Source organism: Hirundo rustica, chromosome 3, assembly GCF_015227805.2.
Source record: "Hirundo rustica isolate bHirRus1 chromosome 3, bHirRus1.pri.v3, whole genome shotgun sequence".
NCBI classification, from domain to species: domain Eukaryota; kingdom Metazoa; phylum Chordata; class Aves; order Passeriformes; family Hirundinidae; genus Hirundo; species Hirundo rustica.
In genome coordinates this window covers 92,725,482-92,791,834 of record NC_053452.1, presented here as the reverse complement: position 1 = coordinate 92,791,834, position 66,353 = coordinate 92,725,482, and the positions used below count along the sequence as shown (strand labels likewise).

The window sequence follows — 66,353 nt, the reverse complement described above, 5'->3', positions numbered from 1 at the left end:
GCATCAGTGAGGCAATTTGCTTTCTTGCTATAACTGCTCCTCATATCATTTTGACAAGGCAGTTGCCTTGTTATATCCCTTGTATGGATCATTGGTTGTGTCACTTTTTATAATCATTGCATTTTTGTTCCTACCCTGCAGTGAGAGCACTGTCAGCAGAGAAAAGGTAGCGCAGAGCTCAGACTTCTGCCCTGTTCTCACAAGTGCAGTAGCAGGAGATGCATCATCAGAGGCTCTCATCAGAAACCCCCATTCTTCACATAGTTTTGGATCTCTTGGCAGACTTTCTGCTTCCACCCACACAGTAAAGGCTTGTCTAATAATGCCAACAGAGTGAAGCCCATTAAGATCAGAATGGCAGAATAACTGAGTCCAACTCCACCTTTTGATAGTGGAGAGCTGTCTTTTTTAAAGGAAGGCAGAAAAGTGTGTTTCAGCTCATAAAGCTGGCTGATTTCTGACACTGAAGCAGCAATGTATATTTGCCCCAGGAGTGGCTGGATGCCAGGGTGGGCTGAGGCAGCATGTCTCTTCCTCAGATGTGTTTGTACTGTGCCTGCTGCAGAGAGGTCCTGCTCCATCCACAAGGAGCTTCGTGGGATGTGACCTGTGGGCAAGGCTGCTAACCACCCCTCCTGCTTCCAGCTCATAGCTTTGTTCTACTTGGACCCTGTGTTTTATTTCAAGGTGCTTGCCGTTCCCCTGCCCTTTCCTCAACCCTAGCCTCTGCCAGACTGACTTAAAAGCTGCAGTCACCTGATTTCTTCTGGAACATTGCTCTGACAAGGAGGCTTAGCATTCCTAGCGCTGTGGCTTTAAAGGATGACTATCCCCAGGGGCAGCAGGATGGGCCACACAGGCACTGAGGGGCTTTGAACTTCACTCTGTGTGTATTAGCACCACAGATTAGTGCCTCTGTTTAATACACTTATCAGTGTTTCTTACTGCACCATTGTACTCTACAGAAAGTAGAACTGATTTGACATGAATCAGCAGGGGAAGCTTGCACATCCCAAGTGAATGATGTGCAATGCTGCCTTTATAAAATACTCATCCCTAGTTGATACTTGCAACACAACATTACACACGTAATTGCCCACATGTAGAACTGTGTCAGCAACCTGCCTGGGTAGGGTGCAGTAAACATGTTCATCTGTTGTGTAGATCCTATTTTAGCTTAAACAGGGGGTAAAGGCTTCTAAGAAAATGAAGCTTGGCTATTTAAACTCAGGTTTTGCCTGGCGGACTGTATGTGTATAATTTTCTTTCCTGGTAAAATCCAGAATGCATCAAGCAGACCACAGATTAGTAAAACAGATTGCTTCCCTTGAAAGCTAACAACTTTTGTAGGTATGCTGGTAACTGAAAGACTAAGAAGGGGCTGGAATAATTGACTATAGAGTTATAGCTGTGGACTAAGTAAAACCCTGGAACAGCTTGAGAGCTGGTAGATGTCCCATCCCTGGAAATGCTCACAGACAGGTTGGACAGGGCTCTGAGCAACCTGATCTAGTTGAAGACTTTGCTGCTTACTTCCAGGGGGTTGGACTAGAAGACTTTTAGAGGTCAAATACAAGTGCAAGGGAGAGAATGCGGCTGAGGCCTGGGAGCTGGGGAAAGAATGGATCACCCCTTCCAGCTTGAGTAAGCAGTTGTGCTAGATTAAGGGATTGTGGAACTACAGTGTCATTTGTCCCTACAGACACAGGTATGGATGCCATATGCTTTCCACAATTTGTTCCTGCTGATGGTCTCCTTTGCTAGAAAAGTACCTTCGATTAGACCTCTCATTTCTACCTCTCATTGCAAACACACTTTTGAAAATACTGACTACTTTTACTGCTTTAATTGCCTGTAATATCTCAAAACCAGACACTTAATACATTTTCTGGTTTTACTATTTTGTATTCTTTTCTTCCCACACCAAAGGTTTATTTCCCTACAGTAGCTCCTCCTTTTCTTTTGCTGAATGTTCAAGGAGGAAGAAAACCGTGCTGTCAGATCTCATACAACTAGAACTGAGAGTAGCTCTGCAACAGCAGATATTGACTAGACCTCTCTCAGTTCAATCGTTTTTTTCTACTTGTCAGTGAAGCCTTAGAGCAAATTAGTGCCATGACTAGCCCCTGCAAATTGCAGCATGCCCCAGGTGGTGGGACACGATGGCTCTGCTTCCCAGATTCTCAGGAATGTGTCTGAGGCTTGTTAGGATGCACAGTGTAAGGGATCCCAGAGTCACACAGCTATGAAAAGTCACCACCTAAATGAAAGTGGTTCAGTCCTATGTACTGGGGAAATTCACATGTAGCTGCTGAAAGGTCACAGAACCACCTCTATGGGTACTGTGATATGAAGGAAATATTTCAGTCAAAAGAGTAAAATCTTCCTTAAACTTCTTCAGAAACATATATTTGTAAGAGAGGGATACCAACATAATTAAGGTGTCATGATGGTTAGTGGGTTGTTTGTTTGTTTGTTGTGGTTGTTGTTGGCTTTTTGCTTGTGTTTTTTTGTTTTTGTTTTCCCTTTTTCTTTTTTTCTTTTTTAAGAGCAGGGTAAAGAGGGAAAGATCTGGTTTACATTTTTACAGAACAATGATCCAGCTTTTTCTTAAACTCAGACTGCCATTGATTTAAACAGCAGAAGGAATGAGCCTCACATTGATTTTAGACAACCAAAAATTGGATTTTGTGTGGCAAACTGTTCTTGGATTATGACTAATTACATCACTTTGAGCAAAAGCTATTTAAAAACCCCATAGTGATCAGATTCCCTTTAAAATGCTAATTTATATGGAACCCCCACCTCTTGTGAAGGGGAACCCCCCCCCCCAAATTCTGTACTCAGTTCAGTTTTATCTACCAGACAACATTCTGCATTCTGTCAAAACTGTTAGCAGAGGCATGAACTTGCAGACTGTAGGAATGAAGGCCGGGGGCAGGGTCCCCCTGGCTCTGCGGGTCAACGCTGCCTGCGGAATGGCGCTGCAGGGAGCAGCGCTCCCGTCGCCCCCGTCCCTCCCGTCGCCCCCGTCGCCCCCGTCGCCCCCGTCCCTCCCGTCGCCCCCGTCCCTCCCGTCGCCCCCGTCCCTCCCGTCGCCCCCGTCCCTCCCGTCGCTCCCGTCCCTCCCGTCGCCCCCCGTCGCCCCCGTCCCTCCCGTCCCTCCCGTCGCTCCCGTCCCTCCCGTCCCTCCCGTCGTTCCCGTCCCTCCCGTCGCGGCATCCACGGGCAGCCGCCGTGACTCAGGTGCCGCCTGTGGCCCAGCCCTTGCCGGGAAGCTTGTGTTTTGTTTTCCACAGTCGGTCCTGCCTCTCGTCCTTCTTGCCTCAGGATGTGCTGCTGCTGGCCACTCCCTGAGGTACTTCAAGGCATGGTTTATTTTGCTGGCGAGGCCCAGAAGCTTCGGCTAAAGGCGCCAACAGGTTGTGCTTGGCTCGATTCATGCTTCCTCCTCTTCTGGGAGTGCCTGCGCAGGTGCCCGAGGGGCAGCTTGAGGTGCTGATAACATCCCAGCAGGTGTGTAGGGATTTGTTATTTGTGTCATGCTCTCTTCGAATTGCTTTAGCCTTAGCTGAGGTGCAAATGTGCCCTTGCCCTGGCCAGGGGCAAGTGGCCCAGGCCACAGCAAGCATTTCCCTGGGGTGCATGAAGGCAGCACAGGGCTCCCAGAACTGACAGGAGCGGTGGAGTCCTGAGCATGGACTTTCCTTTGAAAAGGAAAATAAGGGCTGTAGAGGAGATGTCTCATGAGACTTCTTTGGCAAATCTTCTGGACATTAAAGAAGAAAATCAGTTGGCATGATTTGGAACCCTCTCCCTGAGCATGTTATTTGTACAGTAGGTATCACTCTCAGAAGCTTTGCTTGGTGACAGGCCTACAAGTATCTTTCTATGTTTAGATGGTTCAGATTTTTTGTTAAAATTTGAACTTAATTATTTAAATTCTGGCAAACAGTGATGGATGTGGCTGTCATGATGACACACCTGGCACTGCATCTCAGCCTACACCATTAGGGAGACTTGTGCTTACCTGTCAGGAGGGGTAGTGGGCTGGTGCTGAATGAACATGAGCTGAACAGAAGTCTGGGACCCAAATTGTGTCCAACCTCATTCAGTACCTTATCTATTGGTCTTGCCCATTTGCAGGTCAGTTTTGCCTTAGTAACATGAACCTCTGCTTGGCATTTTCTCCTCCACTGACTGCCCACTGGCTGATGTCTCTCTAGTCTGTCAGTCTGTGCTATCCTAACCATGACTATTGAGTGCACTCTTACAGCCCAGCATGGGGATGGTTGGCCCTTGATCACCTGAGGAACACAGAAGTCTCTTTCTTCGCACTGTATTTGTATGGTTACGTTGTTGTCCTGAATCCTGTGGTTAGGACCAAAGTTCCTCCATCAGACCATGTTTCATCCCTCAGATAAATTCAGATCAAAAAAACATTCACCCATTGCATATGCTATTTTTTTTTTTTTTCAATACCAGCATTGTTTTCATCTGCCTTCAGGTACTTTCAGAACATCATCTTTTTCTTCTAAAAATATGTACTTCCTTCCTGTACCACCCTCCTTTTTATATTATACAGTATCACCAAAGTCACAAATATTTATGGTGTTGGTTGTTCAGTTTAGTAAGCTGAGAAAAAGAATCAGAAGAAAAGGTCATAAAGTAAAACTGAAAGCTGGTAGAGCACTGTTGAGAAAACAAAAGGAAGTTATCCTAAGAGCAGAGCTGAGGAGCAGAAAGAAATCAGGTGAAGTCTGAAGAGATGATAATGAGGAAATGCTGCCTAGAAAAAAAGATGGCATTTTGAACAGCCTAAATAAGCTGTAGAACTATAAAGAATGCAGCCATTCATATAAAATCTGTTGTAACATTCTCATTTGTAAAATACTAGTGGTAAAACTCAGAACCATATGTTATTTTAGAACAGCAACAGAAGCTGTAAGCTTCTCTTTCTTGGAAATATTTGCTAGCACCAGCAGTCCAGCCAGCTGAAGGTAAACTATCTCCATGGCTTTGCCAAGTACCCGAACCATCCTCCTGCTAAAGAAAGGCAGAAAACCAGAAAGGAAAGATACCGGGGCTGGCACCACTTCTGCTCAGCTCTCCAGCTGGTCATTGTGCAAAGTACAAATGGCAGGAGAACAGCTCAGCATGGTGGGAAACACAGCACCCTGTGCTCCAAGCTCAACAGCAGCTCATCAGATAGCCCTCATCATGACTGATCCCTGGTGCCTTTTTTTTTGTACAGTGCTAATCATCATCTTGGCTGTTTTCCAGCCCACATGATTGCCTTCTGCCTGTTGAAATTAACTTCAACAATTTGAACTAGTTTTGGTATCTTTCTGTATGTCCTAGGAGTGCTAGGGGAATGTATCCCCTGCAGCTCCTGACTTAAGGCATGTAGGTGATGCCCTCCTCTCTCTATCTCTGCCACTTTTTCATGTCTTAGAGCAAGGTGGTTAATAATTTTGCTGGATTTCAGATCACACAACTGGAAATTTCTTTCAAGGTCTAAAATATGGCCCAATCCTCATTAAGAGCTATAATTGTGCTTCCAGACAGGAGAGACACTGCATATAAGTGCCACCTACTACTTAAGGAAGTGTATGTCCAGGAAATTGAACAGAAGTGCCTTGACAGCTTCCCAGGTGACAGCTGGCCTTCATTGCCTGTTTGCTGTCAGCCCACAGGATGATCATGTAAAACCTGTTGGCTGCAAGGGTAAAAATAACAAGTCTTCTTTCACAACTGCTCCAGGCTGAGAAAGACAGAGCAGGACTCATCAGTGTTACAAACAAGGCTAGGCAGCTGCTTGTGGCAGCAAGACAAGGAGAGCTGTGGGCTGCCTACCTTGGCTGCACATACTCCCAAAATCCTGGCACCAGGTGGCTCTGATCCCACTTTGCTTTTTCACCTCACCCCAGAACCATAAGCAGAGTCTCTTCACACTTGAATTTTGCTTATTCTGCTGAGAAATTTGGAGCCGCTGTCATATACCAAATTACTGAACTTCAACTGACAAACGTAAATCTTTAATCACAGTAATTTACCCTCATCATACCACTGCAAGAAAATGGATCAAATTATTCTCCCAGCTCTGTTTGGGCAGTTGCACAATTTCCAGGAGCTTAAGTGAGGGGAGGATCTGGCCCCTAATCGCCCAGGAGAGTCACAGTTGCTGCTCAGAGTACCTCCTCCCAAATCCTCTGAGCTCTTGGGCAGTTTGAATGTATTAAAAAAATAGAGTAATCTGTTGAGGCAAGCTTGGCTGAATGTTTCATTGTTCCTTTGTTTCTAAACACGTGGAAGCTGATTTACTTCTGCTGCTATCCAGTTAGAGAGGAACAACTGCTTTATAAAAATAACACTTGGGAAACACAAGGGAAGACAATTGGAGTTTGAAAATGAATGGCCATAAGCCCAAAGAGAGTCATGTCTGACAATGAAGAAAAACGAAACAGATTTATTCTTTCTATATATAAAGCAAGCTATGTTTTTAAATCCATAAGAACAAATGCCCTTTGTTTTCAATGCATGGTCAAAAACAGAGGCATTGGGTGCAGGGGGGAACAGTTTTAATGCTTTTCTGGGGGAAAATGGCATTGGCACTTCCCATCTTTGTCAGTGGACTATTCCCCAGCTGTGGCAAACAGACAGGCATGGCAGGGCCATGCCTGCACTCCTCCTGAAAGCCATATTTTCCCCTTTTCCCTCCCAGCTGTAGAGTTCAGTGCTTACTCTGAGGTCACTGAGTAAGCCTGTTAGACAAGCTCAAGGTATTATTAACATTGAAATATTCCTGAGCTGCTCTTGTGATTTTTTTACAGTACTACCAAAGATAATGCTAGTGCAATATTTGTTTCCAGGAAGCAACTGAAGAAGCCAAACATATCATGATAAGTACAAATGTATTTTTGCCATCCACAGAGGGCTTTACTGAAAGCACAAGAATGAGCTCCAATGTCCGCACAATTCTGTGCTTGATTTCTTATTCTTTCAGGATTCACAAGAGATTTAGCTTGCAGCAAGAGGTGATTTGGGTTTTGCTAGGAAAACAGGACAAAAGAATAGTTTTCACAAAAAAATCTTAAATCGTGTGCTAATCTTAACTACCAGAAGATGAAAATAATTTAAGAGAAACCACTTAAAGCAATTTGCAACACTTTTGTGTCCTCTGGTAGGGGAAAGAGGCTTTAAAATGTGGATGCACTGCAGGCTATTTTATCTTGCCAGAAAGATGTCTGAAAGTACATGTGTCAGCAGAGCAATAACCACTTTCTTCTCTTGCAGTAATTTGAAATTTTATGCCATTCCTTGCACCTCCTGCAAAACGAACTACTAAGGACAAGGCCTAAATGCAGCAGTCACCTACTACCTCTTCTAGATTTTGTAAAGGATGTAGCTTTTACCAAAATCACCTATTTTTGTATAGCTTTCCTTATTCTTGTAGTTGTACAATTCAAATGCAACATTCAAAAGGGGTAAATGTTCCTCAGAAACAGCTTTCTCTCTCTACCCATTGGATACTAATAACTGCTGTAGTGGACAGGACTGGACAGCAGGCATGCTGTACTCTTGATCTGTCTTCCTCTTTCAAAAATGTTAAACAAAATATTTCCCAAAATATGTTCAATGTATTTGCAAAGGACTCGAAGCGTATTGCCATCATACATTTAAACAAACCCTGAGGCAGATGTAGGTTTTACATCACCAGTGAGTGGGTAAGACAAGAAGAATGAAAGATAATCTAACCATTCCAATTGCAAAACCCTCCTGCTGGATGACTCTCTGCTGTCACTTACTGTCTGTGTAATGCCAAGGTAACCTCAGTGCTGTAACTCTGCATCTACAGCAACACAGGTGAGGGAACTCACATCTAGTAGCCTACCTGATGTTGATTTAAAATGCTCTGGACATCTTCTGTCAGGCACTGGTTTGCATGGCTCTGCATAGTCTTCATAAGTAACACATCTCTGCTCTGAGGTGTGATATCTTTTAAACAAATGACATATGAGGTTGAAGTTAAGGAGTGAAATATGAGGTCAGTAGCATTGGAAATAAGTCTTGTACTGGAAATCTGTGAAGGATGAGGATATATGAATTTGTGCTTAGAAGATGAGGAAAGTTTCTCCAATAGCCTGTGAAAAGGCCACCAAGCTAGAAGATGAAGGCAAGCATGAACAGAGGCAAGGATTTGAGGATATTGTTCATCACAAATTGGTGATATGAGGAGATGTGCATGCTCTGTCAGCTAAAACCAAATTGTTGATGTGACTTCCTATTTGTCATCTGTTACCTGACACAAGTAACGACCTCATAAAACATTCATGGATACAATCAGGCTTTATGGTACAAATTTGAGGAAGCATAACACCTTTTAAAACTCCTTTGGTGCTGGGTTTTTCCATGGATCCTGGGTATGCCCCAAAACATAAGTGTGAAGTGGGGAGTACCAGGGAATCAGGGAGGAAATATATCCTTCCTGGCAGTATCTGCCTTCTAAACATCAGGACATGCTCCATACATCCCACCCAAACTTCCTGATGCAGTATTTAGAGCCCAAAAAACCCTTCTACTCGGAGAAGACCCCTTTCTGCTTTTAGTCTTAGATTCTTTTAGTCTGAGATATTCAGAGCAGACCTATGATGCTCTGTCACACACAGCAATGTTCTGGCTGCTTAATCTCGAAAAGCAACATCATGCTCTAGACCAACTACGATACATTTTCTGATCTTTTCCTCTCTGTGTTTGTATGTGTCTCTGCCACAACTCGATCATTGTCCATTGGACTACATTAGAACCTGCCTGAAGTTGAATGGTCATTCATTTTGTACTAGTGGATAGACCAGCTTAGGTTATGTAGTTGTGGATGTCTTGTACAGATCATTGGATTGGAAAGAAGTAATAGCTGAGGTTTGCTTCAGGCAAGTGGAAGATGCCTTGTTTGATCAAAGTGATTTGGAATAGTCATCGTGGATTTATGAAAGGGAAATTGTGCCTATCCAAACTCATGACCTTCTACGATGAGAAGAGTGGCTTGGTGGATGAGTGGATGTTCTCTTTTTTGGCATTAGCCAGGGTTTCAAAATTATCACCTGTAACATCCTCATAAACAAGCAGAGAAGTATGGGCATGATAAGTGGACAATGAGGTAGACTGACAACTGTGTGAATTAACAGGCTTAAAGGGTTGTGATCAGTGGCACAAAGTCCATCTGGAGGCCTGTTACTAGGAGTGTACCCCAGGGGAGATACTGGGACTGCTATTACTTAACATTAATAACTTTGGTTATTAAGCTCAGTAAGTCTGTTAATGGTTCAAAATTGTGAGAAGTTGCTGATACCATTCAGAGGGACTTGGACAGCCTGGGGAAAGGGGCAGAGAGGAATCTTACTGAGTTCAGTAAAGAAAGATACAAAGTCCTACACCTGGGGAGAAATAGCTCCATGCTCTTTACAGACTAGGGGCCAACCAGCCAGAAAATAACATGGCAGAAAAAGGCCCTGAGTGTCTTGGTGGACAAGCTGACCATGAGCCAGCAATTCTCCCTCATGGCAAAAAAGGTTAATAGTACCCTAGGCTGCATCACCTAGGTAAAGTGTTACCAGCATGTTGAGGGAAGTGATACTTCCCCTCTGCTCAGCCCTGGTGAGACCACACCTGGCATACAAGAAAGGTATGACCTCAATGGATTTGGTTCCATGAAGTATCTGAGAGTTGATTAAGGGACAGGAGCAACTGTCACATGAGGAAAGGCAGAGAGAGCTTGTGACTATTTGGACTGGAGAAGAGAAAGCTCAGAGGGAATATTTATTGTATAAAAATACCTGATGGGACCATAGGGAGAAGGCAGAGCCTCTTCTCGAATACCAGCATAATTAAGAGGTAATGGGCACATGCTCAAGCACAGGAAATTCTATCTGAAATAAGAAAACACTTTTTTACTCTGGGGTTGGCCAAACACTGGCACAGGTTGCCCAGAAACCTGTGGAATCTCCGTCTGTGGAGATATTCAAAAGCCATGAGGACATGGTCTTGGGTGGAATGTTCTAGTTGACCCTGCCTTAAGAAGGGTGGCAGGGGGTAGACTAAATGATCTTCAGAGGTCCCTTCCAACCTCAACTGTTACGTGCTTCTGTTCCCTGATTTCCAAATTGCTATGCACTTGGACTGCACTTTCCTTTATCAGGAAAGCAAATCAGTTCCTGCACACATTACAGGTAACAGGCAGTGATATTAGACCCCCTCCATGCATGAGAACCTCTCTTTCCTATTTCAAACAAAGTGAGGATGTAGCTTTTAGATGTTTTAGAAAAAGTTGGGCATGAAGACAGTGTGCAAAAAGAACATTTGCTGTATGAGACTCGAATGCTGCTTGATTTACTCAATATTGAATCATAAATTTCTGAGGCTTTGCCATTGCCTGAAGGAGCAGTACTTGACCAACTTCCTCATCTGTGAAGGGCTCCTTTGGTCCTGTATAATACATGATACGTCATCAAGTTCTGCTGGAACTTGTAACCCCAGAAGCATAACATTCCTCTAATTCTGTAGAGAGTCAGGGGACAAAACCAAGAAAATACTTGGGTACATGAAAGTTAAGATGTCATTGTGGGAAGACAGATAGTGCTAAAGGCAATCTTGCCCCCATACATTGCAGCTGTGTTAATTATCAAAGAGTGGGAGCAGCCTTGCCCTCACAGCTATGGGTGTGATAAAAGAGTGAATTAGCTGATAGAGGAGTCAGTTGGAGTCTGCTGGCTGTACTGTGAGGAGGAAGGGACAGGAGGTTGTGTGAGGGACAAGCAGGGTAAGGTGGCTGTGCTAGGAACAGGAAGGCGTGAGCTGGAAATGCAGAAGGAAGGTAGAAGGAGAGAAAGGGCCAGAGCTGTGTGGAGCTGCTCGTGAGACTGTGGCATAGAAAAGGTATGAAAGACTTTTAGATAACAAAGTACAGATACTTGGAGCCCTCTGAAGTTTTTAAATAAGCACTCTTGAGTGCTGTGGTCATCTCAATGATGGTGGCATGTTATTATGTCTGATTTATAGATATAACTTGTTTTTGCCAGTGGAAGTTGGTGGGAGGCACATAAGGTACATTTGTACTAGTAAATGAAATAGCCAGGGGAGCTGACTCCCTGCCTGGCTTTACTTGTATCCATGAGCTGGCTTTGGCTAGGGTAATTTTCTTTACAGTGACGTGTATGAGACTGTGTTTTGGATTTGTGCTGAGCACAGGCTTGATAATATAGAGATGTTTTTCTTATTGTTGATCAGGGCTTATACAGAGCCAAGGCCTGTTCTGCTTTCCATGCTGCCATGCTGGCAAGGAAGCTGAAGATACATAGGAAGCGGGAAGGAAACACAGGTGATGCAAACTGACCAAAAGGGATATTCCAGACCACATGGCATCATGCTCAGCATATGAAGCAGGGGGAAGAAAAAGGAGTGTGCACTTAGAGTGATGGCATTTGTTTTCCCAAGTCGCTGTTACATGTGATGGGGCCCTGCTTTCCTGGAGATGGCTGAACATCTGCCATGGGTAGCAGTGAATTAATTCCTTGTTTTGTTTTGCTTGCATGTGTGACTTTTGCTTTTTCCATTAAACTTTCTTTATCTCAACCCACAGATTTTCTAGCTTTTACTCTTTTGATGTTCTCCCTGATCTCACTGATGGGGGGTGTGGGCAAGCAGCCATAGGGGACCTGCCTGTTGATTTGGGTTAGACCACAACATCATACAGCTAAATTCTACCTTCCTCTGAATAGTGTGGCTTCATCCTGCCTGTGTGACTCCTCATGGGCCATGCCTGCAGAGTGCAGGGGAGCTTGAGCTAGGATCATGCAGGGAATAAGTTAACCATATATTTTTTTGTATGAATATGTGACTAGGTGGGCCATTTATGCTTTCCTTAGACTGTATCTGAGCCCCAAATATTTTCTGCCTAATGGGTAGGGCTAGGTATCCATTCCATGATTCCAAGTAACAAATAATTCCATCAAAGTGTCTAGTTAATATTAACAGGCTGTTAATATTGTGTTGCCCAAGATATAGCCTGTACCCATTAATCAGGTTACGAGACACCATTGGGAAAGTAACTGGGGCATGAGAAAGAGCAGCTAGAGGTAGATTAATACGTTACTTAAGTAGTTAGGGAGATGATGTGAATCACTCCTGGTCACCTAGAACAGGAGCATGGAGCAGAACAGTTGAAAATGCTGCTGCATAGCAAAGTCAGTAGGAAACACTGGGGCTTTCTTTACATTCTGCATAGTTAAGGCTGTTAGACAGGTAGTCCTGTGAGAGGCCTGAGTAATCTCAGGTGAGGCACCTGCCTGTTCTGTGTGACTGCTGACAGGGCTGGGCAGGCTTCACCCTGCTGTCAAAGAACACAGTTACATGGCTGCAGCTTGTCTGGTTGTCTCCTGTGCAATGCTACTGTGTTTGGAGGGCTCACCCAGAAAGCTGAAAACTTTAATTCAGTTGCATGCTCAGCCACTACCAGCCGTCCCCATGGAGAAGCCCGTGGGCATGGACAAGGCTCCCATTGGAGTAGGGCATGCTGGTGACTGGGAGTTACCTCTGGGGGACCTCTTCTAAGTTGCTGATTCTCCTCTCTACTCTGCTAGTGACTTGAATTCTAATCCAGCTTCCAGTGCCTGCCTGATAGGCTGAAGTCTGTCCTTTCTAGTATTCCTGCTTCCCAATTAACATTGAATTTTATAAGAACATAATTTAGCCAGACCAGAAAGTCAATGTTCTCTCCCTGGCAGATGTGGATGCTTAGGGAACGAACACAAGGAACACCTGGTACAAAATGATCCTTCCTTGACTTATTTACCTCATTCCAGCATCCTGTGGTTTATGGATTTCCCTGGACAGAAATGGCATGCACGCAATGGTAACCAGAACACTGAATATTAAGCCAGATAATAACAATAATGACAACATTAATAACAGTAATGACAACAACGACCCCAATATCTAAGTACTAACCACATCTTTTCCATTAATTTGGCTGATCACTTGGAGAACCCTTTTCTGTTTTCACCTCTTTGCAATGATCACTTCCACAATTTACTTAGATGATTCAATCATATTTGTCCCCCCAGACACCTGTTTTCAGGAGAATAATTTCTAAATTATTTTGTCTGCTTCATTATGAAAGTCCTGCTATTTTTCTGAAAATTCCTGTTTGTCCTTGGCCATCTCTTGCTCTGTTTTATGTGTTTTGAGATCAGGCAGGAAGGACACTCACGCTGTGCCATGTGTGTTATACAGAAATGTATATATATATGCACTATTTTCTTCTTTGTGGTAGCAAAGTCCAGTAAAAAAGCTGGAGAATTCCCATCTTCTCTTTCCACCAGAGACTCTTCAAAAACTATGTTAAGGAATTGGTTTAGGTACTCTGTGTGGAGATTGTGTATATGTAAACCCTCAGAGGCAGCAGCATATCTCTGTGGGGTCTGACTGAGATAAGAGTTCACGTGTCCCTCACTGTGCTCTGCTTTGCATCAGTAGCTGGAAGGGTGTTGATAGCACACCAGTGTTTTGGCTACTGCTGAGAAGCACTGTCCCTGTAACTTTCCTTCCCCTCCACCAAGGGGCTGGGAGTGAGCAAGATCCTGGGAGGGGATGTGATGAGGTTAGCTGATCCAAATTTACCAAAGGAATATTCCATACCATATGATGTCAGCTCAGATATAAAAGCTAAGGGAGGGAGGAAGAATGGGGTGGGGCATTTGTTATTCTACAGTGTTTGCCTTTTGGAGCTCCATGTGCTGAAGTCCTGCTTCCTGGGAAGTGTCTGCATATTGCTTGCTGATAGGAAGTAGAGATTGACTTTGCTTATGCATGTACAAATTTATTTCTTTTTTTTTTTTAGTAAACTGTCTTATCTCAACGTAGGACTTGTTTTCCATCTCATTTCCTCTCCCACTGGGAAGGGGAGTCATAGAGGGGCAGCAAGCACCCAGCCAAGGTGAACCCACTGCAGTACTTTTTTTGGCAACAAACTTTGGGCAAGATAAAGGCAGTTATTTATTGCATGCTAAAGTAAATAGTAGTTATCAAGTAGCAAGCTCCTGTGCAGGACGTTGAGTTTGTCAGCTGCACTGTTTATCTTCTGTGGATGATGAGAGAATACACCTCCTTGTCCCTGCCTGAGATTGATGTGAATGCTTTTATAATGCCATCTCCCATGGTCTTGGCTCATCCTTATGCAAGCTGCAATAATACTAGCTAGTACATTTAATCATACTAACTAATACTCTTGGTATGTTATGGAGTTCATGGAATCCAGCATCATTGTTGTGTAAGAACAAACAATCTTTAGGTGAGGAGCTATTGAAATCTGCCCTGAGGCATCCAGTTCCTGGGTGGCAGGGTTTGTGGAAGGATTTGGGCAAGTTTTTAGGGTGGTTATCACCTCCTATTGCCTAGGGCTTTACACCTGAACAGGTAATAAACTCTGACAAACTGACCTGTCTGATAGAAGGGTGCCTTGCTCACCCTGGTGAAAACGAGCAGCTTCTTGCCCTGTACTAGGGCCTGGCATGTGCCTATTGAACAACTGCACAGTATTCTCAGAGGATTGTAGTTGGGGTAGGAACCCAAATGGCATTTGAGGACACTATGGCTGAGACAGGGACTCAAACTACAGCAACTGCACTTATTGCTCCAGCAATGAAAACAAAAAATGGACAAGATGAGTTACAGGCCCATGCCACCAATTAGTAAGGGAGGAGGAGGAGGAAGAAGGAGCAGCAGAAGAAAGAAGAAGCAGAAGAAGGGGAAGTAACAACAGGAGAGAAGGCGTTAGATCAAAAGGCAGGTCCTTCAACAAAGAAATCAAATGGAGTGAAGCAAATTAAACAGGAAACCACAGTTACTCGGTTGCTGACGTCATCAGAACTTCAAGACTTGCAAAAAGATTACAGCCGCCAGCCAGGTGAGCAGATTTCTGACTAGCTTCTTTAATGCTGGTATAGTGGTGGTGACAGACAGACAGTAGAAGGTCATGATGCCCAAAACCTGGGATCCCTTGCTAAAGATCAGGAAATTGAAAGAGGAATTGGAAAAGAAGGAGCAATTTGCAGCCTCTGGAGATGGCTTCTCTCAAGCATGAGGACAAGATATCCATTTAAGGAAGATCTTGTGAACTCCCCGGGGAAGTGAACCACTACAGATGGAGGTATCCAGTACCTGAGAGAATTAGCAGTGCTGGAAATTGTTTATAGAGATCTAAAAGGTGTCAAGGTCCCTAAAGGTTGAGAGGATGCTCCTTGCACGATGGCCATGTGGATGAAGGTGGTTCGGAGTGCCCCTGCAACACATTTCAGCAGCTTGGTAGCATAGTATTACCCACAAATAAATACACCAACCATAGAGATGATGTCCTCCGGGCTCTGAAATGCAGAAGAAACTCTGGGTACTTCCTCATCCTAACAAGCCCACACCCCAGCTTTTAGGGGCAGCCCAAGAGATCAGTCCTCTCCTGTCCCAGTCAGAAGGAAGGGAAGGCCAAGAGCAGGCCACGTGGTGAACAGTAGACTCTCGTGGCCTGAATGAAGTCAGGCCACCTCTGAGTGCTGCCCTACCAGAACTGTTGGGACTTCAATATGAGCTGGAGTCAAAGGCAACCAACTGAGATGCTGTAACTCCCATCCATGAACTAATTCATCCACTGGAGAGCCAAGGAGTGATCAGCAGGACCCGCTCACCCTTTAACAGTCCTCTGTGGCTGGTGCAAAAGTCTAATGGGAAATGGAGGCTGACAGAAGACTATTGAGGCCTGAATGAAGTCATGCTGCATCTGAGTTCCGCCATAACAGACATGTTGGAACTTCAGTGTGAGGTGGACTCAAAGGCAGCCAAATGGCGCCAGAATTGATATCACTGATGCATTTTTCTCAGTCCCTCTGGCAGCAGGGTGCAGGCCACAATTTGCTTTCACTTGCAGGGATGTCCAGTACACCTGGAACCAACTGTCTCAACCAGCTAACAAGAAGGAAACACAAGCTTTTCTAGGCTTGTGGGGTTCTGGAGAATGCATATTGCAGGTTATTGTCAGTTTGTGAGCCCCCTCTATTGAGTGACCCAGAAGAAGAACCAATTTGAGTGGGGCCTTGAGCAACAACAGGCCTTTGAGCAGATCAAACAGGAAATAGCTTGTGCCGTAGCTCTCAGGCCTGTTTGGACAAGACCAGCCTTGCAAAATATACTCTACACTGGAGCTGGGGAGCAGGGCCTCACCTGGAGCCTCTGGCAAAGGACCTCAGGAGAAATCCAACCATCAAGGTTTTGGAGCTGGAGTTATCGAGGATCAGAAGCCCACTGAAATACTCCAGCTGAAAGAGCGATATTAGCAGCCTATAAGAGGGTTTGAGCTGCCTCAGAAGTTATTGGGACAGAAGCATGTCACCTCTTAGCACTGTGATTGCCCATCTTATACTGGATATTTAAAGGAAACGTCCCATCAACACTTCACACAACCAGCGCTACATGGAATAAGTGAGTAGCATTGATTACACAACAAGCTTAAATGGGAAAACCCTATATCCCAGGAATCCTAGAAGAGCCTAGTGCTGGCCAGAAGCTAGAGATTTTGGAGAATTGCCTGAGAAAGTGACTCATGCCCAAGAAGCACCACCATATAACTTCCACTTTCTGAGAAGTACCCTAACCACAAGGGTCTCATAATAACTTTGAATCTAAGCCCTTCTTGAAAAGCTGAAAGTGACCACTATTGCACTTGGTGGATGGCCTGTTGCTTTTATTCCAGACTCAGTCCCTCTGGGACCTGAGCATTGCTGGTTTGGTCAGTGACTGGACCTACACAGGTCTCTTGGGTTTCCCCTCTCTCTGGAGAGGTGTGTGCTGAGATACCTGGGAAACTTAGCAGTTCAGTCTGGGGTCAGTTTCAAGGGTCTGGGGGTCAGACCCTTGTAGAGGACAATAAATGAGCAACGGTCTGATGCCTCAACCCATCTTGGAAAAATAACGTCACCATAAATGGACTTTTATCATTCCTGACTACACAAAACATTGCTTCAAGTCTGCAAAAGCCTAAGTTCATGTTAGGTTCAGTGGCACAAGCAATGCAAAGCTTCACCTGCTGTCCCATGGCTCACAACCATCAGCACAGTGAGCATTTGTCATGTTGGACCCAGCTGCTGCCCAGCCTCACCCTCTCTTCAGCACCAAGTCCTGATGTTTTAACTGAGGCCGTTCCTGTTTTACCTCTGTGATGTTTCATTCTTTCTTGGTTTCTATCTGCCACACAGAAAGAAGTAGGAGGATGGAACCCCCAGATTTTCTTGGGAATAAGAAATTACTCATCTTTCTTAGCCTAGAAAAGGGTTGCTAGTTGCATGTCCAAAACTGGTTCCATAGTAGCCAGACACAAAGCAGTTCCTGCTTGCCTCGCTGTGTGCCCAATAAGGTAAGAATATGAAAACATTCCTTGGCAATCACTTGATGGAAGGAGAGGCTCAAAATTAGAGAAGTTTTTTTTTTTTTTAACGATGAAATTCTGTAAACACAATAAGGCCTTCCATCCAAAATTACGTGCCAGACTCATTTTGCCTGGACCATCAGGTTTCACAGACCTGCTCATCTCTCACTGCTATCTGCATCTTCTCTGACTTTTTCCTGTACTGCCCACTCTTAGGTTGCCTCCTGACTATCACCTAACTTTATTAGGGGTTAACCTTTTGGTGGGTTATTCTCAGCTTCTTACCACTCCTATATGTCCTGCTGGTCTCCATTTCAGCTGTCTATGCTCCTGTCTCGGAATAAAAGCAGAATTTCCTTTGCCTGTTTCCTTGCAGACAATTTTCAACTCACTCTCTACACCAGACCTGTCTTCTTCTGCCCACACTGAAATCTGAGTTGCCAGATAAACTGAACTTGGACAAACTGGAGCTCCTTAGCATCTCCATCTTTTCCTTGTTCCTTTCTTTTTTGTTAACCATGGACTAAAAAAGCCACACACAAGCTTGTAACTTGTGCACTCTGTCCTCAAGTCTAGGCTGCATAAGCCTTGCAGTCTTCCTTCTTGATGTTCAGTAATGAGGCATTTTAAGAGGACTATTGTGCAGCTCATGCCCATGTCCGGCTTCCCAGGTTTTTTGTGTCTCTTCAACCACTTGGGTAATAGAAGCAGGCACAGCCTCCCACTTTGCACCCCATGGGTGTGGGGCTGCTTACATGGAGGTGCAGAGGGGCAGGCAATGTAAAATCAGGAGGCAGAGCTTACTCAGGAGCAAAAGAAGCAGTCAGTCAAACAAGAGACTCAACCACAGAGATGTGCTACCTGGGGAGAAGAGGGGTAGGGAGGGTGTGGTCCTGAAGCAGAAGGTAAGGCAGGCAGAGAGAGAAGTAATCATGAAGCGAGCCTTTTTCCCTGGAAAACATCTTTGCTACGTTTAGCTTTGCTTCTTGGAGCAGGCAGAGAGGCAGAGTTCCTGGGAACACTTTGACAGAGAAGGTGGGATATGCTGGGTACATGTGATTCAGATTTTTTTTTCCCTTTCCTATCCCCACAGAAATTATCAGGCAGGTTTCAAAACTGGAAGCTTGGTGTTACGTTAGTGTTTCCTGCCCCATTGAAAGAGTTTTTGAAAGTAGCTGCTAAATCACCAGTTCCTGTTGTAGGGCTGTCATAGCTGCTGATCTCCAACTGGAGGTATGCCATGAAGACACAGCACTAGTGTTCAGTGATTTCTGCAGTATCTGTAACGTCCTCTTGGAGGCACATGCCACCTGTGGTGTCCCAAGGCACAGCCCAGAGGTGTTTTTTTCATGACAGGTATTGGAGAGTATTTTGAGCCAGTGGGCTCCACCAGTAAAAGTGGTTTACAAGAAGTAGCTAAGACAAACCAAGTTTATACACACTCTGTATTTGTTGATGATAAAAGATAGGAAGTGGGTGGGCAAGGCTGTCACTATGTCATCTCTCTCAAACTCTAGGCACAGCCAAGGAAAAGTTGTAAAGACCGTGCAGTTTGATGGTAAAATAATGCTTTACACTCTAATTGCAATTAGAGCATCAGACTGACCACCTCACATCACCCTGTGGGTGTTTCTAGACCCGCATTGTGCCTTTGGTTGCCATATGTCAGCTGTGAGGTGTTGTAGCGTGTATTGCAACAGTAAATGTGCTTTGCACCAAAGTTTTGACTTGCTACAAAACTCTGTTGACTGCATCAGGACAAAAGGAGATAAACCTTCCCTTTCAGGATGAAAGCAGACCTGGAAACAGTTAACCATTTTGCTGATGTCCTGACAATGGGTGTGCCTGGCAGATGATCCCCTCTGGACTGCATCGTCCTGGAGGAAGTGTTCCTCTCTCCTGGAGAGCAGCTTACCGTGGTATATCTTGAAAACTAATTCAGAGCTTTGTACAAACATATGAGTACAGGAGACATTCAGTCAGAAACACAGCAGCCTGCTGGGATTTTCCCTGGATACTCTTATTGCACAGTTGTAATCCTCAAATTTCCTTTCTGTTCTGTGGATTTTGATTTTCTGAGGCAGGATGAGAAATGTTTTGTTCTAGCTCTGTGTTGGGGTTCAGGGCAAGCATCACACTTTACCAGTTAAAAGCAAGGCCAAACATGCCATGTTTCTGGAGGCCTGAGTCACAGCTGGAGGGACTGAAGCTGGATGCCTGGCTACCTTCTCCCTTCCTAACTGTGCCATCTCTTTGAGTCCCTGTGGCCTGAGTGGGAGTGGTCAGATACTGATGACACCACAGGTGTTGTGATGAGTAGGAAGTGGAAAGTCAGAATGAGTTTCCAGGGACATGTGGGCACTTCCTTCTGGAGCTCTGCTTTCCACATGCATCTCTGGAAATGTCTGCATCCCTCTGCCACGAGAAGCTGTGGGATGTGTGCCAATTGGGCTGCACTGGAAGTAAAGGGAAAAAGACAAAAATCTTAAATATGTTGTTTCGTGCCATCCTCTGAGGAGGCCCAAACAGATTTTTTTTTAAAACAGTGAGTGAAGTTTGTTGTCTAGAAATTATTCTTTTAAGAGCAAGAGCAAACTGCATTTAAAAAGGGAATCCACCTCTTCACCTCACAGAGTTGTTTAGGATGTGTCATGTCCAGAAGCATGGGAATGTTATGTTTTGATTTGGACCATGGCAGTTTTACTCCCAGCAGTTGTGTGGCTAAACCAAAGCTGGAAAGGGACATGCTGGTCTGGACTGCTCTTTAAACACACACAGAGGTTTGCCTTGCCTATAGGGCATCTGCAGAGCACATCTGCCTGGAGTGCTCCCAGATGGAGTGTCCCCAGGCAGCCCTGCCACTGGCTTCAGCTGCCCTTTGTCCCTTCCCAGTGGGACTGCAGCAGGGATGGAGAGCAATCACCATTGCTCTGCTGTGCAACCCCTCTGGCAGTTCATGGGCAAAACCTGTGGGCAGCAACTTGGGCATAAATCCACAGAGGATTTGGACATGGAATGCCACTGTGGCTCTGGCTCCTTTCCCCCTTTATTCTGCTGAGAACAGCTGTTTTCTCTCCCAGCTCACTTACCTGCAATGCCTTCTTACCTGCAATGAGGACATGTAGGGCTAGCCCTGGGCTTAGCAATGAGATTCATCCAACCTCATCCCCGTGCCTTGAGCACACCCCGGCGAGGACCCTGCCTGGCTTTCTGCTCTCTGTGCCAAGGTTATTTCATTTTGCTGGCAGTGGTCATGCTGCTGAAGCCCAGGGATCACATTGGAGTTTATATTGGGGAGTTTACACTGGTTCACACTGCTGGGATGAGAAACTACAGGCAGAAGTGGTTTGTGCTCAGTGGTCCAGTTTGTGTCTGAGACAGAGTACAACAGCCACATCTCCTGCTCTCCACAGTCCGGGGGGTCTGGAGAGCTGGCTGCCCACTTGGCCTGCCTCCACTCACATCCCATGCCATCCTCTGTCCTACTGCTCTTTACAATCAGATGCCTGTAGCTGATGCCAGTGGGATGAATAATGCACAGAAGTGCTGCAGAGTGGGATGAAAGGTAGGAAATGGGGGTGATGCCAAGTCTTGCTTCCCCTCAGCAGAGAGGTATTTTTTTTGCTGGAAGGCTTTCCTGTTTTTCATTAGGCAGCTGTATGACGGTCTCTGGGCAAGGAGTCCCAGTCCCTTGCAGTGCCAAGAAAAACACTCTGAGTTCTTGGCCTCTGAATGCCCATGTGGTGAGTAAGCTGGCAAGGATTAGATGTCCAGCTCTGCCTGTGCATGCACGGATGGGAACAGACGGGAAGGAATACAGTCCAAGATAGAAAATGGTTGAAGGGAAAGAAGGAACTTAAGTCAAAAATGCTGGAGAACTTGAGGTCGTCTTGGCACAGACGCTTCCCCAGCACAAATCAAAGAGTAGGGAGAAAATGGAAACTCTTGGGATGGTAATAGGCTTCTCTTCTTCATTCTTTCCTCCTCCCTGCCCCCAGTCACCTCTTCTGAACATGACCTGCCAGAGCAACACACAGCAAGCACCTCCTCACTGCCACACTGACTGGCTGTAGTCAAGGCACTGATATTAATGTACTCCTTAAGATCTTTCACCAAATTCTCTACGATCACCCTGTACCATCAGATTAAAACCTGCTTACTTTTGACTTAATTACATTTAATAGGAGCTTGAACTTTTTCCAGAGTAAGAACAATTGTTGGTCCTTAAATATTTTATAAGCTAGTATTTTTCTGGCCAGAACACAAACTCTTAGAAATCAATGATGAGGAGCCATCATGCACCAAGCCTTTTTTTTTTTTTTTTTTTTTTTTTTTTAGCGTAATGTGGCTCTGGGTATTACTTTTACTTTCCTTCACTGGGAAGTGAAGGAAAAAATATTTTACTTTCTCAATGTCAGCATGATTTTAGTTTTCCCTTTGTCACAGGGGTGTAACTTTGGAGTAACTTTGAGATACATAACAATTAATGCATTACAACAATAACTAAATTCAATGGCTAAATTAACATAGTTTTCAAAGACTGAGAAAAGAGTTTACAGCCACTTCTTACTTAACATAGGGCATAGTATCTTGCCCAGTTGTTCAATTCATAGCCAGCATTTACCGTTACACTTTTCTTCAGAAAAGACAATGCTTTGTCCAAAAGGAAACCCGATGCTGCTACACAAGGTGCAGAAATTTGCATTTACTGCTCCTATGGCTGTACAGAATCAATCTTCATACTTGAAAGGGAATGGGCAGAAAGCACTGTAGCCGGGAAAGCCTTCCTGACTTCACCTGTCTAGGAGAATCTTACAAGAAAGAATTGCCCATTTCTAAGGGCATTTTATTCCAGGGAACACTGTATTGGGTTTGCATGGCCTGATTCTGGTATTGGGTGGATTATAGGGGTGGCTTCTGTGAGAAGCTGCTAGAAGCTTCCCCCATGTGCAACAGAGTCAATGACAGGTGGCTCCAAGCTGAACCTGTTGCTGGCCCAGGCTGAGCCCACCAACAACAGTGGTAGTCCTTCTGGAATAGTATATTTAAGAAAAAGGGAAAAAACTGAACAGCCCTCAGCTGGAAGAGAGGAGTGAGAGTATTTGTGAGGAACAACTCTGCAAACACCAAGGTCATAAAATAAAGAGGGGGAGATGGTGCTCCAGGTGACAGAGCTGAGATTCCCTGCAGTCCATGGTGCAGCCGGTGGTGAGGCAGCTGTGCCCCTGCAGCCCATGAAGGTCCATGGGGATGCAAAGATTCACCCACAGCTCCTAGAAGAACCCCCAGCAAAAAAGGTGGATGCCCAAAGGAGGCTGTGATCCTCCGAGAAATTCACAATAGCACAGACTCCTGGCAGGACTTGTGGCTCTGTGGAGAGGAACCCAGGCTTGAGCAGGTTTGCACCACTCCGAGAAAGGCAAGCTGCTCACAGAGCTCTGTGCATACACAAAACCAGACACATTTTAAGGATGTGGGCCATGATAAAAGCATGGCTATAATTACCCAGAAACAAAGACATTTGAACAAAACCAGTCTGATGCAAGAGAAAACTGGCATCAGAGTTCATAGCATCAAGACCTCTGGGGATCACAATGGGATTTTCTAGCTCAAAACTGAGTGGAAGGCACAAAGCATGTTACTGGGGCTGAACTGGGGCCAACACAATGGTCACTGAAAGTGCCACATTTGATGCACAGTTAAAGTCTCTGGGCAAGGAAGCAATTACATTTCACCTCAGGTACCTGATACTTCTTCCCCTCCCTTTGTTCACATGATTGTTGGAAAGGTCATTACTTCCATGAAAGCACTTCATTACTGCAGAACCTAAAGTCCTGTATGCATAGCCCAAAGGAGTTTCTCATGCTCTCTGCAAAAGGTCAGCCAGGGCTTGAGGCTTGGACTAGGGCTTTCTTCTCTACCTCAGAGTGGGCACAGACAGAACAAAGCCACCTCTAAGTTGTATTCAAAGACAGTGGCAAACCTTTCTCTCCCTGTCCCTGCAGGAACCCTGGTTTGTGCTGACAGCCTTCACCACACTGTAAAGAACAGGCTGGATCACATACCTGAACTCTTCATCTAGTGTATGATGATTAGACATTGCAACCATGCATGTTTCAAAAAACAGCAGCAGCTCCGTGCTTGATCTCACCCATCGCTTCTGGAAACACGCACACAAGTCAGGAGGGAAACTTCCAGCCACAACTTTTAAGACATCATGACAAAATGTTCTCTAACTTATAGGACACAATGTCAGCCAGAAGGGTGATTACACGTCAGCTGAAAGGAAATAAGGACATGTATGGATGCAGTACCAGCAGAAAAGCATTCCAACTATTTTTAGGGGTTTTCCAAGCATAGCAGCTCATGCTGTGCAATCAGACAGATGCTACCTTGACAATAGCACGGATTTCTTTGCTGTAGGAGTGTCAGACCGTTTGTCTGAGTCCTGTGAACAAAGTGAGTCTGGGTGAGTAGTACCTGCCAGGTATGCAACTCCTCCTTTTTTGAATCTGAAAATGTGGGTTCAAGTCATGCAACTAACCAACACATACTGCAAATTTTATTTTTATTTCCTTATTACAGAAATGAAATTAGCATATATCTATATCTTAATTAAAACAAATTCACCACTGCAGAAAAAGAGCATTCTTTTTATTCTCTAAAGCACACCTGTGAACACAGAACAAAGTTTAACTCAGTACATAAAATCTTCTTGGTGCTCCTCCCACTGCAGTTTCTCCATTAGTTCTTTTAAAAAAAATCATTACATCTTAGGTATTTATATATGCTTCCATTAAGCTTTCTATCTTCTACCCCTAATGCAATTCACTTTTAGAAATCAGTTAAGAAGCTAAATCAAAAAAGGCCTCTTAAGTTTGCTTTATTTACGGACGCAATGGCTGAATTTAAATAGTTTACAGTCACTCCCAGCACCAGCTTCCAATTCGAAGGATTAGTGCATTCCAAAATTTCTCTTTAAACTCTTTTCTAGAGGGGATTAAGTTGTTCATAACTACAGCTATGTAGATAACCCCAGCCACCTACATAATTACCTTATAGAAAATAAACATGCTGACAAAAATATTTATAATTAACAAAATGACAAAATGAAAAACTCAGCCTTCAGGAAGAATGGACAAAAGTTTGGTTTTATGCTGCAGTCATTGTCAACTATGGGAACAGCAGCAATGTGGGAGAAGAGCAGTCAAGCAGGCTGAAGTCCGGAGCAGGTGTCTCTGGCTCCTTTGTGAAGAAAGCTGTATGTCCAGCTCTCATTTCCTCCTCTCTTTCAACACATCTCCCGTTACTACTTTTTGTGAAATCATCAGGCAGATTTCTAACCTGAAATAGCACATAGCCTATTTCAGAAGGGAAGAGAATAACTGCGCATCTGCAGGCATGCCGACTTGCATTATTATCTGAATAAAGACCTATCTGTTCCTCTGAGTTTTACACTTTACAAGTGGATGCAACTGAGAAACTGCTGTAAGATTAACAACTGGGATGCATGTATATTTGTCTGTTCTTACATACTTTCAAAACCCAAATGGAAGGAAGAAGTATCTGTGATTCAGGTAGATCCAGAAGGATTTTTTTTTCTTACACAATAAGGTAAATTACTTAGCACATTCCAGGTTAAAAAAATTACAGTAAACATTCAGTAACTGGAATGCATATAATATACAAGTACCATTACATTTACAAAGCTGTTCATGACAATTTTTCTATATTAAGCATAAAAAAGTTACAAGCTAATTCACAATAACCTTAGTTACAATGTTATTAAAATACATTGATGTTAATCATAAAAATATTTTACTATTTACATGTATATTGTATAAACCTTAACAATAAGAATATGCCTATTTTAGGATGCCTTAAATTAATATTTAGGCAGATTGGCCCATTTTATAGTGCAGTATCCCTGTTTTGGTCTTCACACCATGAAACTGTATCAGATTCACAGTATCTTTGCTAGTGCTTTGCTAAAAGGCTTAATCTTTTTATTATTTGAGAAGCAATCATTCATTTATTCCAAAGAGTCAGTTTTGTTTCCGCTTTGTTTCTTATTAAATCCTACCCCCAATAATTCAGGACACTCTGCCTGGCCTTGAGCAATTTGGTTGCATTTCCACATAAGGCTGTAATTAATTTCATCAGTTATCACACTGTCTTGCTTGTAGTCCGGATGCTGTGCGATGAATTCCCTCATCCATCGAGCAACTGTCATTAATTCTCCTGTGGGCAAGAGGAAATTAAATTTCACAGTTTATACATCTAATTTAGCAGCAGAACACCTAGAGTTCTGTGTACTATATACACAATTAATGAGTATCAAATGCTTTCATAAGAAACACATTCCTATAGTTTTTGGTTTTCAAACATGGCTAAACTGCAGGCACAATTAAACTCACATATCCCTGATAGTCTAAAAGCCACTTACCTGGTGCAATTTTCCAACTTTCAGATGTTCCAATGACATAATACAGAGAGAAGTAGCAACTGGAACAGGTGCTACAAACAGATTGTATAGCAAAAGGGCTTAAACACTTCATTTAACAGAGAATCTGGCTGAGATGAATAAACAGACACCTCTGCACTATTACGTTTATATAAAATAAGTTTGTAGTTCATCCATCCAACTGAACTGCTAGTTTTGATCAGTCAGCCTTGACTTACTATTCTTTCACCCCCTGGCAGCTACTCTAGCAAAAATTAGGTTGATTCACAATTATACCAAGTTCTGGTTTGTACAGAGTGCCTCTGCTTCACTCCACAGTTCTTGGGTTGGTCAGCAGGTACCTAAGGGTCCCAGCACCTCTGTACAAGGTCACTGTATGACACACACCACTTGCAGGAGACTGGCATTCCCATGAAGTAGCAGCTGGGGGCTGGCTGGACACCAGTGTCCAGGCTGCTCAATCTTGCTCCTGAATGTATGGGCACTTCACTACTACAAGTTTAAGGTCACGCTGACAGTTAAGATGGGCTGATGGGATGCTCAAAGAGACAAGAAAAACTTTCATGGCTAGCTAGTGGAATATCAGCTTTGTTGTGAGAGTGGAAAGAGTCAAGGGCTTCCACTATAGAAGTCTTTGGTTTAAGAATATTGCAAAAACCAAGATGAATCAAGTAAGAGAAAGCATGAAGGAACATGCAAATAAAAAGTAAAAAGAATCCAACACTATCTAAAAATATCCTGGCAGTGGTTTTGAACAGACGTACCTGAAGACAAATCAGAAAAATTACAGAAAGTACCAGAAAGGAAAGCCAAATAAAAAACGTTACTAGAAATCAAAATGTGCTTCAAAAACCAGAAGTAATATTTTAAAAGAATGAGGCCAGAGTTTACACTCCTACATAAGAGGGTGGGAAAAAATTACTCAAGAGGCTTTATTTGTTGAAGGCACTAAAAACTCAACATGAAAACTTTCTGACACCAACGAGAAGCAGAGGGTCTGCAAGAAAGTCAGGGGAGTCAGGAGATGAGTAGAGTGAAGCTTAAAAAGAAGCACATTTGAAGAGCCAGCCGTGCAGGTGCCAGTGCTGGAGGAGCCCGGGAGTGTCCTGTGCACACCAACACAGACACCTAGTGGCCAGGCAGCCCAGGCACTCCCCAGCCTTGCCCTGCTGTGCCTGCTCCTGCTCACCAGGAGCACAGTCTGCAGCTCTCCAAAGTACCAACGGGAGTATGGCACCACTGACTGACAAAAGGTGTGAGACACCTTCCAGGCAAGGAGAGCAAAGGGAATTCTAAGTTCAGGTGTCAACACAATTATGAATGCTGATGACAAGTGAGTAGATAAACATGATCCTACAGCACGTGAACTAGAAGGCATATGATGGAGTAACTGTGAAGAGCATTTAAATGTGAAAAATTACAGAACTGATTTTTTTGAAAAGCATATAATAGAACTGTGTAATTTCTTATTGTATGACTTTAGGGGGACCAAAAGTGTAACTGCTTCATGAAAGGTAAGGCAAAACTCATGGAAATCAAATCTGTGAATGTTCATCAAGCTCTGTGATTACTGCACTGCAGGCAGCCAGGAGAGCACACCAGGACAAGGACCACTTGATGCTGCTACCTCAGTACTGCTTTCATTAATATTTGGTGGTGATAAGCAGCTGCTGCCTGCCTAGCAAATCTGTAGTCTCCCGGAGTGGTGGCAGTCACACACCAGCTATACAGACACCAGGAAAGGTGACTGAAGCTGAAATGAGTTATGCCAGGGCAAGGTTACAGTCACAGCAGCTAAGGTGTCAGTGGTCTTAATTCGTGAGCGTTGTGTTCACCATTAGAGAAATCTGAAAAATGGCCACATCTTGTGGATATGACTCATACTAAACAGGCTGCAGATCAGGAACACTTCATTTAAGATCAGGAGTAAACTGGAATAATCCAAACCTCACAACTGAGAAACATCATGGCACAGAAATACAATACCTAATGCTTTTTTATTCTGTGAATTCTAGTTCTAAAGAAGTCTCATTTAAAAGTCATTTCAGATCATAACAGCTGAACTATAAAACCTACACTCTTATCTACCTCGTTCTCACAGCTTTTAGGTCTGTGTAAATACAGGAGCTGACTTTTGCAATGACTGCAACTTTACATCAGGTAGCAAAGTTTTTCTTTGGTGGGGAACACCTGCAGCTGGGGTTGGACCCAGGTCACTAGGCCTTAGGAAAAAGACTGACAGAATTATGGATTCCTTGTTTTCTCAAGACCATTTCTCTGAAGGAAAAAAAACCCCTAACAGACAAGGGATTGTTTAAAAATGTTACCATTATGAAGGACTACTAAAGTAGTGAATTACCAGATAAGACAAAATCACGATTTCCACCTCAGCTTTAGAAAGGTCTTTACGTAGAAGCGTCTACATTAATTTTCAAGAATTAAAAAGGAATGCAACACTTCAGTTTAAAACTTGGGGGGGGGGGAGAGGGAAGAAAAAAAAATCTTGATTTATGAGGCTAAAATTAACCATCTAGCTCAATTTACATCAATGCAGTTATACAGGCGATTTACACAGAGTAAGTTAAAAAGCTGCTGCAGACCGAGCTAAGCACACAGTTCTGAATGAAGCTTAGCCTGCGTCTTTTACTCATTATACTGTTGCATTTTAAGAAGAAACATAAGGAGTCGTTACACACCTGTCTTGAAAAACATTGCAACATGGGAAAGACAGTGGAAGAGCCTGCTCTGCTCTGCCTTGAAGGATTTCTACTACTCGTGGAAGGACTTTTGTATCAGTGAGCTAAAGCCTATGTCCCATGGTCTAGCAGACCTGAATTTAGACATATGAATGCTTTGGAGCAGTAAGCTTTGGAGTCACACCAGTAATATCAGGCAAGCTATCAGACCCAGTCTCAAATACTCTTACAACATTCAAGTGGACAGGGCAAAATGGACTAGCGTGTGTTTAAACTACTACAAAGTGGACAATACAGTGGCAAAAGCAGCAGTAAATTGTGTTGAAAAGCAAGATCGAGGACGGGGTATATAATACCCTCTAAACCATGATTATTACTCTATCAGTTTCTTCTAATTTAAGTTCTAAAATGGATCACTAAACACTAAAAATCAGAAATAAATAGGACAAGATTTAAGCCAGAGTACACACTCCAATTCTTTGCCCAATGATTCAACAGCTAAAGAGACATCCACAGCGCCCATCAGTCTTATCCAACTGAAAAGCAGAAAAATGCCAAGAAAGTCAATGTTCAAAAACTTCAAACATACCAGAGGCTCTCTTTTTTATTAGCTTCAGATAGTTTAAGATGGTGCATCTTGTGTCCACATCCACTTCCATGTTTTCAAGATAGGAATTCAAAATTGGGATTAAACCAGGAAAGACTCCTTCCTGTGCGAGAGAACAGAATCAGCATAAAACACACTCAGTCTGGTTTCTGGGAGGGTAGAATAGAATGTGTTCTAGGTAGAAGAGGCTTATGACCTTCCCATTGATAATTGTATCGATGCTCATTAATATATACTCTTCTGTGTTGGCGCCTGTCCCATTCTGTGCAGAGCCACATCCATCCACAACAGCATTTCCACCTTCATGTGTGACAAAGGGAAAGGAAAAAATGGTTAAAAGGCAAGACATGCACTAAGCATCTTCAACAGTATTAGTCAGATTACTTGATGTGATACCTTTGCATATATCTTTTCTGAAGTAAAACATTCCCTGTCGTACAGCATCTCTTTTTTGGGCCACCTTCATGTTTTCATCCACCTGGCAAAAAAAGCATTTCAGAGATCTGTGACATTTTTGAAAAGTAGGATTCTTCCAAACTGCTACATTTGGGTTTCATAAGTTGAAACATCTACTATATTTCTTACTATTTCATCACACAAGGTCAAACTGTGAAGCCAAGTTTTATTTTATTCTTCAGTGTCCAGGACAAACCCACCCACAAACAGATGACATTTTATGAAACTGGGTCTCCCCAGCAGAATAGGTAATGGTATCATGTTAGAACATGCCATGCTAATTTAAGTTTGGATGAAAACACAGGAACAATTACAATTAACAGGTTGCATCCCTTCTGGCAGATTTCTTTGCATATTTAGATGCAATTTAAATAAGTACAGAAGAAGAAAATTTCAATTTCCCTAGCTATAATTTGCTGCTTTTATTAACAAAATCATCGCTGTCTTTAGAAGAATTATCATTGTCTTAAACAAACTTTCAGATACAGCATTCAAATAAGTTTGTAAGGGAATTGTATTTATTCCATTCCCAAACATCTGTTAGATATTTAAACTTAAGACTGCTAGCAAAAAAACCTCCTAAGTTTCAGGGTTCTTGAAAGTCCTCCAAACTACAATGTTTGTTCTGCAAATGACATAAGCATTGCTCTGTCTTTCTGGATGGAAGGTTTTATCCAAGTTCTTTGGTTGGAAATTAACATCATACAGCTTTGGGACATTAGCCTTATATTGTCTTCAGAAAAAGAGATGTAATTTGCTGAATTCTTTGTCTGATCTTTAACTAAAGGCTGTACAAAATCTTTGCTTACTTCTTACCTTTCAAAGCTTTGTTTCTAACTCATTTTATATTATGAAACCTATTTACACAACAGGTTGTTTTGAAAGTTTGAAAGAACTCCAGTCCCAGCTGACAAGCGTTCAACTGCATTCAATCAGACAGCCAAGATTAGTGTGAGATTAGCCCCATAACCCCCTATTATTTTATTTGAAAGAGGCAGGCTTACCAATGGTTGTGCAATTCTGTGTTGCATTACCTGCCAAATTGCTTGGCAAGCTCAAGCAATTTTCAGTCCCTCAGCCCTCTAATTCTGTTCAGGTTCTTTCAGCACCTGATCTCTTTTTCACTCCTAACTAGTAGTTATAATTTTTGTGCTTTTGAGATACTCAAATAACAATGTAATTATGTAATCTAAATGCTAAATTGCTGCATTATTTCTGGAGTCTGAACTCCCTGACATCTCCTTTTAGAAGTCAGACCAAATCATATCATGTATGTTTGGTATAGTGTCAAAAGCCTTCTGCCCTACAAGATCTTTTTTAAAGTTACCTATAACATCACAGGAATATCCATCTAAAAAGGCATTTTTTGGTCAACTGCCTCAGAGAGAGGACACGCAAGGACAGTTTCAGACAAAACAGTTCAGCAGTTGTGAGGTCAAGATTATGGAAAAAGTACGTTTTGCATGGTTTGTCTAAACACAAGTCACAGTTGTGACAAGAATCAGCAGTATTTGTTTCCACTCAAATACTGTGTGACACTAACCACACTGAACTCCTCCTTTCCCTCCCCACTAGAAAATAAAACAGGCTAAGAGCATGAGACACAGGCAACATTCACGTTAAGATAAGTCTAAAGTTTTTATTTTGACTTCCACAGGTTATTTCCCCCGTGCATGTAAAATGGGGGAAACATACCCTTTCCCAGCCTCAAAACAGCCTTGTGACAATGGTATTTCTCAACATTTCTGCAGCAGTTAGACACTGCTAGGCATCACAGAAATTCCTACAGCATTTGTCTATGTTTAATTCCATGAGACAGCAGTAGAATATTTGCTCAATATTGTAGAGTTTAAATCAATTCAGAGTACTGGTACAGATGAGAACTGACTGGAAGATAAAAATGACTATTTTGTAAGTGGAGAAATAGTATTTCCTAGCTTGCAGGGGATAAAAATCAGACGATGCATTACATTTAGCTCTAACAGATCTGATCCTTCACACCTACCTTGGACAAAGGAATGAGAAAATCCAGTTTATATGACAGAATCACTCTGGTTAGCAATACCACAAACACAACATACGCAGAGTTTTCAAAGTCTGTTAACTGGACCTAGACATGGAAGGAGTAGAGATTCAATTACTTTAGTGGGAATGCACTCATGCAAGGACAGTCTGGAACAGTTTGACTCGGATGTTCATGTTGGTACTTGTGTTTACACACACTGAGGGGTGTGTGTACTCACTGAGGGGTGATACACACGTGCAATCACCAGCAGTGACTTCCAGTGCACAATGCACGCACACGCTTCAACAAACTCAACCCTGCAATTCAATGCAAAGCACACTTGTGTTTCAAAAGACTAATAACCTGCACCTTCAGGCTCTCTAATTACAGAAGTATAGTAGCTTTTAAATTTCCACTCTAAAAGGATTAAACTCAGAGAGCTTAGAAACAGACAGCTATAGAATAAAAGCACTTGTGAAAAAAACAAAACTGACAGTGGAATTGTTCAGTACCAGGAAATGTACTAGAGAAATACAGTCTCTAGAAGCTAAATGGGGCTTTGTTTACTGCTGCTTTAATACAAGCCTAATTCCTTTCTCCACCACCCCAAATCCATTAGCATGCGTTGATGTGCTGCAGTGGATTCCCCTGTCAGTTACATTCCCACAGCCCATGTCTGATTAAATACTGCTGTCCACTTCACTTGCATCTAGCAAATCAAAGGGGAGAAAACACAGCACAAGTAATAGGAGTTTGATACTGGATGGCAGAATGCCTGGTACTTTTCCACTTAAAAGGAAATGTGCTCTTGTACATACTGATGTCTTCCTTACCTCCATAGGTCTGAATTCTACTCTCCATCCAATATCTGAGTTTGGAGGTGGTGGCTTAAACCTCATTGTCTGCCAGTTTGTAGATTGGATATTCTGCAGAGCACATGAAATAATCTGTCACAATTCAGATACACATCACTCCATAATATAATCAAAGAAAAATAAGCAGATAACTAGAGTCCTAGTGTTTTACATGGAACAGCGTAGCAGGTTAGAGAAGTGGTTCGAAAGTAAGGGCTGTAACTTCCTAAAGCCCACAGTACAACTATCCATCCCAGGAGCAAATATGTTGTACTTTCTCATGCTGCTTTGGTTGAGTATTATGTACAAAACACTAAATGACTGGCATGCAGCTGACTTTATTTTTTCATGAGGGACTGACACATGCTAAACTAAAAAGGCCTAATATTACCACAGCTATTACCTCAAAAAGTTTTGAAAGAGATGTTTCTACATAAATAAAATACAAACCAGTTTCCAGGAAGCCTTAAAAATTGACAGTTCCACTTAACATTTATATACACAGCTATAATTTAGGCTCTTCATATTTTATTTGGTTTAAAGCATAAGCCATCACCTTCTAAATAAAAAACAAATAAATGAATATGCTCATAACTGCAAAGTCATATGCTAAAAAACTAGCTGAAGTGAAAAATTAATGAAAAAACATCTCAGCTAATACAGCCATGCTCCAATTAAATAGTATTATAAAAATAAGCAATTTTATATATTTATTTATTAAATTCCTCTAAATTAGACATAACCTCAAAATGGTCGGATTCATTTGCATCATCTAGATGTATTTTCTCCTCAAACAAAGTCAATGGGTCTCGAATGAACAAGTGTGCAATATGCTGTGCCAAAAGGTGATCAATACCTACAAAATGAAAATTCAAACAAACAACATATCAAAACAGGCTCTAGGAAATTATTTTTTTACAAGACTGAAAATGCTACCTACACTGCAATGCTACCTCAACTCACCACATCCTGTTAAAGTGATGACTTCAGGAAGGAAGGAAATGATTAAAAAGAGAAAAAAACCCAAAACCAAACAGGTTCTTGTTTGGAAATGGCAGCTGAATATTGGTGTGGCTGCCATTCTTCCTGGTTTCTGATGCATTCTGTGCCATGCTTCCCAAAGCAGTTCAGCTCCCTCCATAAAAATAAAACATTAATTCCAGCTTGAGAAACTCAGTTTGATGCATTAGGGACAGTTTCTGTTACAAATGAATCCTTTTTAAAGATCTCTCAAGACCACTCTGCACAGATACTGAGTAGGAGTCACTCTGAGTGCTGTACGATGTTTTTAACAAAGAAGAACAAAAACAAAATATCCCCACACTCTGCAAACATAATTCTTAACCTGCCCATAGTGAAACAAACACTTACCTTCCTTTATTAGGTGCTCGTAGATATCTTTGTCTATTGTCAAATCAATGTCATTGTATTTCGCACCACATTCAGATAGATAACTGTCTATGGAATCATATCTAGATTTACTGATGCGATAATGGTTGTTCTTCAGTGGCTATATAATTTAAGAATAAAATATTTTAACAGCTTGTTAACAATGTTACTTACATTTTGCTCACTAATGACACGTTGAGAATTATTATCCTATTTAAAAAACCCTACAACCTCAATTAAAATTATTAAACACATGAGTCTTAAATAGGCTCAATGTAAAGTGATTCTGAAACTACAGCTTTTTTGTTTGCAGACATTTATCTGAGCAAAACAACAGTCATTGACTGATTGACTAAAATTGACTATAATTCTCTAGAAGTAGAAATTTTTTCCTGATGTAATACACCATTATCCCCAAGTACCTGGAAATCATGAAACAAATACCAACAATTTCACCGTGTGCATGCTGTTAGAGATGCCCTTAAAATAGGTAGTTAAAGAAATATTTCAAGTAAATTTTAAAAATTATTTATTTTATGTAATTTTGTAAATGCCTTGAATGGAAATTCCTGCTTAGAGAAACTCTACAAGTTCTGACACCTGCCTCTCTTGATTTAGTTCTAGTTTATACTACTAAGCAGCACCCACTATTTAATCTAGTGCAATTATCGCCTTTTAGGCACAAGCATAAATTAGAAAGTTTCATCACAAGGGCCCTTTTCAGCCAGCTGTGGAAGACTGGGATTCCATACCTAATTAAAAATATGTATTTGTTAGCACAAACTGACCAACCGAGGTAAGTGTTTACACTACCTCTCCCGTAACTACCACGAAGACCATCACATTCCCTCACTAGGGATTGTGATGAGCACAAGTGGAATTTGATACTAAAGGAGATTTAACTCTTTTCCTGAAGAAACCCAGACACCTACGATGTAACATGGCTCACCTCTAGCCCTCTCTCCTCCCGCGTTCGATCATCCACAGAAGCAGAGATCACTCCCCAGCGACAGTCAATGTCAGACACGTAGCCCCTGTAGAATGGAGATGCAGCACTCAACGCCATCTAAAATGAAACAGCCCGCTATCAAAATAAAGGACAGGCCAAAGAACTGAAAGCAAAATACAACCCCACTGGAAAGGGTTCCAGAATACATATAGCCAAAGTCCATATAATCAAATATCCCAACGGCTACCTCCAAAAAATGGGGTCAAGGGTTAGCATTCATGAAGTGGCATCTGACACTCTCCAAATGTTTTACCTCTACAGATCAGCATCTAAGGAACACAAAAATGACACTGGCAGAAGCACTTGTGAGACAAATTAGCAAGTATTCTGCTTGCTCACATCCAAAGTTCACCTGGCAATCATTTAATTTTGTTTATTTTTGTTTGGCCAAGCACCTTAGTAACATAGCACACTCAGGGCAGGATCTACTCATCATCCAGACCAGACAGATACTTTATTTTCATAACTCCTGTTATAAAACAGTTGTTTATGTCAACATGCTTATATAAGGGACAGATTTAAACAGCTTAAGCTGAAACCCTCTGTAACACCAGAGGGTTTTCAATATCACAGTTGAAAATTTAAAAAATGTTTTAAGGAGCAAGCTTGCCTTGTTTTCATGAAAACTGCCCAAATCTATTTCTAAAGCTATTCAACAAGAGTCTCATGCATGTGGGAGTGAGAGCAAAGGGGAAGAAAAAGATAAGGCCAAGAAGGGAGAGATCTGTTTTGTGGTGTCATTTGCACATTAAATAGTTAACACAACTCACGTGACAACCTAGAAAGAGTCATCTCCCAGAGTACCCAATTTATGAGCTTGCAATTTGGGTATTATTTTTTTATATATGGTGGATTTTGCCACTAAGGAGGAGCTCACCTGACAGATGTCCATTACTTACCACAATGGGACAAATTGTAGCTAGCTGATCATAGAGATACCTTGCTTCGGAAATGCTGCAAGCCTGAAATGTAACCTGTTGGAAGACACGGTTATAGAAATTCGATAGTAACTGTATACAACAAGCACAGTCTTCCTAGATTGAAAAACAAGTATATAATAAAATTATTTATTTACTAAAAAATTTAGGGGTTTTTTTTTTTTTTTTAATGAGGGTTTTCCCCCTAAGTCTTGGACACATTTCTGGCCCACCCATAATAGCATTTATATTACAAGCTTCTTTCCATGCCATTTCTGTGCTCATTAAAAGATTTCAAACCATAATGCTTCTATGGTGAGGCTGAATACACAAACACCTGCCAGAATCAAAGAAAACTGAGTTAATATCTAGAACACACAGGGGTGAGTAATGCACCTTCAGGAAGTAAGCCAGGAACCTACTTACTTGGAACAACAGTCTGACTCTGTTATAGATTTAACATTTGCTTTATGTGACGCTAATCCTGTTTTAAAGAACATTTCAGGATGACTTTGATCCTGAAAAACTGTGGGGAAAAAAAGAATATCTGTGTGTCTACTGTAACTTTAATTAAAAAAAACCAAAAACTTCCAACTTTTTCTGTATTAGAGGCCATAACCCAGCAAAAAAACCGAAAAATAAATATTTGCAGAAGGTATTAATGCTTTAGAAGCCCTACCACAGATAGGCCACTGGAATAGATAACTCCTTTGTAATATTTTTGTGGAATTTACTCAGAGCAACATAAAACAGAAGACAGATTCCTAGTAGCAGATCTTACCCTCTAGACTACGCAAACCAACACTTTATGAATTTAAAAACTGCACCGAGTGATTAGTCTCAAAACTCCCTTTGCCTTAGCTGTTTATGTATTCACAGATCAGAGGAAAACTTAGATGAGAACATATCCCTGTACCACTATAACATTATGCAACACACTTCAGCTGTAAATCAACATCTCTGCTTGCTGTCCTAAAGAATTCCAGAATTGTACACAGGCTCTTCCAAGGACAGTAACTAGAGCGTCCCACAAAACACAAATGTTCTTCTCAGCTTGCCACTAAACCACACTGCACCTCAAGTAAGTAAGAATGTAAAAAAACCAACCAACAAATCCCTCCAAAACTCCTGAGTTCACTGGTGCCTCAGTGATGGATTTTTTGGGGGGGGTGTTGATGATGGTGGTATAGGGAAATATGGGCTTTGTTTGTGCTTGTTTTGTCTTTTTAAATCTTCATCCAATATTCATTAAAACATCCCAAATTAGAAAACAGTTGTGCTGTGGAGAAAATATTCCTTCTGTGTCTATCCTTCAAGTGGCTTGTTTTGTTTTTTCAGAAAAAAACAAAACAAAACAAGCAAACAAAACCCCAGCTGGTTAAAAGATTAATAATTATCTTGCAGAAAAACAGCAAAGTATGATTTCTCATCACTGATTTTAGACATTCAGCCCTAAGAAACCAGCCTTGAAGTGGGGGTGGGTTGACAGGACACCTACACTCATTCCCCAGACAGTGGTATTTGCCTCACCTTTCCTTTTATGTTTATTCCAAACCACATAAAATCTGAGAGTCAACGTGGTTTCTAGGCAAATGTCCCATTACAGAGGAAAAGGGCATGGAACTCTTCTCCAGAAGGGCTACAGGCACTGCCAGTGCAGGCCATCCCAGCTGAAGCTCAACAGGACATTGTTTTACCTCTGGAAGTGCATCAAACCAAGTTGAAGCTTGGTGTGCAGTATGCAAAAAAGGAACAAAACCCAAACCAACAAGACCACCCCCCAAACATGAAATGAAGTATATATACGACAAACTACCTTACAAAAATAGCTGGGCAATAAATGTTTTCTTCTAGTCAGTTATCAGGAATTATCAGAAACAGCTGCCAGCATTGTTTTCATTCTCCCTTTGATGATAACAGGACTACTGAGGTTGAATTTGGCCACTGATTACCAGAATGTGATAATAAAATGTAGCAGTATGCAATAGTAATATAGTACTCATTTAAAAAGGAGTTTAATAATGTTTTTAAACTTCATACAATGACTGAATAAGGCTGGATTTCTTTTATTTGTCTTAAGTAAGAGATGGTGTAAAACAAACCATGGCAAACGAACACCTTGTAAAACCACACAGTATTATGAAAACTTTACTATCTCATCCGATTCGCCCTAATTTGTCCTAGTGACAAGAAACCATATGTAGCACCTGTCAAGAACTTTTACTTATACAGCTTTTCTAGTTTCTCAAGCTCAAAGGGACTGCTTTTTATGAGGTTTTCTGTTCCTGCTACAAAACAAGAAATGCCTGGAGAATTTCCTTTAATCCCACAGAGTTAACACCAGGCTCTTCCTAGCTCTGCTTCAAAGACTGTGGTGGCAACAGGCACATTTTATCAAGAACGTGATCACCTAAGGTGTCTATCATGATTACCTAAGGTGTTAGTGCCCAGCATGAGAGAAACATTTAAAGCAAACAGAAAATGAAAGAATTAAAACACTCTTAATATTCAATGCCTGGATTTAAAGGGAAGATACTGTAAGATAGAAGTAACTCAGGCAAATTACTAAAAACCATAAAAAGTGGGCATGTTTATTGAAAGAAAACAGAATCAAAAATATCTTCCAGCACACAGTCAGAGAAGACAACTACCCACATGGATTTGTAAGTTTGTGGTACAAACAGTGAGAAGATAACTCCTTAGCAGACAGCGAAAAATATTTAAGAATGAGAAACTTTATACGGGAGTTAATGATGTTTGTAAGTGAAATAGAATTATACAAAAAGGCAGAAAGCTACTTATTTTTAATATTCCCACAATCTCTTGCCAATTCCTGCTTTTGCTGTTCTAAGGGTGCAGAAGGAAAAAACCACCCAAAATGAGTATCTAAAGAACCTCTCCCATTTCTACAAGACAGCTCAGTTTCCATCTCCAGTGCCCTTTGGTCATGCCTAAGATGACCAGAGTGGAGGATGACCTTTCACACTCAAAAAGTGCTGGAGTTTCAAGAGCAGGTGCTTGATCAAATGTGGTTTGACCAGTTCAAGAAACCCTCTCAGCAAGTCATCCAATTACATTTGAGTATTAGCAGAAAAAAACCCCATAATGCAAGCAAATAAACCTGATATATTGGATTGACCCTGGCTGGATGCCAGATATCCACCAAAGCCACTTAATCACTCCCTGCTTTTGCTGGACAGGGAAGAGAAAATGTAACAGAAGGCTCAAGGATCAAAGTAAGGCCATGGAGAGATTACAGAATCAGTGAAATTGGAAAAGACCTCTGAGATGACTGAGTCCAGCCTATGACTGAATATCACCTTGTCAACTAGACCATGGCACTGAATGCACAGCGATTATTTCCCTAAACATCTCCAGGTACAGTTACTCTACCATCTCCCTGGGCAGCCCATTCCAATATCTAATCACACCTTCTGTGAAGAATTTCTTCCTGATGTCCACCCTGAACCTCCCTTGGTGCAGCTTGAAGCCATTTCCTCTTGCTGGCTGCCTGAGAGAAGAGGCTGACTCCAACCTGGTTACACCCTCTTCTCAGGCAGCTGTAGAGAGCAATAAGGTTTCCCCTGAGCCTCCTTTTCTCCAGGCTAAACACCCCCAGCTCTCTCAGCTGCTCCTCACAGGACTTGTGCTCCAGACCCTTCCCCAGCTCCGTTGCCCTTCCCTGCACTCACTGCAGCCCCTCAATGTCTTTCTCACAGTGAGGGGCCCAGAACTGGTCCCAGCACTCCAGGTGTGGCCTCAGCAGTGCCGGGTACAGAGGGACAATCCCTGCCCTGGTCCTGCTGGCCACACTATTGCTGGGACAGCCAGGATGCCACTGGCCTTCCTGGCCACCTGGGCACACACTGCCTCATGATCAGCTGGATGTCAACCAGCACGCCCAGGTCTTCTTCCACCGGGCAGCTTTCCAGCCACTCTGTCCCCAGCCTGTAGCTCTGCATGGGCTTGTGGTGGCCAAAGTGCAGGACCCAGCCCTTCATCTTACTGAACCACACACAACTGGCCTTGTCCCATTGATCCAGCCTGTCCAGGTCCCCCTGCAGATCCTTCCTACTCTCCAGCAGATCAACACTAACCCAAGTTGGTGCAGTGGGGATCACTCACCAGTTACTGTCACAAGAAAAACATGCTTAACTTGGGGAAAATAACTGAATTTATTACAAGTCAAATCAGAGTAGAATAATGAGAAATAAAAACTAAACCTTAAAATCCACTTCACTCTCAAATTCTCTACTTCCTCCCCTCCCAGAAGTGCAAGAGAACAAGAAATGAGGGCTGTGGTCGGTTCATCACACATCGTCTCTGCTGCTCCTTCCCCCCCAGGGGGAGGATTCCTCACACTCTTGCTTCAGTGTGGGGTCCCTTCCCTGGGAACAGTCCTCCAATGAACACATTCACCGCTCCAACATGGCATCAGCTGGGATACTTAATTTTACTCCCGGTGGCTGGGTACAGTTCTGTGTTCTGGATTCAGTATGGGAATAATGTTGATACCAGACAGATGTTTTAGTTCTTGCTGAGCAGGGCTTACTCTAAATTAAGGACGTCTCAGTTTCCCATGTTCTGCCAGCAAGCAGGTGCACAGCTAGGACCTGAACTGGCCTCAGGGATGTCCCATACCATATGGCATCATGTTCAGTACATAAATTGGGAGAGTTGGTTGGGAGGGGGCAGTTGCTGCTCAGGGACAGGCTGAGCATTTGTCAGCAGATCGTGAGCAATTGTACTGCTGAGTACCACCTTCTTCTTGAGTTTTACTCCCCACTCTCTTATTTTCATTACCATTATTATTATATTTTATTACAATTATTAGGCTGTTTTTATCTCAACCCACAAGTCTCACCTTTTTCTGATTTGCCTCCTCATCAGGGCCAAGAGGGTATACGTGTGTGTAAGGGAGTGTGTAAGGGAGTAACAGCATGGTACTTTTTGCTGTCTAGGTTTAAACCACAACAGCCCTTCTCACGGGCTACACTTAATTAACTGCTCCAGCGTGAGTCCCTTCCACATGGCACAGTCTTTCAGGAACTGAGTGCTCCAGCATGGGTACTCCCTGGGGTAACAGGTCCTGCCTCCTTCAGGCATCCACCTATTTTGGTGTGGGGTCCTCCAGGGGCTGCAGGTGGATCTCTGCTCCAACGCCAACCTCCTGCCTCACCATGATCTTCACTGCAAGCTCCAGGGGAATCTCAGCTCTGTCACCTTGAACACCTCCTCCCCCTCCTTCTTCACTCATCTTGATGCCTGCAGAGCTGTTCCTCTCACATATTCTCATTCCCATCTCCACCTGCAATGTCACTGCACAGTTTTTCCACTCCTTCTTATTTTATGTATTTCAGAGGTGCTACCACTGTCATTGCCTTTGTTGGACATGGGAGAAGCTTCCTACTCATGGGAGAAACACCTTCTCACAGCAGCCACCCCTGCAGCCCCTCTGCTAGCAAAACCTGGCCACAGAACCCCGATATATTTGGATTTTGAGACTAAAATACCAGACATACTACTTGTTCTTTTATCTCCCCTCTTGCCACACTGATATACCATGCATCAGTTGAACAAAGTGGAAGTAGACATAAGAAAAAGAAAAGGGAAGGGTTTAGAAGAGACAATGTGCACTAACATCTTGAAAGCAGATGCATTTTACCTGGAGACAACAGTTTCCCATTCCAAAACCCATAGCATCCATATATATGTAGTCTGGCTTAGCTGCCTTTGCTGCTTCTCCGTCATCATTAGGAAACGTTTCAATAAAAGGTGATGGCGTGTTCTTATCTTTAAATACTGTGCGGAAAACACAGGCACTCAGTAACTCAGAGCATGAGACCAAACAATTATTTTGAAAAAGAACAAAGATAAGACTGAATTTACTCACTTGGTACATTTATCACAACCTTCTCTCCTCTTCGGTGTCGAATGTTTCTGGTCAGTGTACTACAACAAAAGAAAAAGTTTTTTGAATTATATGAAATTTTCTCTTTATGCAAATATTTTTGCAGCTACTTTCTCAACAATTTTTAGGGTTTCAGAATGTCAACTTTCTATTTATTTTGAGCACTCTCCTTCAGGATGGTTCTTTCCCTAGTTTTAAGATAGACTGTAAAAGATACAACACTGAATTTTTCTTCAGTAAGTCAAGTCTTATTTTGATGGACTTCACAGAACTATACTGATAAAGCAGTCAGAAGCGAAAGAATACATTCCTGAAGAATATAAGGCCAAGTTAAAAAGTATGCTTAGCGTTTAAGCAGAATGATTTTCACTGTCCAAAGTCTTACTTTACAGTAAGAAGTACATCATCCATTTCAGAGTAACTAGGGCAAGCTACTGAGTAGAGATGTCTCTGTGACATACCTAAGCAAGAGCTAGATTAACCATGATGGAAGCATTTAGACACAAGATTTCAAGACGGAAACAATTTTGCAGTAGCAAAATCAACATTTTTTTTGTCCCATAACAGTGTGAACTATTATATAAAGTTCCTTTAACTAAACAATTAATTTTCTTAAGACACTTCGAAAAGGAAATACATGCCATCACAACCATTTCTGTTCAAGTCCTTGTGATACCTGCGGCAACCAGATACAGTGCTCTTTATTCCAGTAATGGAAAGAATTTGCAGATATGTCTGTGATATTTCGGTAGAGAAAAAATATTCAACTTCTCAAATTTCCCAAATATTCTTACCTAAATCTAGGATGTTTGTTGATGGCTTCATCTGGAAAAAAGAGGGATTTTGAAGCTCCTCCTTCTACTGGTGTTGGCTTATATTCTGGCAGTGTAAACCCAGGACACCCTAACCTATGTAACAACAATGAGATCCAAAGCTGTAATGAAAACAGACTGTGATTTTAGAACGGTCAGATGATCAGAGATTAGGACTCTAGTAGACAACCGGCCAACAACCACCTTCAACAGTGATTACCACAGCCTTTTTTTTTTAAAAAAAAAGAAACCCCACTAGTCTATCATTAGACAGCAAACATGGACATTTTCAGTGGCTGAAGCAGGAAACTTCAGTATTATGTCGGGTACACACACATTTTAGTGTGTTAGTGCTTGTTATTAATAACTGACATGCAGCAGAATTCCACGCTTCAAAGTCTATCTCGAGCATACAGGTTGACTGCCAAAGTAATTTACCCAGCCCTACTCTTAACAATCGACCCCTTTTAAAATATATGCTTAACCAACTGTAAGAATTAGAGGTAGTTTCAAGTGGTACATATATATAACACTTCCAGAACTACGAAAATCCCTATGAGACAAATGTCATAAGCAAAGAAAAACTGCAGCTATTAGGTGTAAAATGCTGAGAGATATGCAAACTAATCAGAATAGACCTCTCCCCTTTGGGAAACTCCGTGTTAAGTTTCAGAGTCACCTGAAACAAGAATAAGCTCTCGGTACAGCTGAGACAAAGGAACATTTGACAAGATCGAGGTAAAGTAGAAGATTAGTTTCTCCACACTGCACAGTAAAAAGGGCAAAGATTGTGCTGAAAGGCTCTAGTATTTGCATGGTTTAAAAAAGATCGCTGATAAAATTGCAAAGAAACTACTCAAAATATCAGGAAACACTTCCGAGAATATTATTTATGTTCAATATTGTTTCTTCTTCCTGGTTTCAGTAAGTTGTCCTACAACTTGAAAAGCCAGTTTCATCACTTACCTAGGTGCTACATTGTAAACTGAATCCCTCCAGTCCTCAAGAAAGAAAATTTTTTGGTCCAGCAGTGAGGGCTCACAAATTTAGGAACCAGGGACACTCATTCAGTATCTAAGCTAGAATATTTTAGTATTTAAGCATTTTCAAATTGTTCACTTTTGACTGAATTATTTTGTAATTTCAACAAGCTTACTTCTTTACTTTTCTTCTGTCAGCACTCTAACAAGTTTTTTTGCTTTCTCAAATGCACAGATTTTATTATATACACATGTACATGTCCAGATGCACACAGGCATATGTATTATGTGGCAAAAAAACTTCAATCCCATGAAACCTCAGAAATTCATGTTAGCAAGACTCCAGTCAAACCAACAAAGACTTGAATGGCAAGACAGCAAAGGGCAGAAGTAATAAACTAAATTAGGCTAGCCTAGGGAGAGCAATCTCTGAGGGATTAAAGTATGTTTGGACTGACCCATAAATCATTAACAAACTACATTTTATTATTTACTGGCTTTCACTAAGTCCAATTTACTGCTCCTACAGCAATGTAAAAAGTATTTATCTCTATCTACAATGGGATGAAGAACTCCTCACCCTTTATTCCCTGCAAGACCGGGTCCAAAACATTTGTATGCAAAACTTACTAAACGACGTAATGCACCTGTCAGGTTGCAGGGGAAAAAAGCCCAATTCTCTAATACAACTACTTAACCACTGGACTTTAAATAAACTCTTATTAAATCTAGTATAACTCTAATAAAGTGAAAGTGAATTTTATCAACAGTGTTCTTAAAACAGCATTCATGGGGTATTATGCCGATATTTTGGCACCCCTGCTGCTAAAGCATATTTTGTACTCTTCCTCCTCTCAGCAAGAATTCTGGGCTATTGCATTCCGTACTAGACAAGAAACTAGCTAGGAAGGCCAGCCACTTCTCTTCTACTACAGACCAACTTTTTTATCATTATAAGCATAACTATCTTCATTCACTTCACTGACCAGGCTAGGTGGATCAAATCTAATAAATCTCTGCCTAGAATTTTATTTCAAAGGAATGTCACAAAATACAGTTTCTCCTAAATAATTTACTTCATCCTAAATTTAACATCTTCAAGAATTCCTTTACAACAATAAAAAGGATGAAATCTATCCTTTGTCAGGGTATTATTAACCCAGGAGAGATGCTCTCCTTTCTAGATTGAGTAAGCAGAGTATTGTATAATAGAAGTACTAAGTCCAGGTGCCACAAACTACCAGAAGCTTGCATTTACTTTAGTGAAAAGTAGTATTAAAACCAGATGGGGTTAGCCATGTTTTGCAAAATTACTACTTATAAAAATCATAGTATGCAAAATAGGTAAAGAGAAACCTTTTCTATGTAATTTTCTGTATCAACTCAAGGTGGTAGATTACTCTAGACTTAATACTTCATGTTACAAATATTCAGTATTGTCTCCTAATACAAAATCATCACAGGTTAGCAGTAACCTAAAAATGTAAAAGATGCCTGTTTGCTTGTCTCATTGCAATAAAAATTTCAAGAAAAAAAAAAAATGACTGGAACATCAACCCAAAATACTTTAACAAAATAGTATTTTTCTCTATTTCATTTAGCTCTATGCAATATGGAGAAAAAGTGTGTAAGGAGAACAGAGAACACTTCCACAACCTTCTCACCTTGGAAATGATGTCACTGTGCAAACAGCCTCATTTTCTTTGAGTATAGAAGCAGCCTCTTGCCGTCTTTTCCTCATGTTGTCTTGCACAGTGTTGAATTCAGACATAGTTCCCCCATATGGCTGCCCAGGTGTTCCTTCAATCATGTAACTTCCATATTCTGGTCTCCAAAGTGTTGGGTGACTATAATAAAATAAGAGCCACATTTAAATATTTCTGCAACTTCAAAACAGATGAATTATTTGTGAGAATTTCAGAAATTAATACCACATGCAAGAAGAATCTCCTATATTTAAATATCTGGCAGAGGAACACAATGTACCTTCCAACGTACCTCAGCATCAGGAAGTGGTGAAAAGAAAGCAAAGTGCAGTCTGGCAGTAATAGTGCTGCTGTGTAGTACAGTAGGTAGGATTTGCCTATACCAAACTGCAGTCACACTTAGCATCTGTCTCAAGCTTTGTTTCTTGGGGTTTTAACCAGAACCAGAAAATACAGATCACTGCTGTTTTTCCATAGGAGACGATAGGGAAAAACTTCCCTACCATTCTTACACCTACGCTTCTGGTTCATTCAAAAATGGGAGGATGCTCCTACAGACAACAGGCTTCCCCTATACAGCCCTCGCTCCTGTAGTCAAGAGATACAGGAGCAAGTACACACACACATACGTACTTTATGGGACATGGATTACTGCATATACACAGACACAAAATCAGAGCAAGACAAAACAAGCACCCAAACTGCAACTTCTGTGGCTCACCATCACATCCTCCTTTATTTTCAAAGCATAATACAAAAAGTGCATGGACTGCCTGCAAGTGTGCTCAAAATTTTTCATTTCCTGAACCCCATATTTATCTGAAAACATCAGTATCTGTGGTTTACAGTTTTACCAATAGTAGACTTGAATGCTAAGCCAGGTTAACAAAATTTTGCACAGTATCATAACAGCAGTATTAAAAAAAAAAGAAAGAAGAGAAACTGGAAACAGCTACTCACTTGGGGTTTACCTTTTCCCCCTTGTCTTGCAGTGTTTGAACAACTTCTTCACCACAGAGTATCAAACGCACTTTCTTATTTTCATGGTCGAATTTTACCAACATATATTCCACCTTGTAAATAACAAAAACAAAACTAACAGTAAAGTTTTATTCAGACACAGACACATTGGCATGCAATTTTAAGCATCAAGTAAAAAAAAGATATGACACACTGAACTTTACGAAAGTTCAAAAGCATTACTAACTATGAATGCAGTAAGCGGCACTGGCAAAGATGGCTGCAGGCTTATTTCATCTGAAATAAAGACTTGAAATTAATTTTCCGCCATTTCTACTTGCAGACGCATCACAAAAAAACCCCCCTGAATTTGTAATTGCCTCTGCATTATTTCTAGACAAGAAAGAATTAAAATCCCATGCAAGCTATATGCATCCCACAAACATTTCACTGTTGCCCCATCAGTTACAGTCTCTTCTGCTGACAGAAAAAAACCCAAACAAACAAAAAAACCCCCACCAAAAGTTATTCTACAAGACATCCATTTACACCCATCACTTGTTGGAGCTATTAAAGACTAGTACTGTGTCTCATTTACACCACAGAAAGCCCACAGCTGTTGGTGACAGCATCAGTTCTGTCATTATGACACTCCAGCTCTTGGTATAGGACAGTGGTTTTCACCCCCGTTTGATTTAGCTTTGCTGCCACATTTTCTTCTCCTTCTGCCCAACAGTGTACCTTGTCCCCAGAGCTCTCCTCCTGTCCCTGCACCAAGCTGCAACCCATATTAGATCAAACAAGCCACTCATGACAGCACTGCTGCATCCCAGCTCTAGAGAATACGTTCCCCTAATTGACATCTGAAAGCAGCCAAACCTGGAACAACCTCATCTCATACTTCCTGATCTCCATGCACACTTGCTGTCAAAACTCGCTGAAGACTTTTATGCAACTCAGCACAGCAACCTAACAGCTGCTTGGACCTTGTAGCCCTTCAATACTTAATGGATACACTCTGCTTGCTAATACCTCCAGGTCAGAGGATGCTTAGCAATGTTCTGGGAAATGTAAAAGACAAACCTGCCCCCAGGTGTGGTGTGTTGCCTACCACGTAAAAACAGAAGCCACACATGGAAATGCATTACCAGGGCACTGGCTTTCAAACCCCAGCTGGACCAGTGGTGACCGGCAGTGCCTTTTTTGGAGGCTCTTGGACCACTGCCCCCAAGACTTCCAAAAATCATCAGCTTATAGTTAAAAATTCAGATTGCAATTTCACAGCTAGACCTGTTAGAGATGCACTGTGCTCCTCAGTTTCATTTTCCAAATGTCCTAGGGTAACTTAATGATGCTTGTATCCCCAATCGTCTGTTCTGTTTGTGCTGTATATTGAGTCCTGTGCCTTTAAGACTGGTTCTAAGAGCAAGGAGAAGCACGGAGTTTGTTTTGAGAAAACTGCCTGACTCCTCCACATTCTGCTGCGGACAGCGTGTTCGGCGGAGGCTTGGAGAGACTGCAGGACAGAGATCTTTTTTTTTTTGCTTTTAGTTAGTTTCAGCTAGCTAGGGCAGAGAAGTTCCCTGGACTGTTTTTTTTTCCTTTTTCTTGGAACTGTTTAAACCTGCTCTGGACTGAAAACCCAGGGGAGCACTGGGGGCTGCACCTGCGGCCCACCGGGGCCTGGAGCTCGGCATTTTCCAGCAGCGCCGGAGGGACTGGGACTGAGGAGAGACTGAGAGAGAGCTGAGCTACACCCACGGCAAGGACTTTCTCAGTTTGCCATCTCACTTCAGAAGGAGAGGTTTTATTGTTTCATATTATTCATTCTTTATACTTGTATGCACTTCATTTGTTTAGTAAAATAGTTTTTTCCACTTTTCTCCAAAGAGGTTTTTTTTTACCGGACCGGTTGGAGGGAGGGGCTACTTGGGCTTGCTTCCTTAGAGGGACCCTCTACAGGGGTTTTCTCCCAAATTTGTCCCAAACCAGGATATGGCTCTATGTCTAGAGCCATATCCCTCTGTATCTAACAAATGTGACTGCTCCAGTCCCAGGAGTTGAGATTCATGCAAGATGCTCATGCTAAAGTTGCAGCATACCAACTCACGGCAATTTCTATTTTGTACAGAAGTCTGATAAAAACAGGAAAACAACTGCCAAAAGACAGAACCTGTGCCATGTTTTACAGCACACTGTAAGTAGATTTGTGGTCTTCATGTTCTTTGGTTGTTTCAGTGTCCATGGAAGAGTTACTGCTTACTACTGTGACAAAAATTACAATCCTTAGTTGGTATTTGTGATTAAATCACAAGCAGTATTATCCAAGAGTGTTTGTAATTCTACAAAATCTGATCAGAGACAAACTCTGGAGGGACTCATCCAGCAATTATACACATCTGCTGTATGTTTTCTAAGATCAAATTTTAATTTCCTGAAGAAAAAAATAATGATTTCTAGTTTCTGTGCAGATCACACTTTCTTGCATGGTATATCTTGGCAATTATGCCAAATAATGTGCATCATGCCACAATAATCTACTTGTGATAACTACAGACTATATTAAATCAGAACACAGTTGAGCACTGATTTAATTACAGCCCAGAACCAGTCTCTCCAGTGTCACTTGACCTCAAATATTGGAAAGAAAAAGGGACTTTCAGTTTCATACCACATTCAATATGATCTCTTGCTTTGTAAAATTATCATTCTCACTAGAAGCTGGCCTAATCTAGAGGGGATATGTGACTCCACTGGTGTGAGTCATTCAGATGGACACAGAATGGGCATCAAGCTCGCCACATGCCTGGCCTCACCCCACAGTGTCTGTGGGAGAGGGTAGCAAAAGAGAGGGCACAGGAACTGCAGGTGCTGTCAAGACCCAAAGTTGAACATTTGTCCACTTTTACATGAGTATGCTACTGTGATTAGCCTCCTGTCCTAGAAATCCCACTCCAAATGTAGCTGTAATGAGCTGGTGGGGAGAACACTGTATTCCTCTACAAACCAAATTGCAAGTTAAAAAAAAACCAAACAAGCCAAAAGTGTAAAGAAACACTAAGTCAAGAAAGCAAATCCAAAGAAATCAAAATGTTTCATATTTCAAGTACAGTAGTGAATATATTGCAATTATGCATCTAGCTTTTGAAACAATTATTACTTTTGCCTGCAGAAACGTTGACTAAATCTTCAAAGCTGTTTTAACGCACAGATAATCTGCCATTAATTTTAATGAGAAAAGAAAAAAACTTCAGATGGCTGCCAACAGTTCCAAGTAACCCACAGAGTATCTTGACAACAGAGGGACTGACTGAATGGGCATCCTTAAAGAATGTAATTTAGGCTCATCAAAAGATTTAGCCTACAGCTACAAAGAAAGAAACAAATTCAGAATACACATTTTTACATTCAACTTCAGGTCATCACTCACAGACTTCTCACATGTTTTTTATCCACAACAAAGTTCAGAGAAACATAGCCAAGCTGAGAGAATCAGCGTGCCTGGCAGAGATTCTAGTCCAAATATGAGGGGCTTCACCAAACATCCATAATTCATTATTTTGCTGAGCTCTTTAGAGTTCAATTTTCTCTATAATTTTAACTAGGCTCCTTAGCAAGAAGCAAAATACACATCAGATCAAACTGTTGATGCAGATGGCTGCAGATCAGTAGCCTTGCTTAGAGCCAGCAAGGACAATGCACCCTAGCCTATCATTGAACCTTTATACCATTTATACATTTTAGCAAAGAAATCACAGTTCACTGACTACAAGTTACATCTTATTAATTCTACCTTCTGTTGGTTAAATGATTCTCTTGCTCCTCCTGCTAGTCAGTCTGCATGCTCAGTACTTCTCTTGAATTGGTGGGTTTCTTGAGTCAGCAGACCATGGTGGTGGGAATGTCTCCCTGTCAGAATTACCTTTTACCCAGTTGGAACTGATCTCTCCACACTTGCTGAGTTGGCTTTCTTAGTTTCTTACTGATCTTGGGAGTTTTGCCAAATGTCCTTGTGGCCTGAAAATTCCGTGTCCTTTGTGCCTACTATCAGTAGTATATCCTTCTCCCCAAGCTTTCCTAACCTCTACCCCTAGACCTAAGATCACTGTAGCATGTTAAGCCCCAAACCTCAACACGGCCATTCTACCGACAAGTAATTTATCTTTTTAACACCTGGATAGCCACATATCATCTTCCAAATACCTGCTTTGGTAGTGGTCTGCTTCCCAATAAGAAAATCCACCCTTGGACACTCAATTTAACACCATCATGCTACTCACACAGGGAACAAAACCTATCTAATAGATGAGAGTAAAGCCTCTGCTGTAGCATTAAACATTAAAATGCTTTTAATATTCAAAATATTTGCCACGAGGTACTTCTGCCTATGAAAACACTGGTAAGCGCAGAGTCTGGACCTTAGTAAGCTCAGAAGCAAGGTGCCAAGGTTATAAAATAGAAGAAAATAGTTTAGAAGAATGATTTGAAGAGAAGTTTTGGATTGTTTTCTTTTTTTTAAGAGAAAAGCAATGAAAAAAGCATTGCTTCATGCTTTCTACATGTGAAAAACAGTACCTGCATTAGCCTTGTACCACACTCCTGACCATCCATATCAGCTGTGGATAACCCATCCCTGGAAGTGATCAAGGCCAGTTTGGATAGGGCTTTGAGCAGCCCGGTGTAATGGAAGATGTCCTTGCCCAGGGCATGGAGTTTGACAAGATGATTTCCAAAGATCCCTTACAACACAAATCATTCTGTGATTCTAAATAAACCTGATCATAGGTGACTCATGGACCACTCCTGTTTCTCAAGGACAATCTTAATGACAGCTTCTTTCTCGTTCCACTGGATATAGCTATTGCCACACACACCTGGAACATTTGTTAGCAATCTCTTCATATGAACCTTCTTTCAGCTTTAAGGGAAATTGAAAATTTTCCCTGAACACCCAATGAGGTCTCATGGGTATTGTTTATTGTGAATAAAAGCCACTACCAACATTTAAGTATTTTCATGCAGTTTGCTTCATATACTTACGTATGCAGTAGAAAACACCCTTTTCACTAGTTATTAAGCTCATTTATGGAAAAAACAGTAGTTCTTCCATATATTTATTCATCAGTCAACGCATCATTAAAATACTATTATCATTAAATGACAGTCTTGAGGAGAACAAAGTTTTAATAATCTGACTGTTCATTAAAGAACCTCTGCCACAAATTTTCAGCGTTAGATGGAAAAAGCAGATTATTTTCTGTAGGTACAAATACTTCTGCTAGATGTAGAATATAATACCCAAGGTGGGTTTTTTGATGCAGTTATCTTTTAACTACTGATGTGATAAAGTATGGAGCCACAAAAAAACCCCACTAGCTGCTAATGTACCTTTAATGAAAGCTTTACTGTCTTATAAGAAGTCTAATGCCTGAGGGAGCAAATTTCAGAGAAAAACAAGTCTGGAAGTGCCACAGAGGCTGGTTACCCTTTTTCTAGCTAGCAAGCCCCCAAACTGCGTACTGGCACGAGGCAAGGCATTTCCACACTCATGAGATTACCATGGATGTTCTCTGCCACAGAAATCGTTTCAAAAATCTGCAACAGGAGAACCAAGATTAAAATGTAATTCCCAAAATGCTGAATTTTGATCAAGCAGATTGGAAGTGCCATCACCAGCTCTAAACACAACCAATTCACAAAAAGCCTGTTCCAGAAACAAAACTCATGTTTTACATTACATTGACAACAATGAAAAAATTAAGAACTTCTAGGGCACATTAAATATTATCATAGACAAAACAATGAAGATGCAGAGGCTCTCATCTCAGTCAACACAGCCAGCCCCAGCTAAAGCGCTCTTGCCTGTTCCCCCTCCATGTGACAACATCAGGGCTGCAGATTTTTTTGTGCATGACACAATGTGACAAGAGAAACTTCTGCACACACCACAAAACAGGAAGCTGCATTATTGAAAATTAAAATTGAGAAGTTATAACCATTTGCATGATTCGAAAGAAATAAGATGTGGAGCATTACAGAAAGAAGTGTCATCTTTGACTTCTGTACTATTTAACACCTGAGGCTGATATTATTAAAAAGATTAGGATCATGTTAACTTTAGCTTTCTGCAGTCAAGAAAACTTTATTTATTTATTCACCTGTGAAACAAAATGCTGCAAATTTCTAATTCACCTTTTGCATCAGAAAGAAAAAAAAACTGGAACAACCGAATATGCAACATCAACAATAAAATCTTTCTTGTACCCATCCTTCCTGATACTGTTAACTAAAATAAGGCATCTGCACAGCAAGAAGAGGTCCTGAGGGAAAATAGGAATTACAACAGAAAATATCCCATGATAAAACCCACAACAATCTATTTGATATCCACAGAAGGAGATACACTATGAACAGAATATTTTGTTGTCAGAAATATACAAACAGTAGGTAATTTAAGCTTCCCTTATTAAAATCTGAGATTGGTAAGGAGGAAATCAATGTTTACTATGGGCACAGGTCAATAGCTATGACCAAGTGCAGCTTGCTTTGGGGGAAAAAAAAAAAACTCCTAAAAAACCCCAAAACAAACAAACCTAAAAAAACCCAACCAACCACACACACACACAACCCTAAATAAAAATCCAAACAAAATTCCACACAACAGAAACCCCCAAAATTTCCAAATTGGTTTTCATTGATTACAAAATTTAATTTTCAAATAGCATCTTAGTATGAACTACAGTAAGTCCTGCATATCACATACACAGTGCATCTGGCAGTACAGGTCTCAGGTAGGTCACTGGTGTTGCACTACAACCTATATACATGTTATCACCCAGCCACTGAAAGAGCTGAGCAAAGGGAGATGAAGCAAAATTATCAGCCATCATGGTGTTAGCACACTGTGCATGTTTTGAGAGCTAAAGGGTTTAGTTTATGTTTTCCCTGATGCCAGGATTAAAACCAGGCAGAAAAAGTAGTTTCATGGCAGGCAAAGTATCCAGGGAAGGAATGAAAATGAAGACTCTTTAAGGACACCTATTTTGCTCAAGTCAAGATTTAAAGAGTTATATTTCTGTGCATTAGTGTATTCCTTTTAGATGTTGCATAAATACACATGTATGGCTGTCAAGCAGCATAAGCTGATGCACTAACATACCATCAGATCCAGCCCCATAAATGCCACTATTTGAAACAGCAGGTATCCATACAAGAGATATTAAGGAAGCACTAAGTCTGTTTGTAAACAAAAAATTCCACTGCCCCTTTATTTAGCCAAATAAAGCTCAGAGAGAAAGGGTGAATTAAACAGGCATGTGACAAATAACGAAATAATTCACGACTGCTGCTTCTGCCCAGGCAGCCAGCGGGTGAGCACATCGATTAAGACAGCTCCATCGAGATGCATCTGCACATGCCACATTTGGCAAAGGCCATCCTGAGGAATTTCTGCATTTAAAAAAAATCAAAAATGCATTCTGTTTGGGGAATTTCACTGGGGGACGGGGAGACTAAAAGCATTTGTCTTAAAATGACAAGAATGCAAAAAAAATTGTTAAGACTTCAGGCTACCGTTAGCTTTAATACAGGCACAAGATTACCAAGAAAAGCTTTTAAAAAAGTGATTTCTGCACATCGTATACTGCAGCAGTTTGTACAAAGTGAGAATGTGAGATCATCATAGTATTGATGATGAATCTGTATAACGTCTTGGATGAATTTTTTTTTTAAAGACCATGTATTACTGACATTCCAGAAAACTCAACAACCATTTTTTGTGATTCCGTTTTATTTATAGCATATAAAGCAAAAAGCTAATTAGAAAGCTTCAGATAAACATTAAAGAAACCCCACAACTCACTATACAATTATCCAAGTGGTTTGGATAGATGGACAAACATCTTGCAGCATGTAAAGTTTAAAGAAACCATAATAAACTGTCTATTCTAGTTAGCTATACAAGTCAAGCAATGTCTATCTCAGCTTCAAAGCTATCATGTAGCATATTGTTCCACAGGGCATCAAGGCTTTGCAAAATAAGTAATTATCTTAAAAGGAAATCAGCTCTTCTGGTCCATTAGATTAGCCAAGTTTCTTGTAAAATGAGAAATGAACATTACCTTTCGGTACACCATGATGCTCTCTGAACCTACTCCTTCATCAGTTCTGGTCCTTACTTATCTCTTTTTGAACATTTTTATGCACTTGTATCTGTCTCTCACCAAGCCTCACTGGTTGTCTTTTTAGCAAAGAGATGATGAAAACTTCTTCTGTGTATGTTAGGGATAGTACCTGTAATGGTGAGTTAGATTCACCATTGCTTAATAGTGCTCTAGATTTTGTTCCTGGTTTTAAATGGGTGACAGGCAAACTGGAGCCTCAAACTGTGTGCATCTGAACCCAAATTCATTTCCTTACTATGCAACAATAATTTTACCAGTCTGAAGTTCTGCAGACTGTAATGCAACATCTACACCTTGCTACTGCCCCGGAAACACCCAGAAAGGTAACAGGCTAGAAACCGCAACAAGACACTAATGCAATAGCTAGTTTCCTGGAAAGAATCACTCAAGAGGAAATTCAGCTCTTTTCACAGCCTAGCCTTTCACTAAGAAAAAGGAGAAAGCTTTCAAGTGAGTCATGCATCTTTTAATCAAAAGCAACACGTTTGGGACATCCTTGTAAGAAACCTCTGGCCTCTCCTAGCTCCTGAGAAGGGCCGCTTTGCTTCTTGCATGAGGAAGTGCTGACAAACACATGTTCATCTCAGTTCTCATTTAACTTATTTACAAGGTATAATTGAAAAACTAAAGGATAAGGAGGGGAATGAATTGAGTGTACAGGAGAAAGATCAAAAGAAGCTTCAAAAGGACTGAGAAAGAGGTAAAAGGAAGGTAAGAAAACAACCAACCAAAACCAAACTAGAATTAACGCAGTAAGGGCTTCAACTCGCAAGCAGCGCAGTGGTACATTTTTCATGTTGCCTCATACACAGCATTATCAAATCTTTTTAAAGGCCTCCAAATTTCACTTCAAGTTTGCATTAAGAAAACAACTTTTAAAAAGCTGAAGATGCTTATTGTGCGCTAGGTCCCCACACTGATAGGAACAAGACTCACACACAACAAAAGGGTCATTATGACCAATTTCACTAAGCAAGGCTGAGCAAATCAGATTCCTACTTCATTCTTATGTACTTTAAAACAAAACGGTCACGTTTTGCCCATGCTTGCTTTCTAAATCCCTTCCTTCTGAGATCTCCTTCTGGCACACATTTACCAAAATTTTCTTATCCTGAAATAGCTGCTCCTTAGTCTTTACAGACTGTGGAAGACAAGTATTCCATGCACATATGAATACATACGTCTACGTAGTTCAGCGTGAAATGCTGTGACTCTTCACTTGTGTGCACGTACAACACAAAACAGCAGCAGTGAGCCTTGCCAAGGGCCAGCTATTCCACTTGTCTGATCCGAGTGCCCGCACAAAGCTCCAAAAGGAAATTTAAGCTACATCTGTCAGTTAGAGGAATGCAATCAGCAGACAAGAGGTGCTGAACAGCACAGGAGCCTACTGTGCACTGGCACAGAAGGGAGCTTTTTGGGATAAAACCTGGGAAGCAGCAGAATAGGCTAGCATCTGCCAAACTCCACAAACTAATTATTTCATATAGTATCTGCTAACTGTACTGGAGTTCTGAAACACAGTACTGAAAAGCTGCAGGGGTTTGATTCTGCTGCACAAAAATAAAATTAAAAAAACCCCAAAAAACAATGATCACAACTCTGCAACCCTGAGGTCAAGCACACAGTATTGGATGGAAGAGGAAGACTAGAACACAAGGAGATTGTACTTGTTATCATGACAGGTTCTCACCAGCAGACGTAACTGTAGCCCAAACTTTGTGACCATTAACGCAATGACAGTAAGGCAGGGTTTGATGAGGGATAATGAGATGGTTCACTGTTTTGTATTCTCCACAGCCAGGAGAAGTCAAGCATAAACAGGGAGGTCAACTAGTTGTCAGTTTTAAATGAGGCAGAAGGATGATTAAGACGCAAAGGACCTTTACCTGCAAATGCAAATTTAAGGAGAATTTTTTTTTTTTTTGAGCAAATCTTACTCTGTTACACTCATATTTGGTAGGCTTTTGTTTTTTACGATTGCAAAGGCTTCATGGTTGTGGACAATGGAGTAAAAAAGAACTTACCCCAAAACTGACAACAGCTCTTGATTCTATTAACACTGCAAGCAATAAAAGAGCTGACTTTTCAAAAGGCAGCAGAACCAGAGTTTTGACCTTTCCAGCTCTTTACTCAGGAGAGGATGGGAGCACTAGAGGAATGTTACCCTGCAATGCAAGCTGTGATGCTGTCTCACTCCCCTCAAAACAGATGCCACCACCATGCTCTGTTAGCACTCAGCCTTAACACTTCTGTCTGACACCCAAGAAAGAGTACATGATGATTCCCCACAGTTGATTCCCTTGGAACGCCAGGGAATGGAGTCCCTAGGAGGTTACTAGCACTCCAAGGGACCCACACAGTTCTGTAATTGAGTCTTACACACTGAGAAGGGGGAGTCCTAATGAAGCAAAGGCTGGTATCTACACTCATGAGCAAACACACTATTTCCTTTCCACCATGGCTTCACCTAGACGGGGAACAACCTTTCAAGTATTCACACATATGTCCTGAAAGACAAACTCAGTATATGCTAGTGAAGTTGGGTTTTTTCTCATAAACACTCCTCAAAAAAAAAAATTACAAAATACATTTTTCACTAAACACGATCACAGAAACATCTCTTGAACACAAAAGTAATTTTGTTTATTCTGATTTTATCTCTACCATTACATGAGGGCTGTCATTTTCATTCTTGATTTCTATCTTCAAGAAGTTTTTAAAAGAATTAAACACCCTCGGCTATGACTTTACACATGAAGGTCAAAGCACAAAAAAAGACTTTTTATGAAAACTGTCCAATTAGTCGATTCATCTAAGTTTCATAAAAATGTGGCGCCACTTTCTAATGACTGTGAGGAAAAATGGAAAACAAATGTACTGCCCTCTGCATTAGTCTATCTACAGTACAGCTCAATTAAGTTATGGACTGAAGTATGGTTTTGTGTTTGCACAAGAGCAGACTGGCTACAAGTACCTGGTCCATTAACACACTCCTAAATGCTGTGTTACATAAAAATATGTAACTGCATAACACAGCAGAACAAAGTTGCCACACCTGAGTTTATTAACATTCGCTAAAATGAAGAGGTAAACAATGAACCAGGTTACCTGACTTTCCCTGAATGTTCACAGACATTTTTAATACAGCTCTCAGGTCCTTATCAAAATCACATCTGCCATGATGCTGCCCTTAAAATCCTGCCTCTTGCCACACTGGGGCATGGTAGAAGAAAACTGTGAATCTCCTTTTACATCACGCTCCACTATTTATCGAGCATAAATATTTTGTGCAGCACTGTCCCCAGGCCAAAGGAAGAATGAGGCTCCCAGAGTCCAGTCTCACAATACATCTAAGATTACCAAGTGATCAGCTGGGTGCACTTCACCCTTTTCTCCACGCACTCCTGGTACTTTTCTCACATTAAGCAGAGCTTGTTGGGTCTGCCTGTGAAAGAATTGAAGCTCTGCTGAGAAAACCAATCACCCTAAAAAACTGAATGGAAGAAGCTTTCTGATGGGTTAACTTTTTGAACTCAGCTGGCCAGTAACAACACAAGGCAGGCAGCAGAAACATAAGCCTGGAACACAGGGAGGGAAGCTGAACCAGCTATCCTATCTGCTCCAAGAAAGCAAGGACAACTAAAATCTAACACCCATTGAAAAATGAGGATCATCTCTTAAAGATTAATGAGAAAACCCTCAAGCTAAGTCTCAGAGCAACAGGAAGACTCTGTCTATATAGCTGGACTCAAGACTGTGAGCCTCTTTTGTCAGCTTAACTTCAGTCATACAAGATATGTGGGAAAACAAACATCAGACAGGGGTAGATAAAAGCATATTTAAACTTTCTGAGTCCACACCACTCTAGCTGCAAAATCCTGTGGTGTAGACTACAAACACTTTCATTAAACAGCTTTTAGTAGCCAACCCCCACTCATTCATGGAAGCAGATCCTGTGCGCTGACGCTTGCCCTGCTGTTACGTGAATTATAAAAGGGGTTCATTTAAAGAAGAACTGATTTTAAGAGACAAGTTCTCTCAAAGTGCACATGGTGAACAGCATTCTCCTCTTGCAAAGGGCATCTGTGAACAGCTGCTATTACTTGCATAAAGTTTACTCACAAATGCCTTTGCTGCTCAGAAACCAAACTGTGCATGAGACCGAGATGCACTGGCCAAGTTCCCACATCACTTGTATCCTACTCTGCTCTTCCAACTTCTCTGCAGCTGCATCTAGGACACCTCGAAGTGACCAATGCTGGACCTCACCAACACCACGGACAAGGACAGGTTCTCGTGCAGCACATGTGAAGCTGCTCCCTGTCTCCTGGGGAACTGATCAACAGAGGAGGCAGCGCTTGATCCTTGCAGAGTGCTGTCAGGCTGTGGCACAACTGAGCGCAGGTTTACAAGGCAACACACCCAAGACCTGTGACTAAAGTTACGGTCCTCGGGCACAAAGCTGCTGTAACAAAGTTCAATTCCAAACGATCATCCTGATCCTTCTTCAGAAGGCAGGCTGACAGGTACCAAACGCCCAAGAAACTCCAGGGTAAAGAAGGGCTCGGCAGGTCCCTTTCACACAGGGATACAGGCGGAACGCGGTGCCCGGCGAGAGGGCTGCCACTGCAGAGCCCGCCCACCCCTGCTCCTGCTTCCCCCACTTTCCTCCCAAAAACTGAGTCTGGGTCCGACCAGGCATTGCCTTGGACTAGAGGCGTAGGCATACTTTACTCAGACACATCGAGAGAGCATAAACAAACTCCGGAGAAGGAGCGGGTGCTGCCGAGCATCACCGCCCCGGGAATACACCTCCCGAGGGGCCGCCCGGGCAACCGACCGGTGCCAGAGGAAACACTGAAAGTTGTTGTAGCGTTTCAGAACCGCGGGTAACAGCGGGGCAGCCGTGCTGCGCAACGAAATGCGGCGAGCGCGAGGTAAACAAAGCCCCGCCGGGCAGCCCGCAACGTCCGCTCCCGCCCGGCGACCGCGGCCGAGCGGCCGGGCCCGCTGCGGGCATCGCGGCCGGCCCGGCCCGGCCCGACCCGCACCGGAACGGCAGCCGCGCCCGCCACAGGGGGCGGCGGAGGCCGCGCTCGCAGGGGTCTCACCCACCTCGTCGCCCCACTTGAGCACGTCCTTGTGGCGGTCGCGCAGGGCGCGGTAGATGTGGAGGAACTGGAGGATGCCGTGCCGCCGCACGTGCTCCGCGTACCGCCGCGTCTCCTCCCAGCTCAGCGGCGAACCCTGCGACAGCAGCCCCATGCCGGTCGGGAGGGAGGCCGAGGAAGCGAGCGAAGCCGGAGCGGAGCGAGTGCGCCCGTCTCGGTGCGGCGGCTGCGCTCGGTGCCGCGGCGGCGGCGGGACCCAGCCCGGGCCCGCACGTGACGGCGGCCGCGCGTCAGGCCGTGACTCAGCACTTTCCGCCGGCAGGCGCCGCCCCCGCCGCGCCGGGCGCGGGGCTGAGCGCGGCCTGGCGGTGCCGCCGCCGCCGGGGACGGGGGAAGCAACGATGGAGCGTCCCCGGGGAGGCAAACCCGGTCGCCCGCAGCGACCGTCAGCGCCGCTGCTCCGAACGCCCGGCCCACGCCCCGGGCACGGGGGAGGAGGCGCCGCTCGCCTGCGCCAGGCGACATGGCGGCGGGAGGGTGTCCCCCGGCAGGACGGGGCGCGTATGGCCGGGCTGGTGTTCCTGAGGGAAAGGGACTCTTGCGGGCCTGAGAGCGCCAGAATAAAGGTCCTGATTGAAAGGCGCCAGAGCGCGGAGAGTGTGCGAACGCTGCCGTGTGTATTATAGATCAGAGTACCGGGATCAAACGTGATGCTCGGAGCAGGTGGAGTGAGAGCCACTGAGGTCACTCCTCATCCCCCATAGATCCTCCTCTGCACCTCTCCGGCTGAGGAACCCACACGTTGTGGTGTCAAACATAAGCCCAGCCAGTGAAGATGTTGGAAATGACTTTGTTACCTGGGAGTTGTTCCGGAGGGGATTGTAACAGCGCTGTCTCAGGAGAGAGGATGCGGGGACGTGTCAAGGCATGTATTTTACATTCGATAAAAAGTAGAAGGAAGGCCTATTAGACTAAGTCTTTAGTAAATGAAGAGACAAAATGCTGAACATTAACATGAAGGGAAAGTTTCTCACTGCTGGGAAGCAGAAATTCATTACTCCTGGACCCTCATTGTTACATTCACAAGGCTCTTCATAGGCCACAGAGACAAGCAGGGCTGGTATGTGATAAACCAATGATTTGAGAATTATTAATGTATTTAAATTGTGATATAGACCGCTAATGGATGAGATGTATTATTAGATATTTCATTAACTGAATGACTGTACTTACAAGAACTGCTTAATTGTCTTTATTCCAGGATATGAGATGCCTAAAGGATAGAATAAGCTCCCAAGATAATAGTATAACAAAACTGAAATGCATCAGTGGAAGATACCAAATATATTAAAGTAAAATTACTTAAAAGTATTTTAATGACAAAAGTTTCTACACAAAGGGCAGCACTGACAGAAGAATTATACAAACAAATTATAATGAGCTGTTTTTAGGAGCTCATAATTAAAAAAAAAAAAACCAAAAAAAAACCAACAACAACAACAACAAAAAAAAATCACCTCATGGTTTTGGCTGAAACGGTACAAGCTGGCTTGATTGAAAGCAGTGCTGTTGTTGGTACTATAGTAGATCTGGAGATGGCTGGATGACTTAGTTTGGGGGACAAGAAAACAATCTTTTCTTCTAACTAAAAAATTTCACAGCCTTTTTTATTTTTGAAACATCAAGAGGCCAGAAGTCTTAAACTTGGCAATGGCAGTCTGATGAAGCATATCTCTCATGTGAAAGCCAAGCTCTAGTTTATTTCATATCTAAGGAGATAAAGCCTTGCATGTTTGAGGGCAATTGCATGGACGTATCAAGATTCCGTGTTGGTGCTATCATGCTGCCATCCAGCCTTAGCTTTTCTGCAGTTTTGAGTTAAAGCTGAAGCACCTGAGGAGTCCTGGCAGACCTAGCCAACTGCTGTGTTAGCCCCTTTCTGGCTCTTGGGGCAGTCAGCCTGGGTCTGGAGCAAACCAGTTGTAGCAAATCACAGTTAACATTGTCATCTTATGAGACAGCCAATCTGTCTGTACTGTTTAGGGTCCATGCTCTCAGTTCACCTGGTTCACAGCAAGAGCCCTGCGTCACTGAGAAACTTTTCTGGAAGAATTGGCTATCTGGTATAACCACAGCTGCTTTGAGTGGCTGGTGTATAATGCACTGCAAACATTTCCAGCAACGTACACAAAATTTTGAAATTAAGATCAGTTTTATTATATCACAGGCTGCTGTTATGCAGTCTGTACTCTTCAGCTGACCACTAATGCTGCTCTTTGACCTGAAGTTCAAGAGCACATTTTCAATGTCTTCTCTTTATCAGTATTTAAACTCAGCTCATATTTGTGTTATTTAAGTGCCAATATGTGCTCTATTTCCAGTCTCATGCTTAGTCTCATCAATTACAGAGCTAATACATTGTTTATAAAAGAAAATCAAGGTATTTTCGTTTTGCGCCAATAAAACTGATAAAGATGTAAACTCTTTTCTCACACTGCAGTCTCTAGCATAACAGTGTGACAAGCCAGCTCTGTTTATGAAGCGTTCACCACTTTCAGCTGAAGCTTCTTCCCCTCTAGTTCTAATGTATGTGTTCTGGCAGTGTGGGGTGATCCATAGTGGAGGACTAAGCCATTCTAAAGTTGACAGCATCACACAGAAATGTTCATTTGCACATCACCTAAAATATGACTTCAAGACAAACCACGATTGTATAATATCTGCCGACATGCTTAATGTTGTATAATTATTTCCAGTACACCGAGTATCATGTATAATTACTTCCAATACACTTAATATGAAAAAAGCTTCTCGGAGCATACAGACAGTGCCTTGGATGATGTTATTAGTTTACTCTGTCCCATATTCCCAGCCCCAAGGCTTAACTACTTTTTCTGAGCAGTCCAAAGGAAATCATTGAGGTAAAAGGCTGATGTACCTATAATTTGGTAAGTTGATGGGAGGAGAATATGTGACTTGTAACCTGCACAGCAAGGAGCTGTTTGACATGTTCCTGCCTTTCTCCACAGAGGATAACTCACTTTGTGTTTTGTGCAGCTGCAAAGCTATTCAAATCAGCAGCCACTAAATCTAAATAGAGTAGCTTGGCTCTTTGAGAATATACCCGCTGGGAGAGATGAAAGATATGTAGACTCATAGGTGAGGACACTCCTACAGAATCCTTTCTTTTACTGGCTGTCATTAAAAGTAATAAGTAATGAGCAAACATCTTGTGATGAGGCTGTTATTAGAAGGAAAAAAGATTTGTTTTACTTCATGAATCATCTGCAAAAAAATTTTAAAGCAGCTTTATTCAAGGTGATTGTTGAGCTGGCTTTGCTGCGTATTGTGTTATTCTTGGAATAAAGTAAAGACTTCAAATGAAACAATCCACTTCCAAAGTTTTGAAATGGTATGTTTGGTAGAAAAAAATATTTTTTCCTTCTTTGTTTGTTTGTTTGTTTGTTTGTGGTTTTTTTTGTTTGTTTTGTTTTGTTTTTGTTTTCTTTTTAAATCAAAATTTTATGCTTCCAGGTCTATAATTTATGATATGCACTTGTGTTCAGTATAATTGATTTAGGTGAGCAGCAGATGCAATAACTGCTTCCTTTTGAGTGAGGAGGCCTCCAGACATTTACTGGGGCATTAGAAAGATCTGTGCTCGGTCAGTTATTTCTTGATGCAGAAAGTTTTGCTGACTAGCAACTTGGACTGAATGATCTGTCTAGGGGGAAAAGGAAGTCAGGGCACTGAAAAGATTCATGTGAAGTATCTTCTGATGTATTTTCCAGTTAAAGTCTTCCTCCTCTGTGTTGAGGAATATTACTAATGGGGACTTATTCTGGTCTAACTAATAATGCTTATTCCTCTCCAAGTCAACTTCTCAATTAGTGTATGAGAGACACTGTTGTGGCTTGTCAGTGATGCTTCAAAATTTCTTTTTCTTGCTGTTGCCTGATGTAGAAATGACTGTAGTAGCATTATGTCATGAGTCTGAGTGGTGGATTTCTAGGATGCTTTTTGGTGAATCTTTATTGATGACCATTGTTTTTGAGAGTTGGAGTTTTTTACTTCAGTAAGGATGAATTGTTTCAGTCTATAAAGTTTCGTGCATTGATGTAAAAAGTGAATATAATCACATCGTTTCACCACTTTGGCCTGTTATTAGCATGTTTCTTTTGCAAGGAACTTGAATTTCTCATTTCTGAGTAGCCCACATATTCTTCTGCTGTGTCTGTGGACAGGACATGATTATGGTTCCTTGATTGACTTGGGCATATCTAATCATGCCATGAATGCTGTTGGCCGTAATAGCAGTTGTAGTGTGTGAATTATTCTGTGCACATTGCTGAGCTGCTCCCTCTCAAGAGTGGTCTGGCATGGTGACTGATGCCTGTTGCATCCTGTTCACTATTTTTCCTGCCACCACCAGTTCCCTTGGAAGTGCACTCTCCTGCCAGTTCAGCTGTCACTGTGTCCAAATCTGTCCTAAAGAGGCTCTTTGATGATGTCCACAAGATACAAAGTATTCCAAAGAAAGCAAGAACTTCCAAATTATTTTCCAGTTTCTTTCCAGAATCTTCTAAGATGGAGACCCTTTATTATAGGATTATCTTTATATTTTTTCCATAGGCTGACCTGTGGGTTTTTTTTTTTTTTTTTTTTCTTAATTGACCACTGTGTAATATAGAATAAAAAAATGGCAGGTGCTCAATAGCAAAGCTGAAGCCTGCCTTCTCATCCTCTCTGCATGCTGAGTTGTTGTCTTTAATGCATCTCTTCGTTCACTGTGAGTATCAGAGTATCAGAAGCAGTGAAATTCTTCTGTAGACATAAGAAAAATAGTGGCTGAGTGCAAAGTCCTTCCAAAGACTGTTGATGATTAAGCTTTACAAAAGCCTGAATTCAGAGTGTGCATCTTAACAAAGCAACTGAGTTCCTTAATTACTTGAATTCCCACCACAGGCAGGAGTGTAGGTGTATGCACTTTCTTTGTACACAGGTATCCTCTTGAAGGACAGTAAGTTCTTCCACCAAGAAGTCCTAATTCCATCATCAACATCTCCTGAAAAGAATCCACAAACCCACAAATATTTCCACCAGATCAGTATTTCCCAGGGTCTCTCTTCCAGAGGCTAGTTACAAATGTTTTGGAGACTCCATTTTGAAGAGAAATCAAACGTGATATTGCAAATACCTCTTGTGAAATTTCTTTAGGTGGACTAATTGATACAACTTTAAAAGTTGGCCTAGTACTTAGAGTACAGCACTTTGTAGTATGTTGCTGTTATTTATAGCATTGCTGAAGTGGTCTTGTGTACAGGTAGACGAGCAGAGGAGCAGAGATGTCAGGCTGCTTTGTGAGGGATACAGAAGGCTTAATTTAAATACCTGACATAATTATTGCTTGCCTTACCTTCAAGCCCCCAGCTCTAAGGGTTGATGTGGTTCTCTTTGAGTAAGACGCTCAGTTTCCCTTAAAGCCTGCCGTGGCATTACTGCATAAGGAACCGTAGTGACAGCCTGCCAGGGATGCTGGCAGTGGAGAGTGACAGGCCTGCCTGCGAGGAGAGGCAGCCAGTGGGTTGCGGAGGGCTTTGCAGGCAGGTACACAGCTTCCCTCCATGCTGTGCCCCCTCTTCCAGCAGGGACCCCCCGGCAGTGAACTGGCCAATGGTTTGTTAGATACGGTTCTTGTCCTGCTCTCTCTCATCTGACTGCTTTTGTCTCTGTAGCTAACAGGAGCCAGGAACTGGTCAGTGGCATCCCTGCCCTAGGGCAGCACTCATGAAGCAGCATAATTGGTGGGCTAACCCTGAAAGGCATTAAATACAGAAACAGAAAAAAAATAAATACATGGAGGGGAGAGCAGTGGGTCAAAACAGAATCTTGCAAAGGTCAGGACTGCCGAGGGATGTGTTGGTCTGAGCTGTGTATTTCCTGGCAAACCCCTTATGTCAGGCTCAGAGACGGCTGGTGACCTACTTATTTCCCTGTGCAGAAGGTCAGAGGAGGAGGTAGATGAAGTGTGTACTGTGTCCTCACCTCTTCTTAAACTTGTTGCCTTGGAAGGGCTGACAAACCATATTCTCCTGGCCATTCATCAGCTGATAAGCCTATGATGATAAAATAAGAAATACATGTAAAAAGCTTTTAAAATAGTGATACACCTTCATATAATTGAGTATGTATTTCTAACCTTGCTTTGCACAAAGTTCACATTTCAGCTGCTAATATTTCCTGTTTCAGCTCTAGCTCTCCAATATATATATGCATAATAATAATATATATGCATTCAGGAAGATTTTTACTTCAGGTATGAAGAAATAGTTAAGCTTGAGCAGGTGAGGTAAGAGTTGGAACCCAAACCATGCTTCACATTACCAAATTCCCCAAGGCTCCATTGTTCTGTTATTTGAGGTTTATAGAAAATAACCACCCGGTTTCTTTCCTATGCCTGTAAATGATTATATGCCTCACATTTCTAAACCTCCCTAATACTGCCAGTAACATCAATACAGCCTCCATGTGGTAACCCAGTTGTTCACATCCGTAACTTCTTTAATCTTTGTCCAAATTCCCATTTCTGCGAAAGAATGCATCAGGCACCAAGATAAGACTCAGGGAAAGGTAACCCTTGCCCCAAATAACCTGTCATGAACTGTAATGCTTTATCACAAGAACTGTACTTTGCACAGTTGTGTAAAAGCACAACCATCTGCCTGCCAAACCTGCAGCTCTCCCACGCTCTGTGGCGCTAACACCAGGATTCCCAGGTTTTGTCTGTCAGATTAGCTGTTGCCAGCTGGTTCTTTCCGAAGCCACA

At 42.1% G+C, this 66,353-nt stretch overlaps 1 protein-coding gene across 1 annotated transcript; it reads right to left on the bottom strand.

Annotated features, from left to right (window-relative positions):
• Nucleotides 1-24,103: 24,103 nt before the first annotated feature.
• Nucleotides 24,104-59,769, bottom strand: GCLC (glutamate-cysteine ligase catalytic subunit). Its single transcript, XM_040059051.2, has 16 exons — nucleotides 59,532-59,769; nucleotides 46,231-46,343; nucleotides 45,229-45,411; nucleotides 42,567-42,680; nucleotides 41,755-41,813; nucleotides 41,527-41,663; nucleotides 35,844-35,918; nucleotides 34,885-35,001; nucleotides 33,918-34,056; nucleotides 33,290-33,402; nucleotides 32,526-32,618; nucleotides 31,693-31,797; nucleotides 29,628-29,709; nucleotides 29,428-29,531; nucleotides 29,214-29,334; nucleotides 24,104-25,705 (listed from the first exon to the last, which is right to left on the bottom strand). Exons 1-16 carry the CDS (start codon nucleotides 59,679-59,681, stop codon nucleotides 25,497-25,499), a joined length of 1,914 nt encoding a protein of 637 aa, XP_039914985.1. The 5' UTR covers nucleotides 59,682-59,769; the 3' UTR covers nucleotides 24,104-25,496.
• Nucleotides 59,770-66,353: the final 6,584 nt, after the last annotated feature.

Excerpts from the sequence above, each read along its gene's own strand:
- GCLC (XM_040059051.2), bottom strand. The coding sequence starts at position 59,681 with ATGGGGCTGCTGTCGCAGGGTTCGCCGCTGAGCTGGGAGGAGACGCGG. Across the intron at positions 35,919-41,526 it reads TGGGAAACTGTTGTCTCCAG|GTTACATTTCAGGCTTGCAG; the intron begins GTAAAATGCATC and ends GTCTTCCAACAG. Across the intron at positions 25,706-29,213 it reads AATAAAAAAGAGAGCCTCTG|GAGAATTAATGACAGTTGCT; the intron begins GTATGTTTGAAG and ends TCTTGCCCACAG.